Genomic DNA, 68,786 nt, shown 5'->3' on the forward strand with positions numbered 1-68,786 from the left:
ACCTTCTCTTGTTATGAAGATCCAACCAACCAAGTAGTGCCCCGTCCACATCACTCAACCATGACATAGACAGCTCTCAAGCCCTGCCATGACTCTCCATACTATAATAACTGATACTTATACAAATTGTGACTATAAAACTGTTTATTTATTTATATATCCCTCCCTTATTAATACCACCTAGTTGTTTTATGTATTATTATTATTAAACATAAAACACACACAGATATGCACACACAGAAACACGTGCCATATTTAAAAGACTTCCCCTTAAACACTATTTAATTACACCAATTGTAGTCGCAGTAAATGCAAGATAGAATTATTATGACTATTATTTTAATCCTTTATTGTTTTTCTTTACACACATGTTCCATATACATACATATGTTTATATGTCATGTCAAGCTATGTATGCTCTTGTTCTTAGGTATTTTCCAGGAAGTTTCTGAAGTTTCAGCATACAGATTTATATTTTAGAAAATACCATGCTTTGCTTTAAAAGTGACTGTCATCAGCTCAACTTGTAGGATTTACTTCTCTTTATACATTTGACTAATTTACCACTCGTTACACCAAATTTTAAAGCATTTCTTGTGAATCATAGGATCATTTCTGAAAGTTACATCTGCTTCTCTAACAGTCATTTTATGTGTTGGTGTTTGACACTTGACTGTCCACATGAGGACGCTATGGTGCAACGAATGAGTCTGCTGAACATTTCTGTGTTGCCATGACTCCAGCCCATCAAGGCACGCCTTCCGTGCATGTAATGCTTTAATCTTACGAGCAGGTGGCGCCAATAACTCGCGATATCTCCTCGTTGGCGTGGCCAGCTGTGAGCCTGCTGACAGGTCACTGTGTGCGCTTGGAGAGAGCAGCGTGGACAGGTTTACAGTCAGACAGAAAACACAACAATAACAGTCACTGCGCTGTGTTTCAAGTGCAGGTCCTGACCATAAATGTTTTTGATTTAAGGTGTTGGGAGTAAAAAATGCTGTTTACTATCATTCTGGTTTTGTGGCATTTTCTTTTGCATAATGTGTGGATAAAAAACAACAACTTTTGTTTTCTATTTTCACGTTTTGTATTTGCTAATTAACCAATTTTATGAATTAATTGCACTATATTATGAGGGTCAGAGGTAACGGTGATATATAAAAACAATATTTCATGTGCATTGCCTTTAATGGGATGTCCATCGATTGAGAAATTCTTCCATTGTTCTATTGTGTAATTGGACAAACATAACTCCATGACCATTTATGAAAGAAAGCTGACTTTTCAAAAAGGCTAGAGAAAGAAAATATCTAAAACAAACTGTAAATAAAAGTTGTGTTTGTGACTGATGATGTCACCGTGTCTCCACGCTGAGAAACTCCCCCATATGATCCCAGTTGTTGTTGTTTGGAGTGATCGATGTCTCGCAGCATTGCGCGCTGTGGAGAGATGATCATTGAATCCAACGGCATAATAATGGTATCGCTGACAGGCAGGCTCACTCTCTCACGGCCGTTACCTGAACTGCACCTGTGGGGCTTCAGCCTCTCTTGTCATTTACACACGCAACTGAATCGCCAGACTCGCGGGTGCGGGTGCGCGCGCATCTCGTGCACTCTCTCCACCAACTAGGGGGGATCGCATTGTGCTGAGTTGACCGGATAGCGCCTTGTTCATATGGGTTCCGCGGCTTAAATGGGAGCGCCTCACACATTTGGACGACTTGCGCCTTCTCTTCACTAACTTTGATGGGGACTTCGATATTAAGCAGGGAAAATGCCTGTGATGAAGGGATTATTAGCGCCGCAGAACACGTTTCTGGACACTATAGCTACACGGTTTGATGGCACTCGTAAGTTTGCTTTTAATTATTTTTTTAAACACACCTTTATAGGAGCTGTTGTAGCTTTTGGGTGCAAGTTTCACCTGCTTGCAACCTCAGGGCGTTGACAAAACATCACATTTGCTAGTAGATTAAAAGCCTGCAGAAAATCTAAAAAAGATCATATGATTATACTTAATGCAAATAGCTTTTTCAATTAAATGTTAACATCAGGATATCAGTTATCTCAGGCTTGCTGTTTTTGCTGAGATAGACTTAAACATCAATCAAAAATGTTTCAGAAAAGAAAAGCCTGGAGACGCTCCCACAACAGCAATTACCAGGCTGAGGCTGTCGCTGTCCGCAGTGCTGAAAGATCAGCACCACAGACAGCGACAAAGGGTTAACTGGGCGCTCACGCAGCCTCCGAGCTCCACACAACACACTGGGACAACTTGTCCACAAGTTGCAGCCTGTGTGTCATATATTTGATGCACATATTTTTGCAAACGCCTTAATTAATTCAACTTTTCTAAATTGTCCCCACGTTTTATCCCCTCTGTGAAGTTAACCTTTATTATCCGTGCTCTTTGGCCCGACATGTCCTGCAGCGAGTGCGAGCTTCCTCCCGCCGGTCTGAGACCAGCAGTCGCATTTATCAAAATTAATTGGTCGGCGTCTTTCCCCAGGCTGAGGCACACACACTGAGGCATTTCTAAACGACAACTTTAGCTTCAACTCCTATTTTAACAGTCTTCTTTTTTCTCTCCCCCCCATAATGATCATTTTTCTTGGAGGATTCTTGGAGATAAGCAGTGTTTTGCAGCTGACGTTTGCTACACGTTTTCTTAAAGAGAGCAGGCCTGTCTGTGGCTGCTCAGTTTCAACTCATGTTCAGGCTTTTAACGGTTGCATCTTCGTTCCTCTTGCTTGCTTGGGGCTATGCACACCCATAGGCATGTCCTTTGTCAAGAGTTTACTTGGTTTGTCTTTGCTCTTCTTTCTACTTAAGATAGTTAGTTAATGTATTAAGGCTTGCTGTATCTTTGTCAATACATCTTTTATTAGGTTGGTCTGGAAAGGAAATAGAATATCTTTGTCAATACGTCCTTTATTAGGTTGGTCTGGAAAGGAAATAGAACAGACCAGTTCAATGTTTCCAAATGTTTAGTTTTGTTCAACCAACAGTCCAAAACCTATAAAGATACTGAATTATAGTCTAAGACAATGATAAGCTACGCAAATTGACATTCTCCACATTTTGTGGAGCAGAAACCTGTGCATTTTTGGCATTGATTATCAAAATAGCTGCAGATTCATTTTTGTTGATAAGCTAAGCAACTAACAGTTGCAGCTTCATGTATAAACTGTTGAGGATCTATTCGTCTCTTAAAACTCTTTAAACACACTTTTGTCAGTGTTATATTAAAACTTTCCACTTATTCTTAAAATCCTTATCGTAGACATTAGTTATAGACATCCAGCCCAAACTCACCACCTGACCCCACTCATACTCTACTCTTTAGGACATTTTGTCTGGTGTGTTCATAGCACTCAGAGAAGCACCACATTAACCACAGACATCCATCCTTATTTCAGTCCCCATATCTGCAGGTTGAGCACCACTGTATGAGTAAGAGCAGGCTATATGTCGAGTGGCAACAAACATTCAGCTGCCTGGGCAGGAGCTCTTTTCTAACACAAGGGAATTGGAGTGGTACTGTACAGCACAAATGGATTGTCCTTGAGCTGCGAAGTAGAGGAAATTAACGTTGGATTTAAACTGCAAGATGGGGCAGACTGGAGGCAGCGGAGCTTGACTGGACAAATTGGGTCTGATGGCCTGGCCCGGAGCAAATATAAGGGAAGTGCTGGGTTCACTGCTATGTGATCCCCTTTGACGTCATTTAAAGTTCAGGCGGGCAGGTCGCACCTCAAAGCAGTATATGATAAATGGGTAAAAGTGAAAGTAGGCAAGTCTTTAACTTGAATTGTACTCGTAGTTTATTTTTACGTTTACAGTTGACCTTTTAAAATGGATTAAATGTATTCAGTGCTTACAAAGCAAGATATTTTTATCCTTGTTCACACTTATTTTATTCGAGGTGACTCAGGTTTAACCTAGTGGTTCCAGGGACAGGTAATAACTGAAAACTTTCAGAAAAAAATTAAACTAAAGCTGTGAGAAGACAACAAATAAAAGCTTGCTCATTTAAAAAGGTCAGGTCAGAGCAATTCACAACTTTTCAAAAGACCAACAGTGTTCAGGTGTTTCACTGTGTGTTTTGTCGACTTACAGGTTGAATGACACAAACACCTCTGATCACTGTGTAAGAATCGATGTGTCCCTGTTTGCCTGCAGTGTAACTGAAATAACTGGATCTGTCTGTGGCTCTGCTCTGTGTGAGAGTGCTGTGACACCTTCTGTCCTCACTATAACAGTATGGCATCCAGGTGACTAATCTTACCAGCTGTCCATCACTAGAGCAGTGTTACAGTCACACACTGTAGACATTAGTATAGTCATTTGAAGCATATGTACATTTAACTGCAACTAATGATTATTTTCATTATTGATTATTTTGTAGATGAACAGTTTGGTCCATTAATTGTTAAAAAATAAAAATAAAAATAACATTATAGAAAATAAAAACATATTAACAAATTAACAAAAGTAAAAAATCCCAATTCAATTCCATAGTCTTATATTTTTGTCGTGTATTATATTATACATTTTTTTTAATCAATAATGAATACATAAAAGAGCATCTTAATGTTCATACTTTGTATTAGTTGTATAGTACGGCATCATATAATTTAAGCATATCATGTCATTCATTTAAAATTAACCATAAGTGCCAAATAAATGCAGTGGAGCAAAGAGTACAGTATTTCCCTCTGAAATATAGTGGAATAAAAGTATAAAGTAGCTTAGAATGTTTGTTTTTTTACAACATACACTTAAAATGCATCCATATGTTCCTCTGGATAGCAAACTGAACTTCTGAACTGACTGCAGTTTCATCACCAGTTCAGAAACTTCCTAACTTGACTTTCTGTCAGCCAATGGTGGCCTTCATAGGGGCTATATGAACTGTTGGCTGTCTTTGTGCCAAATTAAGCAGACGGATTGGTGGTTAAGTTGTACCAGAGGGCTGTGTAAAGCCTCCCAGTGTGTGCTGCACGCTCCCCATCCTGCACCACTCTTCCAGATTGCTATTTTCTAGCTCTCAGCACACACTAGTTCCACCTCCACTAGGCAGGTAATTACTGTCACGATCACTGATGCCAAGACTTGGAACAGCTGCGTGTTGAGTCGGTATGTTTAAGTGTGTATGTGAATGAAAGAGAGGGGAAAAGGGAGGGGAGGTGGGGATCTATATGTATATAAAGAAAGAAGAAGACACAGGAGGAAGAGAAAAGTGTGCAGGACTTCAGCACTTTGCTAGCTTGTGTCACAGAACTTTATGTGTGTGTGAGAGTGTGTAGCTCTTTGTGTGTGTGTGTGTGTTCGGCTGCTTCTAACTTTGAGCATAAGGGTAGTAAAGCACAAGTTCCCTCTCCACTGACTAACTTTCTTTAAATGCAGCACATCTAATTAAGCTGTAAAAAAAGTGCTGTGAGATCCCACATCATTACTACCGCTCGGTGCCAGGTGAGTGTTTAAGAACTCATCTGAGTATCGCACACAACAGAAGAAGCTGTCACTATCAGATCCTGCTGTCTAGGAGAGGACAGGGGATATTTTGTTGCTGTCCCTGTGGCTCAGTCTCACCAGCAACCTTATGACCTGCAGGAAGACCCAGGGAGCTAATTAGTGACTATGAAAGACCACAGACCACATGCTGACGCACATATGCTTCCACAAGGTTTGTTAAATTAGAGATTACCTGGGTTGTTTGCTGGGATTACATATGTCATACACTGTCAAAAAACATCAGCAACTCTTTAATTTCCCTTAATAGACACTTAGTATGTTGTTATTTTACAATCAGCTTATGCCAACTTGTGAGACGGCGGGTCTAATGTTGTCCACGGCTAGAAAATGACTGTGAAAGAAGTAATGAGTGCAGTTATGAGACTGTGAGGGAGTAATCAATCATCATTGACTGTAGTGCTGCAGGGTGCAGAGGGGCCCTCACTTACTGCCAGTGGATTGGCACTGCTGTTCCCATTTTCTCCAAAGCCCACTTAATATTGATACTGTTTTATTTCAGGGTAAAAATAAACAGAAAGGATGGAGCTGTGCCGTATCCTAGTGAACAGTGTGGAATACAGAGGTGCTTAATTAGCCATAACTTTTAGATTTAGTGAAATTGGTTATTAATAGAAATATTCATGATGAACAAGGAAATTAGCTATAGAGACCAAAATTGTTTTTTTTGTTCCAGGCTGTAAACATGTTTATTTCTGCTGTAAAGTTGGGCATTTGAACATGTGGGTCTATGGGGATTGACTCTCTTCTGGAGCCAGACTCAAGTGGCAAATCAAGGAATTGTAGTTTTTGGCACTTTTGCGTGACATTTCTGCTAACTAACTCACCACCAGCTACCCAGCAGGTGGAAGGCTGGCTTGCAAATGAACCGGACAAAGACACAATGTATTTTTTTTAGAAAGACATATTTGTACAATGAATGATTATTTATTTTATAAATTCTAATTATTCTATGGCTACACGGCGGTGTAGTGGTTAGCACTCTTGCCCCACAGCAAGAGGGTTGCCTCTCTGGACTTCTGTGTGGAGTTTGCATGTTCTCTCCTTGTCAGCGTGGGTTCGCCCCAGGTACTCCAGCTTCCTCCCACAGTCAAAAAACATGCACTTAGGTTAAATTGGTGACTCTAAATGCCCGTAGGTGTGAATGAGAGTGTGATTGTCTGTCTCTATGTGTCAGCCCTGTGATAGTCTGGTGCACCCCACCTCTCGCCCAATGTCAGCTGGGATCGGCTCCAGCTCCCTGTGATGGATAAGCGGTTAAGGATAATGAATTAATTAATAATTACTGTTATTTCTCATTATTATTTAAAACTTGATTTATTGTTTGTTTTTTTTCAAACACCAGGGGGCAATGCAAAAGGCTGTATACACAAAATTGACATTGGCTGTGGTTTGGGGGACCTGACAAATATCTTGACAAATGTTTTTGTTTTAGATTCCACAAAGTCACCTTTTAAGATGGTGGAGAAAAATATCTGGGGCTTCAGTTAAATGCTTCACCATACAGACATAGCTGCTAATCTGTCGCTTGTTTCTGGACATGGAACTGGAATATAGTGGCTTTACTGGAGTTTTTCTTTACCAGCCATGACAGCGATGCTGGTTTAGTTTTTACCTAAAGTTAAGATCAAAATGAAGGCTAAGTTCTAAGGTAGATGTGCTCATTGGCCATTGTCCCTTTATGCTGCTGGCCCAGTTTGGCGTGGTGGATGGTGTGATCCCATTGTAAAATGGTCTGTTGTTGTTTTTTTGTTGTTGAAAATAACAGCCTGCTGCTCCAGTGTATACACTTAAAGAACACTATGCCTCAAGACAACATGTTTAAACTTGTATTAATCAGAAAACGGCTTTTTCTGACAGCATCATTAATTACATGTCCTATTAAAAGTAACAAGATCCTCAACATCTACTTAATCACTCAAAGTAAACCAACATAGCTGAAGGCATTGTCTTAGTGTAGAAAATGTGAGTGATTGTGTGATTTGTGTTTTGCATGAATAGCAATCCATCAGTATCCACTGACTTTAACAGGGCTTTCAAAAAGTATTCTGTGAAGAGAATACAGCCACCATCCTCAGTGCAGTCTCAGCAGGCAGTGGCTGTCCTCGCTATAAGGTCACTAGACGTGGTTATTAGTGTGCACTTAAAGGGCCCGAGTACCTTGTCTGTTCCACCAAACTTCTAGGACTTCAGTACAAGTTCCCGTTTCCGTTACCTTGGACGCTCTGCCTTGTTAAACCGCCTAATTGGCGAGATTCCTCTCCTAATCAGCGTCTCTAATGGACTGTCCAAAACGATCGACAAACGGGTTTCATCAGCACAAGTCGTGGCCAAGTCGGCCATTTTTAGAATCAATTAATTTTTCAAATGACAGGAATGGGTTTGGTGAGACAGAGAGAGGTGCTGTGACAGAAATTTAGAGGAGGGTGTCAGACAATGGAGGGCGAGAAATATACTGAGAAAGAGAGGTAGGAGCAGAGAGGCGGGCTTGTGAATTACAGGAATGTAATGACTGGTGTAATGTTTCAAGGGGAAGAGCCTGGAGGACTATATGATAAAAAAGAGAAGTGATTAAAGCGTTGTGGATTTGTCTAATGATTTTCTCTCTACAGTTATATGGTGTGAGAGGATTACCAGTGCTGTGTGTGCATGCATGTCCTGTATGTGTGTGTCTATGCTCTGACTTCAACACAAAATGTAAATAATAGATACCTACAGGGACTTTGTTTTGTGTGAAATTAATCTTGTAATGCCATGTGCTGACTAGATTCAGTGCACAAGACAAACTGTAGAGTTGTAACCTTGGTTGCTATGGTGTGTCAGTGGTTCCTATGGCAACTCTGGAGTGACTTTTTTGTGGTTTATATGACTGCTTTGTTGCGGTTTCTGAGAGGCTGGAATGCATTCTGGCAAAGAGGTGAGGAGGTCTTTCCATCCATCTCTCCACTTACCCGCCAATTTTCACCTCCCTCTATCTCCATCTTTCATCATTCCCCCACTCATGATTCCATCTCACTTACTTTCAACTTTACACATCACCCTCTCCCCCGTCCGTCCCTCATCTGCCTGCCTCGGTATATTTCTCAGACTCCCCTTCTCTTCCCCTTACCTGCCCCCACAACTCCCCTCCTTTCACTTTCTCTCCAGCATTGCCACCCATACCCCCCCGCTGTGTCTCTCTGTAGGCTTTTGCTTCCCTCTCTCTCTTCTCTCTTTCTATGTCTCTATTGCTCCCTTAGCTTGCTCACCCATCATGTGAGTTGTTGTGCTGCAAATAGCTCAGGGGTTACTCTCGGCGGTGTCCCGGGGCCGTCTAGGAGTTGGTGAATGTGCAAACGGAGCATTTGTGAGTGTGTTTAAAACCACAAATCTGGGACAAAGCAGTGTGTGGACAAGGTAGCACACACTCACCCACTCCCCCCACTATTCCATCTGTTTGTGAAACTAGTGGAGGAATGTACCTGATGGTGCAGTGTGCCTCAGATTTTTCCTCTGACCTACCTAGTTGTTGGTGAACTGACCTGCTGATAAAGTAAACTCCAACAAGTCCTCCAACCTAAACCACATAACAGGCTTTTTGTCTTTATTTTCCGTGTGTTTTTTGATGTGGCACCTATTGAGAAATGCATTGAGGAAAATTAAAATTATCTGACTCCAACAGTAAATCCTCTCACCAATTTCTCTGCGCAGATCGTTTGATGGGGAATGATGAGCAGGAGACATCCAAGTTCTCAGTTTAACATCATTTTATTACAATACGTCAAGAAATGTACAGTTACAGAGTCTCTGGGTTCAATCTACACATCCCTGACATCACATTAGGCTGGTCAGTTTATGGAGGTACAATGTTTACTGAGGATGTCGGTAGAACTCTCCAGAAGGTGGGTCCCTCTCGAACTGTTGATTCGTCAGTTTTAATCAATATCAGGACACGCCATGTTACCAAGCAGAGAAGACCGTTATCTTTCTTCTCAGCACATCATGTCCGTGACCTGACCTGTTCCCAAAACATTCAACACAACCTCCTGCCTTGTTTGACTTGCAGAGATATTGGTGGGAACACAGATTTTGCAATGTTCACATAAAATATATGTTTTTGTGATGCTAGAATCTTACTAAGTTCAAGAAATTGGAATAAATGTATTTAGTTTTGATGTATCTAGCGTAATAATAGTTTAAAAACAATATTAGCACATGATCATTGTATCAAAAGCATCTTACATGATTAATCTATAAATGCATAGAGAGAGGGCACACACACAGTTAGTGAATTACGCACGCATAGATAGTGACCTAGTCAATGAGATAGTGATCCCCATGCACAGAGACAGAAAACAGAGACAGAATAACAGATTATTTCTAACACCCCCCCAGTTGCTGGGATGACAGATTCTGCAGCTCTGTGAGGCAGATTTGCTTTGAATAAAATGCAAATGTCAGTATGCCAACATACTGTACTCACACTGAAGCAACAGGCTGCCTCAACATATCTGTGTGTGTGCCATTTAGCATTAAACACAAAGTATAGCTGAGGCTGATGAGATGGCATTGTTATGTAGGTATTCGGTCAGAAACTAAAATATTGGAGAAACTGAAATTTTCCAATCAATTGGAGAACATGCAAACTCCACACAGAAGAGCTAGGACCCTCTTGCTGTGAGGTGAGAGTGCTAACCACTACACCACTTTGTAGCCCAACCATGATCTTTCGTACACAAATTTAAGACAATCCATTTTCCTGGATCCAGACCTTTGAATCCAGTCCTTCCCCGAAGCTGACTGCTTTGTCTAGCATCATAACACGGAATTAATTTCTTGGTTGAAAATCGGTTGATGGGGTGCGATGGGGGCGCACCAGTGGCACACCTGGTAGAGTGCATTTCATAGAGGTCTTGTCCTCATACATGGGTGGATGGGTGGCCTGGGTTCGAATCCGACTCTTTCCCGCATGTCTTCCACTCTGTCCCACTCATTCTCAATAAAAAAAATATCTTAAAAAAAGAATTGAGTGCCGTGGCGGGACATACTAACAGCCAATTAGCACCATGGACGGCACTAACACTGTGTCAAGTGTTGTCAAATTGAATCCAATTTTATATAGTGACCACACCATGTACTTACAACTCCCAGGTCCGTAATGTAAAAGTCTTTTTGACTTGTTGTGACAGATACTGTGTGTATGTTAGCAGATCATTTTTGAGGTGCATCAACTCCCCAGTACCAACATTTAAATAGCCTTATTTAAACCATAATGCCTTCCTCTCCCAATAGGGATGACCCTGACTATGCATAAATGTCTATCTAATTTGAAATTAAATTCTGGCGAATACGTTGGTCTCTAGTGATTGGCTAGGAAAATGTAATCCTCCTCCCCCATGGAAATCGGTTAAGTAGAGTCAATATCACACTGAAGATGGAAATGGAGTGCAACTTGACTATTCTGTATGATATCAGGAAACCAATCTCTAACAGATATGGATATATTTATCTTATAAGTGAGAGGTTTGACCTGGTGGTGGCACTAGATGAATCGGGCTTGTAACTGGAGCGTCGCCGGTTCGAATCCCAGTACTGACAGGTCAAGGACTCAAGTGCCCTTGAGCAAGGCACCTAACCCCCCTGCACAGCTCCCCGGATGCAGTAATGTGCTGCCCACTGCTCCTTGCATGGTGTGTTCACTTGTGTGTAAAAAAGGATGGGTTAAATGCAGAGGTTGAATTTCCCAATTGTGGGATTAATAAAACGCAATTCATCTTAATCTTAATCTTAATCTTAAAATACATCTCATAGGTCGCTTGTGCAGGGGAAAAAAGCATTAGGACCCATATTTACATTTATTGTAAGGCAACAACTTCTAGTGGCTCTAATAATTATGACTAGATCAGAGGAAGAAGTCATGTTCCATACTATAAAGGGTGACAAAGTCTGCAGAGGGTAGGGTTTGGGGGGATGGATGGCAAACTGTAATGTTATTACAATGCCAATGCTGCGTTTGCTTCATTCATTATTTGATCACAATGGCTCACAAGTCAGAAAAACATGAACATTTGTCACTTTATGTAAGTGCCTGGCCAAACGCCTAATGCTGTTCAAACACAACATGTAAAAGGAATGCATTTTAGCAGGAGGAAACAGCTGTCTTTTGTTGGGGTTTAAATGGTATAATTACGCTTGAAATTATCTTTTATTAATAGCTTGCACATTTTTTTACCAACCACTCATTCACCAACAATTACAAAGCACTTCAATTGATTTTTATTGCATAAGAAGTCTCAGATAACTATCTTTCTCTTCCTCTTTCTTGCTCTCTTTCTTCTCTCCCTGCCCTCTTTCCTTCTCTGCCCTCCCTCTCTTTTTCTTTTTCCTCCGTATTTCCCTCTCCATTCCTCCTCTCGTGTCCCTGTGGGGTTTCTCCAGCAGCTGTCATGCAATAGTGTGAGCATGAGGGGAGATGATCTATGGGCTCCTACACCAGAGCAATTAGCCAAAAAAAAAAATCAGGATGGAGAGAGATATAGTTGAGAAATGAAGAGGTTGAGACAGAGGAGAGAGAAGCCAGAGTAAAAAAAAGAAAAGAGACAAAGGGGAGATGGTTAAGTGGTAGATGGTGAGATATCTGAAAAGGACTCAGAAGGAGAGATGATTCAGACTTTTTCTTGAGCAGAGCTTTGAGTGCAGAAGAAAGATAGCCAAAGTAGATGGATGATGCTCTTGTAGAGGTGGTGGGGAAAGAGGTGCATATGTGCAAAGAGTGAAGGAAATAAATGGATCGGGGAGAAGAGGGATAGTCTGGTGGAATTCCAAGGGTAGAGAGGAGATGAAGAGTAATTAGGTGGAGAGATCCAAAACAGTAGGAGGGACATATAGAACAGCTGGGAGGGAAGGAAGGAGCGAAGGTTGATTGGGGAGGAGGGGAAGGAAGGATAGAGTAAAGGACAGTGTGAGTGATTGAGAGAAAAGGGGAATTGGGCAGGGAAAGAAAGAAGGGAGCAAAGGTAGGAATAATAGAGGCTGGGGGGACGAGGGGGAGCGAGAGGCTGGTGCATTAGCAAAGGAGGCAGGGAAGGCGGAAGGAGCCATGGAAAATAGGACAGCAGGAGGGTGGAGGAGAAATAAAAGGTAGAGCAAAGTAAGGACTACAGACTTTGGTGGAAAAAAGAAAAAATGTAGTATAAAGGTTGAGAACCAATCAAAACATGTGACAACCTACAATAGAAGCTGAGACTGAGCTTATTAAATCATAAATAAATGATAATGCAAAGAATTAATTAAGCTCCTGGAAACTTGTAAATGTAATAATTTATTTACAATATTGAACATGTATGACAAAATAAAAAGCAGCTGAAGTGAAAGTAAAAAGAAAATCTGTATGTGTTATTTTTTTAAGGATATAGAAAAAACTAATGGTCATACTGATCATCCTTAAAATTCTTGATTGTTTTGAACATAACAACCCAACAGGCTCTAAACAGGCAAAGTATCAACTATCAGTGGTGGGAAAAGTATTCAGATCCCTTACTTAAGTAAAAATACTAATGCCACACTGTGAAATGACTCCAGTAAAAGTCTTGCATTCAAAACTTACTTCAGTAAAAGTACAAAAGTATCAGCATCAAAGTGTACTTAAACTATCAAAAGTAAAAGCGCTTGTTATGCAGAATGGACCCACTCAGATTGTTTTATGTATTCTAAATATTTTATTACATTATTTGTATTGATGCATTTCTGTAAGCAGTGTTTTAATTTTGAAAACACAGGGCTCATTTAGCTACTAAATGTACTGTTATAAGATTTAATAAAAAAAAAAAAAGTAATTTTAAATTGATCATGTTTTATGTTAAATCTCGACCTGAAAAGTAACTAAAGCTGGCAGCTAAATGTAGTGGAGTAAAAAGTACAACATTGCCTTAAAATTTAGTGGAGTAGAAGTCAAAAGTTACATAAAATGGAAATACTCAAGTAAAGTACAAGTACCTCAAACTTGCACTTAAGTACAGTACTTGAATAAATGTACTTGTTACTTTCCACCACTCTACGATATACATTATAGTCCATGTTTTAGCTTTCCAGGTGGAAGCCAGGAAACTTGAGGCACCAACCACTGGACATATGCCTACTGTTTGTGTTGTTTATGGCTGTTACAATCAATCAAATCATGAAAAACAAGGGTTACTTTTACCTCTGGAGGAGCGGAGTTCACTAACGTCAAGTTGAAGCATTGCGTTAAACTGTTTTGAGTTGGTATTGCCATGCAATTACAATGTACTTTATCAGACTTTTCCATTTTTTACACAGGTTTTCACCAGTGTTTCACAAGACCTCTGGTATGGGTTTAGGTAGAACATAGTTAACATTAGTTGGTCTAGTGCCAGTGCTTCATCCGTGTATATATTGGAGTTGAAATATCAATATGGAAAGACAGTAAATCTCATGCACATGAACTCACCTCATCGAAAACAAGACGACGGTCATTTATTATTATTAAAATTAACAATTATAATAATTATAATCATAGCTTAAATTTATATAGTGCCTTTCAAGAAACCCAAGATGAAAGCAACAAATGGTCACTGATGACAGCTTGAGGGTTAGGTGAGTCCAAAAGCCTTTGTGAAGAGATGATGCTTGAAAAGTTTTTTGAAAATGTCGAAGGAGGTAGCATTTTGGGTTTCAGCCAGGAGAGAGTTCCAGAGGGTGGGGGCTGTGGAGCTGAAGGCACGAACCCGAATGGTTTTAGATTGGTGCGGGGGTGATGAGCAGGCCTGTTTCAGAGGACCTCAGGTTACAGGATGTTGTGTAGGGGTGGAGGAGGTCAGTGAGATATGGAGGGGCGAAGGCATGGAGGGATTTGTAGGTCAGGGGGAGGAGTTTGTATTGGATGCTTGATTTAACTGGGAGCCAGTGAAGGTTGATCAGGGTAGGGGTGATGTGCTTGGTTCTGAGGTTGCTGACCCAGCCCCACCTAAAATAGTTGCATAGTCATCTAGACTCCTGCAGGCTTTCATCTGACTCGATGTACAGTAAGAATTATGCCCACACCAGTCATAATCTGTCAAGGTGTGGGAGAACCTGCGTTTCATCACTTTGTATGCCTCAAATCCCCTATGAGTTTCAGTTTCCTGATGATACCTGCTGCGTGCATCCATCTTGTTATGTAATCACTTTACTCTATGTCCAATTTGCACAGCATATGGACTCCCAGTATAACTTCCTGCCCTTCATCTGAATTTTGAGTGTCATAATCGTCACATGGTTGCAAACAAGCTGTTGTAACTGCAAAAAACATATTTTCCTGTACAGAAGACTGAGAAAGAACAACTTAGTTTTAACACATCTCACATCTAGTCTCTCACACTTATGCATGCTGCTCCGTCAAGCAACATATAGCACATCTGTCAGTTCCATCCAACCAAAGTAATCCACTGTCAAACACAGTATAGTGTGTTTTTCTCTGTAAACATGTGTCTCCTGTCAACACCATAACACCATCCTGTCTTGCTCTGGGGAGCTGCCACCAGACAGGTTGCAGGCCTTTGCTCCGGGTCCCTGAGAGGCCAGCAGTCCTGTCTGTTTCCTTCTTGCTTACCCCGAGCCTGAGGGGCCTCGAGCCTGACAGCCGGTCCCAACGCTGAGACCTGCTCTGACCATCTGTCTGGGCCACGCAGTCAGAGTATTACTGCTGACATCACACTCTTGTTGTGTTTTTCCTTTCATGAATGGCATCACTGTCACAGCATTTCATCTGTGTTGACTGTGATTCCAACTTTAGCCTAGTTTCTTACAACTGGGCTCTTCTTAGGTTCATAGTTCTGTCATCGTCCTTGCTGCTAATGATTGTAAAATTGCACTAACCAAGTAACCTGCTGAGATGTGCAGAAGGAGACAAGAAACATGAGTGATGAGGCATTCAGGCCTCCAGGGTAGCCAAATTATTTAGAAGAGAAAATGGAGGGGGACTGTAAAATAATTACCCAACTGTCCATTGGAAATATCCATCACAGTTGCACACAGTTTCCTTGTGCAGGGATTATTACAAGCATTAAATCATAATACAGTGGTATAAATTGGTCTTACCCTTTAATGAATGATACTTTCTTTATAATAGTCTCAAAATAATCTCAAGAAAAGACATTTATCCTACTAACAAATATCTTTGTGTAGCCAAAGACGATTCGTTTTTTTTCTGTCCCACAGATCACTATTGTTTTCCAAAAATTAAAAACACGTAAACCACACCTTTGCACTGAGGGACATGTTCTTTCATGATGATGAACATGGGCACTGTAGCTTATTTTCAGTCAAACTCACATTCGCTGTCATTCTCACTAGAGCAGGGATTCTTAAAGTTCGGTCAGTGGCACTCTGTTGAGGGTTTGTGGAAGGTTATTCAGATGTGTGTGTGTGTGTGTGTGTGTGTGTGTGTGTGTGTGTGTGTGTGTGTGTATGCACTTTAAATTAGGCTTTATCTCTTTGATATTGCACAGTCTAATTGCATAAGTTTATGGTTATTCTCTATTGAGATGGTACAAATATTTTAATACATATCTAATATTTTGGTCTATAGAAGTTGAAAATAAATTAATAAAAGACCACGTCAAGAAGAACACCTGTTTGAATAACATTTGCTAAAAACCACAGTGCTCTACTGCATTAGGAAATGATTCAGCATTTTTATGTAATTAAATTATATATTTATGAGCCATTTTAAAGATTTATACCTTTAGAACAAATGGGCTTGAGGCTGAGAGACACAGACAGGCAGGAATTATTGAGAGAAGCCCTAATGTATTGTTATTTTTGGTTCATTAATGGGGTTTGTTGACACTCTAAACAAACATGTAGAGTATGTTCCTAGATCTGAGCAGATTCTGTGCTAAATATAAGTAACAGACATGATGAAAGAAAGCTTTAATAACGCAGAATACCCTTTATTCAATCTTGCATTATCTCACAGTGATTTCTTTTCCTGAAAGTGACATGAATCACATTTTTTTGTGCCAGTAAGCGTACAGAAGCAATTGTTGAGCGCTGAATGGGATTATAAGAAGGAACATGTTGCTCATTCCTCTTGAGGGACGCATACAAGGGTTTTGTTCTCTACCACTGTATTCCCTGTTCAAATCTAAGGTGGTTTCCTTCAACAAAGCCTGACGTACAACATAAAACAATTAAACATTGGGGTTTGTGGAAAAAAGAATTATTGATGCAGAAAATTGATTTTTGTAATGAAATGTAATTGAAACAAGTCGCTTTGCAGGATGTCTCAAGCAATGATTATAAACAAGCTCACGTCGCTTTGTGTTTCTGTATAGGAGTGTGTGGCCTAATGTGTGTTTGTGTGTAACTCATTTATTTACTGCGATTACACTAATGTCTCTAAATGCATGGGGACTAATTTATTAATGCTGCATGTGCCTTTAAATATATGTGTGTGCTGCATCTTATTGTGCACCTTTGGGGCTAGCTTGAGCAGGTGCACACACAAATACACACATCATTTACATTTTAGAATCTGCCAAGCCATAATAGTCCACTGTCTCGCTTAATGGACATTGTACTGTTGCACAGCTCAGCACCATTCTGTGCTCCACTGGCACTGTGGGTGTTTGTTTGTGTGGATGGGTGGATGTGTTTGTGTGTCCTAATAAATGAATTCAGGTAGAAACAGCTGGTCCACTTCAAACTACCTATTTAGAGCTGGACACAAATAGTCTAATTAATTGTGATTGACTTCAGCACTTATGTGATTCAGTTTTCTCTGTCATCTCTCCAGCACATTCCCCACTGATTCTCCACTCATGCATTTTTTTCTCTCATTCTTTTCTTTACACAAATGTATCCTTAACCTCTCTTCACTGCTATTCTCTGACAGCATTATGAATTTGTGGTCAGCTTCTTGATACGAGGGAATGAGCTGCAAGAGTATGATTTCATTGCTCAGAGATAAATCAGTCATTTATTGAAGTAAATGACCTTCTTGTTTCGGCCCACACAGGCCTTCATCTACCTGAGCCTAGGGTCATATCAGCCTGCGTGTTGGTGTGATAAAAGTCGCATTTTAGTCCCAGTGGCTAGTGAGAGCGATTCAGTAAAACAGGCAGAGAGGCACCCCTTGACCAGTTGAATTTCTGTCCATTTCTATTAACTGAAGTTTCAAAAGTGGTTGGTGGGAGCTGAGAGAGCAGGGATTGGCCATGCAACAACCTAGATGAGCAAGTGAAATTTCAGTCAGCAACTACATTCATGTATCGCTGTAAGATACATTAAAGCTGCTTTTAGATACAAATGGCATCATACAGTATAAAGTGTCTCTCACACTGACCAACCCAAAGAGAATTAACAATCATCTTTGCTCTTTGTCTTAGTGTTTTTCTTTTGATTCCATGGCCTGCAAATTTACGGTTCGGTTAACTCTCACCTCTCTTACTTTTCAGCCATATTGCCGCATGCAGCTGTTTCCTGGAAAAAGCTCTAATAAACCCACTGTACACTGCCTGCTAAGCACTAATGATGTTTTCATACCAAAGGCAAAGCAAACTTTTCATGCAGCGAAGTTACATACAAAGTCAAGCACAGAGACGAATGACATGTATACGCAGCATAATGATCCGAACTTTGATCAGAGAAGAAACATTATTGCTTATCGTCTTGCGGACAGACCTGACAAAGCATGAATTCAGACTTTTTACAAATGGGCATCATGATCCAGTTATTTCGGCATACTTTTGATCAGTTTTTGCAATTAAATGGTTGATAGAGGAAAGGTATCCATACCAGCAAAGAGATCCCAAAGTGGTCCAACAGTCAGACTCAAGGCAAAAAATGTACTTTGCTTCGGGTGACCAGATGAGAATGGGTGAAATTCAGAACAGTTGGAGTTGGAGTTGCACACAGCAACGGTGGGCGTGGCCTGCAGTATATTACATTTATTGTCAACAAATAGTAACAGTAAAACACTTCAATGTTTTATTTCAAAAACAGCTATCTGTTAATGCAGAACTGTTGTACATTACAAAAAAACTACATGCACCATAATTCATATAGGTGACAAAAATAGGGTTACGCAACAATTAATATTTCATCTTATTTTCAGGGCGGGACAGGATTCTGGTTTGGGGATGTCTACTTTTAATTCAGGACTGTCCTGAATTTTTCGGGATGTCTGTCACCATAGCTTCATGTTACATTTGAACACACCATATCAAAGACAAACAAAGTTTGCTAGTATTTAGCATTTAGTAGAAGAGCCAGATGTTTTTTCTCTGGAGTTGTTGGAGACCAAAAGCAGAGCTAAAAGAGAGTAAAAATTGGGTTTATGTTTCTCAGGTGACCAGAAACAAGACTCTTTCTTAATTATTACTTTTGCTTCATATCTGTTGGATGTGAAAAAATGAACCAATTAGCTAAAATGTTCAGCTAAGATCATGTCAAAGTTGCATCTAGAGCTTGTTGTGCTGTTCCCAAGTGACCAAAACAAAATTATAGCAGGTTTTATGCTTAGTCAATTGAAGTTAAAAACACAACCTCTCTCGGTAATGTTAATTATATTAGAAATGTTAATTAATTATATTTATACTTTGCCAGATATTTGCAGTGCTGTGGATCTGTTGTTGTCTCGGGGATTAGTAGTGGAACCTCCAGGGATTCTTGAAGGAGCAAAATAATGAAGAGTTTAAAACTATAGTTTGGTCTGTAGGGAGTTGCACTATCTTTCCTTCTTGCCTAGAGTCAGAAAAACACATTGGAAGATATTTTCTTTTATGTCACTGCATTCAGTGTGAAAATATCTTAAACAGGGAAGTTTAACTGTGTATTTCCTCTCATTTATGAGAAGCTGAGCTAAACTCACTGCTCATTATTCCTCATTGCTAAACTCTTGAGACACAAAAGACATCCAGATCCAGTCTGGATCAGCAAGAAACTCCAACCCCAAAGAACCTCAATAATAATGTAATTACCTCAACTCCTTGTCCTATTCTCAACTTGCCTCTTTCTCCATTTTCTCCCGCAGACAGCAACTTCATCCTGGCTAACGCACAGGTGTCGAAGGGCTTTCCCATCGTCTACTGCTCTGATGGCTTCTGTGAGCTTACAGGCTTCTCCCGGGCGGAGGTCATGCAGAAGAGCTGCACCTGTAAGTTCCTGTACGGGCCGGAGACCAGCGAAAGCATCATCCTCAGCATTGACGATGCCCTGGAGAAGCGGGAGGAGTTTAAAGATGATATCATGTTCTACAAAAAGACAGGTAAGCAATGGAAAGCCCAGTTTGTGTGTTCGTCAAGCTGTTGGATCATCGTTGCATCCTTTTTTTTAATGATTCTGCTGCTATTTTGTGCTTGAAACAAGTCACTTTACCATAAAACAAAGACTATACACTTTTTCCAACCATTTACCAATTAAGTGTTGGAACCAAGGCAAGCACAGAAAGCCATTAGAGAGCGCACAGACAGACTGATTACCATGTTGGACTTTGCCTGCAATTCCATTAATGGATGGCAGTTCTCTGTGGCTATTTCTGAAGAAGCCACATTTAAATTGCCATAGATGGACACATGGAACCATGAAGTAATGGCTGGAATAATGGATATCTAACTTTTTTTATTGGCTGATTCTCATTAAAAGGTGATTAAACTAAGCAATCAGTCACATAAGTCCTCCAGTTATTATTTAACGCTGAGACACATTAAATTTTCATAGCTGTCAGCTATTGACTCCTTAACCCTGTCTCCTTCGATTACACTGAGCCCAGCAGCTCGTCGTGGTGCGGTATGGTTTGGTGTGTGCCTCGTTGATTAGCCAGCTGGCCAGTGAACAAAATGGAGTTGAAAATAATGAGCACATCTCGGCATCAGTGGATACATGCTTGCTGTGATGTGGGATGGTGACATGTTGCCCGAGCATGTATATTGCAGAGTTTTCTTTACTTTTATGTTTCATATTCTTGCAGTGCATTCAGTTGTTTGAATCTACATATCTTTTTTTTTATTCAAGCCTGGCAGCATTTGTGTTTGAGGGGGAATTTATCTACAATTGCTCTGTCACAAATCAAGAGAAATCTGTTATTTGTTATACAGTATCAGCACTGTGAGCTTTCTCATTCCCGCTGACACCACACAAGTGTAAGGAGCAAGACTGAAAGCTCATTCCTCATAGTAGAAACATGTTGATGGAAAAGTCTAACTACAAGTTCCATTTAGTTGGCTTTCTGGAGCTTTTGATAATTTAACACAAACGTTGGTACTTGACATTTTTGACCTTTCAATCTCAGTTGTTGAGCCAAAACAGAGAAGAATTGCTCAGAAAAATTTAAATTTTAACAATTGCAATTCCAGCACACCTGGTCTTTTTTAAGCCACTGCTCCTATTCATCCATGCTTATCGTAATTTTTCTGTTACCACTTTTCATTAATGTAAATCATTCCATACCTACCACTATTGTTTCTTTGGTAATGAGACTAAAAATGCAAAATTTCTAAAATTGTAAAGTACATACAACTTCAGATATAGAGCATCCTGCAGGTGGATGAGCAGGAATGAGGAAATAATTAATGGATTTTGGAAAATGTGTTGAAATGCATTTTGATTAAAAGCATATGCATGGGTTGCTAATGCAAAGCAAGTACTGTATGGGATTTCTTGAAAGCAAGGGAAAAGTGATTCACTTCTGTTTCGCTGACAGCGTGAATAGTTTTTCCAACTTCAGTTTTGACCAATGCATGTTAGCAAACAAGAAAAACTGTAAGCTCTGATGGGTCAGTTGTTTCTCTAACAGCTATTAACAGGCATATAGTGTCAGATCTCAGGTGGGGAATCAAGAGCAGATCTGAAAACCTGCATCGACTGGATTTTATTCAATGACAGTCCAGCAGGCCAGGTACAGGCAGGGTTCTTTAACAGGCAGAAAATCCAGACACGACAGGCTGATAACTTTTTTTTAAAAACAAGCAGGATTCAACACCGAAAAAAAACTTTCTTAAATCTCTCCAATACACTGCAAAAAAGCCAACTTGTAATTTTTGGCCTAAAACAGTGATTTAAGTTGGTAAAACTTGGAAATATAAATTATTGACATTTAGGGCAATAATGTAAGTTAGCACAACAAAGGAAGCCAGTTGTCTGCTCAAACACAAGTTGGTGAGTTGTTGTTACTTATATCTTTAAGTTGGGGTTCACAACAAGGGACAATAGTTCTGCTAACTCTTTTTTATTTTTTGTGAAATGCGGGAAAGTGGTGAAATTCATTAGCGAAAGCTAGCGGCTAACTGATGCTAGCGGCTAACTGATGCTAGCGGCTAACTGATGCTAGCGGCGCTGCTTGTTACAGCTAAAAGAGTAGCCATTAGCGTATCAATGCTAACTCAAAATTGTGGTCGCAACATTAGCTGACATTTCATAGCGGCGTTACAATCGTGCCAATTCAGCACATTGCAGAAGTTAGCAGAAGTAAGGATTAAAAGTTATTACAATGTAAAATTATAAGTTAGTACAACTTACAGTTGAGTTGACAAAAATCAGAATTCAGAGTTGAGCAACCTCAAAAACAAAACTTAAAATATTTAGTTGAATTGTCCAACTTAAAATTTTACCGAAGTTTGTTGCCTTGAAATTTTGAGTTCACCCAACTTTTCTTTTTTTGCAGTGTATAAAGTTAAACTAAGTACTAGTCTCTTTTGGGTGGATTTCAGGCAACATACGGTACACACTGTAACGATCTGACAAACTCAACTGAAAAGACAGGGTTTAAATACTCAAACTGATTGGTACAAATGAGAGACAATGGTAGAAAAAAATCAAAGGCAGGAAGTACCAAACAAGGACATGGGTGAGACCCCTGGTACTTCACTAAATATGTGGCAGTATAAACAAAAACAAAGTTCAGAACTGTCATACTTGACTGGTAGGGGGAGACAACACTGATTGTCCAAGGAATCCTGACATATAGTGGACCTATCAGGCTAGAGAGCTCCATCTGTGCAGGAAAACGTCCAATAGAGCTTCTTCTTGCTCTACTCTCTCCTGCAGGTATCATGGTATATGCACGTCACTTCCCTATACTTTTTCTTTGATTTATGAAGCAGATTTTGTAGATGACTCAGTGGAGTTTGCACAGAAGCAGCTTTGCTAATACCACCACAGATGTGACTGTCTACGCCACTCTGTCTCTTGCTTTGTTGTCTCTTCTCTCATCCCCCCACAGATCGTTTCCCTTCTGTTCTCCTTTAACTTTCCTCTTTCCTTAACCTTTCATCTCCCCCATCTCTCTCTTTTCAGCCACCTCTACTGTTTGTGCCAGTTTGTCTGTCTGTCGCCCGTGCTTATCTTACTTTTCTTTCTCTCCCTGCCTCACCCCCCTCTTTCTGTCTGTCACAGCGGAGTCCTGAAAGTAAACGTAGCTGATTGACTCGGTTTGTCCTCCGTCTGTCAGCCTGAGAAAAGAGGAAGCTGCGTGCTCGCAATCAGGAACGCTCTTTCTCTCGCTGTGTGCTTGATAGTGCTGCCGTGTCTCGCAGGCATGCAGATATTCACACACACATACACACGCGGAGACAAAAACAGTGTGATTGAGTCATCACTAGGCAAGGAAGACTTAGTGAGTGGGAGTGATGGGAGGGAACTCCGTGGGAAATCCCTCTTAATCAGCACTTCATTTCTAGTGACTAAACGAGAGGTAGACCATGAAGGCTGCTTTGAAGGTTTAAAACTATGTGCTGCATAACAAGTATTCATGACAAAAACTACTAGTTGACCTTGAAATAAGGAATTAATTAATTAATTATCAAACATGAAAAATACCCCTACACCTTTTAAAATTAGTAGGAAAGAAATATACCAGTGACCCTGTCGTGCATATGCCACAGCATGATGCGGATTAGACTGAATTTAATGTGATTAATTAATTAACATTGACAAGGCTAAAACCCCTGAGATGCTCTAATGCTCAACATAAATGTGTTCTTCTTAAAAGAATATCCTCAAAGAAATTCAGAGTTGGTGCCAGAAGGCAGGCCATAGTGACTGAAAAGTTGTATCCTCTGTATGAAAATCAGACATTAGTTTCAGTGGCACTATTACCAGGCATCATCCTCTGGAGATCATAATTATCTGCACCGAATTCCCTAAACCATCCAACAAGTGAGATTTAGTTTGACTTACTTTTGAATTAATTGGATAACTTACACCATTAATTGATTTTTGGCCACTTGGGCATTATACTATTAATGTGTTATCACCTTGTAAAGTATATATGGAGACGTGTTAGCAACATCCAATAAGATCTCCAACCTGAACGACAGAATAGACCGCTTGTCAATACCTCCCATAACGACACATATGATCGTTTGTCAAAATAAGCGGATTGTAGTAATGCGGCTTATTTTAAATATAGCACACACATCACAAAAAAGGCTGCAGTTTTGGTGAATTAAGGCTACAAAACCACTGACCTAGGTTTAGGGCAAAAACCTTTCTGGTTAGGAGTTATGGAAGACCGTTTAAACAGTAAATAAATGTACGGAAATGCCAGAAGTGAGGTAAACCGTGAGCCACGTAAGCTACATAAACATTGTAAACTACGTAAAAGTAATTAACTCTTGTCTTCACACGGGACACAAACCCGTTCTCTTGGGTAAAAGTCTGCCGTTTGTTCGTACAAAGACAATATAGCAATCCAGTTTATTTATATTTTACACACTCACATGGATCTGTGGTTGTGTATGACCGGTGTACACTGTGAAAGCAAGCAAATCTTGGGGGAGAACAGTCTGGTCAGCATAGTTGCCTATTAACTGTTTACCTCCTACACTTTAATGTTCACGATCCTTTTCGCTTGGTTTTGTTCTCAACCGACTCCTGAAAAGAATATGCAACTCTTTAGCTGCTAGATGCTCCATTATGTTCATCAGCTTTCATTTAAAAGGCAGTGGAAACAAGGTTAAGGAGAGCTCAAATTAAGAAAATGCTCTGTACAGCCGAGGTGAACTGCAGTGTTTAGTGTTTAGTATCTGGGGGGCTTGTTACAAGCAGCCGCTTTCCCATAAACAGTTATTTAGGAATTTAATTAATAAAATATTGATTTCAACAGCTTTAAGTATTACAAACTTACTGTAAAAAGTGAGCGCACGCCTGTTTACAAAATTATATAACACTTGGGCATTTTCAATACCAAAAAAAAGTTTCTTCTCACTTCATTTTGAGGAATCAAACTGATGCTGTAATGAGCACACGCACACTAACACTGGTGCAGAAACACACATGCTGACCTGCAGTTCCTCTGAAAAGCAATCTATTTAGCAGGAGATGGGACCTCAGAGATGGGTTCATCGCTTGCTGTGCCTGGGGAACAGCGACTTGGTCTATTTAAAGGCTCTGCTTCTCCCCAGGGACTTTCAACTGTAGATAGGCTTACTAATAAGTCTGGGGATCTGTGAAACTGTTGCTCCACACACACACACACACATTGTAAATCCATTGTGAGTATAATCAGAGATAGTGTGTATAAAAGTGTTAATAGGAGTGTTTTTTCTTTTTCAGCTGTGCTGTTCTGGTGCCTGCTGGACATTGTGCCAATTAAGAACGAGAAGGGAGATGTGGTGCTCTTTCTGGCTTCATTTAAAGACACCACCGACACTAAAGCCAAAGCCATCCAAGAGGACAAGAAGGAAGGTCAGTGTGTGTGTAGATGTGTTGGTGCTCTTCAATGGCACTAATGGTTCCAAGACAAGAGAGGGAAATATCTACTCATTACATAAAGCTCTCAATAGTTAATTCTTTGTTTAGCATGTGTTTTTTATTTTATCATGTTGAAGCAATTGCAAAACAAAATTGCTGACATGGTGTTTGCTTTTATAGACAATTTTCAGCATCTAATGTAATATATCTGTATCTTGCCATTAGTTTAAATTAGTTATCTCCAACAAAAGGGGGTAAAATCACCATGCCATTACTTCACTGTTGCTTTCAAAGGTATAATATGTAACATTTCCACATTGAAATGTCTCGAAAGCCTAGACTGATGTGATATATTTTGTACATAAGTGTTGAAGTAATTGTTGGCAATGTCAAAAATAGCTCAATTAGATCATAAAACACACCTTTGTGATATCCACGTTAATATTTGTGAAACCTCATTTTTTCTCTAAGGATAAAGCTGCAGCATTGACAGACATACTGAGGGCTCTGATGTCTTTGTTAGCACCTCACCTCATGCTTGCCCCTACAATATTTTAATTAAATTGATCATTGTTAATAAAATAGAGTAACTAAGGCAGCAAAGTTGCAAATTCTTCCCCAAAAATCAATTTCCTCAAAAGTTTACCTTCAGGGCAACATCTAAACTCTTTTGGAGTAATGGCTTCTTCCTGGCAGAGTGGCCTTTCAGCCCATGTCGCTACAGTACTCGTTTCACTGTGGATAATAACACACTTTTACCAGCTTCAGCCAGCATCTTCACAAGGTCTTTTGCTTTTGTTCTTGGGTTGATATGCACATTTTGGACCAAAGCACGTTCATCTCTGGGACACAGAGCCCGTCTCCTTCCTGAGCTGTATGATGGCTGGACATTCCCATGGTGTTAAGACTTGGGTATAATTATTTGAACAGATGAATGTGGCACCTTCAGGCATCTGGAAATTGCACCCAAGGATGAACCAGACTTGTGCAAATCCACAATTCTTTTCCTGATATCTTGGTTGATTTCTTTTGACTTTCCCATGATGTCACACAAAGAAGCAGTGTGTTTCAGGTGTGTCTTAAAATACATCCACAGGTGTGTCTCCAATTAACTCAATGTTGTCAATAAACCTATCAGAAGCTTCCAAAGACATGACAGCATCATCTGGCCTTTCCCAAATTGTTTCAAGGCATAATAATGTTAGTGTATGTAAACTTCTGACTTTGAAGAAAGTAATAAAAAATTGTCTCTCGTTATTCTGGCATTTAGCAAATAGAAAAAATTTTGGTAATCCTAACGGACCTAAAACAGGAAAAGTGAAAAAAAAGCATATGTCTCTTTTTATGTAGTGTATTTAAACTTCTGGTTTCAACTGTATATGTGTGTGTGTGTGTGTCTGTGAAGTCAGCAAACCTGACTTTTCTCATCTCAGGCCTGCCTCCACTGGATTTGCCTAATTACTCTCATTACTGTAAATAAGGGAGAACAGGAAGCTGAAAGCACAAGTTATTTTTGCTCACATAATGAAATGCTTTTCATAGAGAAAAAAAAGAGGCTGACGCAGCATGCCTTTGGACAGAGACGAATGCCTCACAATAATGGGTTTGGGTCTGACAAGCTAGTTTAAATGAGAATATGCCTGTGAATCTCACAATTCATTTGCATTGTCATGCTGTTCTGTGGCTATGGGGAGGGATGTGCTTGTTTTTGTTTGTTTAAGCCAGTGCAGAAGAGTTGGTAAGTAAACTTGGCTTGTATAACACCAAAGTTAAAAAAGTGCGTAGAAAATAATTTTATTAATGATTAGGGACAGAAAGACAATCATTAAAGGGGACCTATTATGCTCATTTTAAGGTTCATATCAGTATTTTGGGTTTCTACTGGAACATGTTTACATGCTTCACAAGTTTGATATGCAGGATAGTCCTAAAAGAAAACGTATAGACCAAAACAAACGTGATCCCTCTCATTCATCACTTATGATCCTATAGAAGTTTTGCAGACACCCTGTTTTAGAGCCTTTCTTTTTAAGCCTCCCACCTGAAGCTCAGTCTGCTCTGATTGGTCAGCATTTTTGCATCTTTGTCTCTGTATCGTCCAACATTGTAGCTAGAGAAATGACTGTACAGGTTAACATCTTCTAGCAGGAATGTGTTCTGAGATTCTGTCACAATTTACAACCATTTTAAGATTACAGCTTAGCCTGATATTAGCATGTATGAGTGTTTTTGATGTAATGCCTGGGACAGATGAACATTTATAGAAATCTGTCACAAGCTGATGTCAGTTAGAGCGGAAACATAGTTGAAAACAGAGTTCTGAACAGTTGTTGTGCCATGTTTAATATGATCATGCATTGTAGCATTATACAGTCATGGCCAAAAATATTGGCACCCCTGCACTTCTGCCAGATAATGCACCGCTTCTCCCAGACAATTGTTGCAATTACAAATGCTTTGGTGTTCACATGTTTATTGCTTTTGTTTGTCATTCTGGGAGAACGTCCTGTGGACAGATAAGACCAAAGTAGAGCTTTTTGGTAAAGCACATCATTGTACTGTTTACAGAAAATGAAAAGATGAGGCCTTCAAAGAAAAGAACACGGTCCCTACGGTCAAACATGGTGGAGGTTCACAGATGTTTTGGGGTTGCTTTGCTGCTTCTGGCACTGGATGCCTTGACTGTGTGCATGGCATCATGAAATCTGAAGACTACCAGAGAATTTTTGGGTGCAATGTAGGGCCCAGTGTCAAAAAGCTGGGTCTCCATCAGAGGTCATGGCTCTTCCAGCAGGACAATGACACAAAGCACACTTCAAAAGCACCCAGAAATGGTTGAAGATAAGCACTGGAGGGTTCTGAAGTGTCCAGCAATGAGTCCAGATCTAAATCTCATAGAAGACCTGTGGAGAGATCTTAAAACAGCAGAAGAGGGAGAAGGCACCCTTCAAATCTGAGACCTGGAGCAGTTGGCAAAAGAAGAGTGGTCCAAAATTCCAGTAGAAAGGTGTAAGAAACTCATTGATGGTTACAGGAAATGATTGATTTCAGTTATTTTTTCCAAAGGATGTGCTACCAAATATTAAGATGAGGGTGCCAATAATTTTGTCCAGTCCATTTTTGAAGTTCTGTGTGGAATGATCAGATTTGGCTTTTTTTTCTCTGCTTTTCTTGTGTTGTTCCAATGCAAACAAAAGAAATAAACATGTGAATAACAAAGCATTTGCAATTGCAACAATTTTCTGGGAGAAATGGTGCATTATCTGACAGAAGTGCAGGGGTGCCAATATTTTTGGCCATGACTGTATATATATGACAGTAAATAATCAATAGCATAACAGGTCCCCTCTGAAGATGCTAAAAATGTGAAGAAATTGGAGATGCAGACACTGTGACATCAATTGGGCATTTCCATCCACGCTGGGGAAGCCCTTAAGGACGGACAGACACTTTGGATGTGACCCATTTAGCTCTCTGTCTGGACAGTGTGGATAGTGTGTGCAAAAGGGGGAAACCCAGATTCTGGCGTCAACAGTCTCCTCTCTTCCCTTTCTCCTTTTTCTGTCCTTTCTTTACGCCTCTCTCTCTCTCTCTCTCTCTCTCTCTCTCTCTCTCTCTCTCTCTCTCTCTCTCTCTCTCTCTCACCCCTGTTTCCCATCTGTTCCAGCAGCTCTTACAGTATATATATCCTTTCCAATCTCCCCTATCTGCCCTACATGCCTTCTGCCTCCCCCCGTATACACAATAGCCACCCCTCCCCACGTATTCTCCCCCTCTACCCCCACAAGAAGGGCTATAAAAGGGGAGGGAAATTCATTAGGTCTAAAAATAAGCGTGTCTCTGTCTCTGTGCTCCTGCCGTGTCGCGTCCCCCAAGGCTGCACCGCATTATGGATGGGCCCTGTCTGTTCGCCTCGTCTGGGGTCCGTACACACACCAGAGAACGCACACACTTTCTAAAGGACACTCAAAAGCAGTTATCACTTCTATTCTCCGGCTTTGTTATTGCCGTTATCCACCCCCCCTTAAGCCAATCTGGCCTTTCCTGTGGGTTCACAACAGTGAGAATGCGACTTAGAACCCAGCAGCAATAAAGTGCCTTCTCCCATTACCCATCTCCTCAGTCTGAACACTTCACTCCTACACTATCTACTTTATCTACTACTACAATACATTCCGAAGAAAACACACGTGCAGGCACGGCAGCAAGCCGACACACAAACCCAACCCCAGCAGCAATCAACCATAGAGAATCCACCATACTACACTTAACAGCCTCTCAGCCGCTGGAGATGGTGTTTACACAATAAGACATCATATGCCGATATTTATGGCTGAATATTGTGAATCACACCAGGTAATCCCTGTTCTGACATTTACAAAAGCAAAATGGCAGTTTCACTCTGAAATTGTGCAATTTGCTTGGAAATTACGCATTCTTCCTGTTGCATATTCATGTTTTCCTATTCAGGATGGAATATTATGTATTTCATCAAGCATAATGACAGTCATCAGTAGTTAACCTTAGGGGGTAAAGTATTGTAGGGGGGATGTGTGCTAACTTAACTGTGTGTGTGTATGTGTGTCGGTGCGTGCGTCGGTGCGTGCATGCGCGTGTGTGCGTGTGTGTTTACAGAGCGACGGCGCGGCAGGGTGAAGACAGGCTCTCCATTCAGCTCGACTCGTCTGCGGAGCAGCACAGTGCTCTACCACATCTCTGGTCACCTCCACAGCAGAAAGAAGAGCAAGATTAAACTCAACAAGGTATCATCAGGCACTTCAAACAACAGAGCAGAATGTAGCACGATGAAGGATCAGTGAAAGTGGGAGTGGGTGGACTGTAATACAGGAAGTGAGAAGATCAGTGCTGTTATTGAAGCACTGTGGACACAAAAGGCAGCTGAGAAGAAACTGTGTCGATGTGGAGAAGAGCTCTCCAGTAAACAAAACGTGTGACACTGGCTGATGCTCTTTTTATCTTTTGTAATTTAATTCCGCCAATATTGTTGAATATTAGTTGTTAGTTTTAAAGTTAAATTGCAATTTTCATTATTTTACTGGATAACCAACTAATCAAAATGCAAAATTTTTAAGCAGGCATTTTGAAAGTTACAGAACTGTATTTCCTGCAGAATAAAAACACATTAGTTGAGGTTCCTTTGAAAATAAACCTTTTTTTTATATAAAGATAGCTGTTTTGTTATTATATTTTCATACTGTAGGCCTACTGGCCTCATTTTAGTTTAGCCTTAGGTACAAACAAGCTCCATGACGTAGTTGGACCGCCAAAACAAAGTAAGTAGATCTAACAGATTCCTATTTTCTTCTCCTGTCCTGTCCAGAATGTGTTTGGGGATCCGCCTGCTCTGCCAGAGTACAAGGTAGCAGATGCAAAGAAGTCCAAATTCATCTTACTCCACTACAGCACATTCAAAGCTGGTTGGGATTGGCTCATTCTTCTCGCCACGTTCTACGTTGCTGTGACGGTGCCCTACAATGTGTGCTTCATCGGTGATGACGACGACCTGACCCGCAGCACGACTGTCAGCGATATCGCGGTGGAGATACTGTTCATCATAGGTCGGTGCAGAAATGCAAAACTGAGTATTTCACTTTTTTTTTATAAACTATTCAATCTGATTTAATATATTATTATAATAACTAGTTTAAAATAACCAAACTCCCAATTCTCTTTGTTTTTCCTGCCAGACATTGTTTTTAATTTCCGCACAACGTATGTCAGCAAATCAGGCCAGGTGATTTTTGACGCTCGGCAGATCTGCATCCATTACCTGACCACATGGTTCATCATCGACCTGGTGGCCGCATTGCCCTTTGACCTGCTCTATGCCTTTAAAGTCAGCGTGGTGAGTAGTCATTGCCTTGTTGCTCAGCTCTCAGGGTTTAATACAGCACATAAACAGTGAGCTACTGTACATTCATCTTGTTTCAGATATCTTTATAGAAGCATTACTCGCGGAAGTATCTGAACAGGGTGATGTTTGCTTTTTTTCTTAATAAACTTAAAATATCAAAACATACATCAAGATAAATACAACATGACAGAATCCTCTGATTGAGGGAATAAAAATACAGTAAGGAAAATGATAAAGATAAATAAATAAACAACAATAATTAAAACAATGTCAAACAACATAATTAAGAAAATATAAAATAGTCAATTAAAAATAAATAAATAAAATAAAAATGTATAAATATCATACCATCACCTATAGTAATTCTATATAGTTGACAAAGAAAACGCTCAACCCCAAATCCACATTCGCTTTATATAAAAGTGTAAAATGTATTAGTTTAAAATTTAACTTTTAATGATTTAAAAAAAAAAGTTAGATACAAATTATATTGTTAATTCAATACAATTCTATAAAAGGATTAAAAAATACAGTAAAAACATGGTAGAAAAAACAAGGAAGAAAGAAAGAATTAAAAATGGGAGTTTATAGAACATGACTTTAAATACAATTGTAAAGATTTAACGCTCATGACTGATGGATTACCCAGTAACAGCGCCCCGCTCTCTAACCCTGTCATCACAGTAGTGCATTATGAAGTGCAACACCTCCAGCCTATTTGACATTTCATAAGAACAGATTGCACAGACTGTTTCCACTCCAGCTCCTCTTTGATTCTGCGTATTGATCGATTCCACCTACTGTACAAGGGCTGAGAAAACAATCAAACCTGTATCATTAAAACCTTTTTTCTGTTCTGTTTGAGTCCAATACATAGCACCCTTAAGAATACCTAGAGAGAGGAAAAAATGGATTGAATAGATTGTCTTGTCCACAGCTGAATGATATCACCCAATGGAAGCACTACATGATGTAAAGGTTCTGATTAGTTTCTGATGGAAGTTTTTTCCTTTTCAGCGTTTAATTTGCTGTTTGCAGTTGGCTCAGCCTGTGAGCCCTCTCAGAACCTGTTTCTGTCAGAACCACAGGCTCGAGAGCCACGTCATTATGTCACTGTATATGTCTGCATATGTCTCCATGCTTCGCAAACATAATGAAAACAATGGCGGACTACATTGTCTCTTTTCAAATGTTGCTCCTGGCTTTGCGAGTATACATTGGCATCCAAACACGACTAATACAACACATTCCTTCTGCTCGTCTTGATCGCTATGGAAGGTGATAACGTTCCTATTAACACCGAATGTAAGATGTTAATGTTAACCTTTGTTGTAAGCTAACGCTAGCTGGCTAACACTAGCCCGCTAACACTAGCCTGTATTGATCATATTGCAGTTAAACTAATAAAATAACATTAATGATACACTTTTTAGTTGTCTTGTTGGTCACTCAGCCTCTGACGTGCGCTTCGCGGTTCGAGACCAGCGAAAGAGTTGGTGCCCCTCTAGAACCAGTTTTCCTGGCCAAGAGCCGGTTCTTAGGCTGTCGAAACATGAGGACCTGGTTTGAAATTAGGCAACGTCTCTGAACCGGCCCTCAAACTGCCTTGGTAGAAAAAGGGGTCTCACTCAGCCCTGTGAGTCAAAAGGTGCAATATACAATATTGGCTACTATGCAATTGCTATCAAAGTTTGTTTATTTGGATCCCTGCTAGCTGCTGTATCACCATTCTTACTGGGATGCATATATTTAGTGCCAAATCAACATAACTTACATACAACTCACAACTAAAACTGAAAAATAACATGCAACAGTTACACTAATAGACATTAACTGAACAAAATTAAATTTGGACATGACATCCCTTTCTTATATGATATAAGACAACAGACTGTATAAGAAGTGGACATAGCCCTGGTGGCGTGAACCATTGGTTTGTGGATTACCGTTCCATACCATATCATGCAACATTATAACTAAATATTGACTCGTTTAACTGTTTTACTGTATATGTGGCAGGAAGACAGTTTTGTATTGCACAGTATTAGAGCAAATAAATCTAAAGAACTCTGATATATATGAGGCAATGTATGAATGGAACAACATGCGACTTCTTTTAGACTTTGTCATGATGGGAATAATAAATGTAGTCTTTTTGTGCTGTTTTTGTTTTTATACAAAACATATGGGATAGAACAATAGAAATGGAACTAGTAATAAAAATAGTGAAAAATATGAATTCTTGTAGAGGAAGCTTTGTTAAACGTAATAAAAGAAACAGAGATTGTAAGAGAAAAGAGAAAGAGCAAAGGGTGAAAAAAAGAAAGTGAGTAGGTGGAGCCAGTGACAAGCTGCTCCAGGCGAAGTTGCCTGTTTGGTTCCAGGCTCTATTAATGGAAATACCGCATACTCCCAATAGATTGGGATTTGGGTGTAGGGCTACTGGGCCACAACTTCCCCTGCTGTTGCTGGGCAGAGTAGGGGTGGCCAGTAATTGCTGTTCATCCTGCGTGATGTCCCCTCTCAGGACGTAGCATTCACACTGCTTCCCCTTTAGAGAAGCCATCTTTCACCAAAATGAGCCAAGGGGCTTCGGCACTGTCCCTCTCCTTCTTTTGTTTTGTTGTATGTCATTTCTGCTTATGTCGCATGATCCCATTTCACCCTTTCCACACTTTTTCTTTTCTTTTCTTTTTCTGTCCAATGAGTTTGTTCTTCATTTTGATGTTGTTGGTCTACTGGTGCCTAGATCATTTAGTTTGTTTATGTTGTTGTGAAACTTTGGGATTTGATAGGGTTACATTGGATTCACCAAAGTAACACAATAACACAAACAAACTGGGCAGCGTTAGACCAGCAACTCCTGGTTCTGAAAAGTAGAATCACTGTTTTTTTCAATGGAGTCTGGGGGCTTTGAAGTGCTTAAGTTCCCTGTTAGAAAGCATTGAAAATATTCCAAATATAGCGTTTACTTAAACTGATATTTACTTTTTTAGGTGGCTAAAATACATGAAGAACAGTGTTATACTCCCCATTGGCCTGATTCTGCTGCATCAGTAAAATAGATTAAAATAAACATGATCAGTCACACTGTTGTGACTGTAGTGCTAAGGGTGAGGCTGCAAAGGGAAATTAATGAGCATCTATCTAAAGTTAGTCTCGTGCAAAAATACTACCTAAGACAGCAAAGGAGTAAGTGAATCAAGTGACTAATTGTGAATTTCACACCTAACAGGAAAAAGAAATGCAAATTTGAATGGCAGGGATGAGATGGAAGTGGTAGTGGTAAAAGTTGAAGGAGAAAGTGACAGAAGGTGTGTATGCATTGGTGGCTACATTGCATTTCTTACTGCTCATGCTGCTGGAGGAGAATGGGATGTGGCGCAGCCTGCTTTCGCCATAGGTGGGATGCCGGGTGGTGATAGATGGTGGAGAGGAGATGGAGCTTCTCCCCAGGGCTCAGCAGGAGGCTTCATTACCCCTCGTGCTGCACCAGTTCTCTATTTCTCACAGCAAGAGTCTGCAAAAACCCCTATAAAACATATTTGAGACACAGACAGGAGCAGCTCCGTCCACACATGTCCTCCTCTTAGCTTTTTTCAAACGCTCTGATTGTGTATTTCTCTCTTTGTCACGCTCATACACACATTTTCTCTCCCCTCTTTCATCATCATTCCTTTTGTTGCCTTCCTCCCTCTATTTATTTCAGTTATTATGTTATATATGTCTTCTCTCTGCAATTTCTGTCCCACTTATTCAGTCTCCAACTGTCCCAAGTCATCACCGCCACACCACTTTTATGTCACACACTACACGAATAGACATGTAACATATATCGTATAGATTTCTAACACCCTCTATGTCCTACATCCTTGTAAATAATAATGTGTGAGTGTGCAAATGTGTGTGTGTCTCCAATGGGGATTCACAATGGCAAGCTTCAAATGATAGACTCTTGGTGCAGATTGCCTGAGGAGCAGGTGCACAATGGTAGACAATCACATCTACAGCCCATGAATGCGGAAAAGGTGTGAAAAGAAACTTTGAAGGAACATCGTGTATCCAAGTCAGTCGAGGGAAGTGTGGCAAAAGTAAGTTTCTTTAGTCAGTAGTGAAAGTAGATTCCCTTCTTCTTTTTTGGAGTGAAAAAAATGATTGAGCACAGACAGAAAATGAAGGAAGCTGGAGAAGGCGAATACTGTATGGTGATAGTGAAGACTGGAGATTAAAAAACAAAGCAAACACACCTGTGAGCTCGTGCCTGATTGCAGTAATTGGTCATTTTATAATCAAGGACTCCTTCATCAGGACATCTTCACATAGATCATCATATTGTTGATGTGTTTACAAGCATTTGTCAAGTTCTAATTATAGAATCTGAGAGATTTTGAGCAGCCTCTAATGTTGGAGAGGACATGAAGCACGGTTAGGAGCTTTTTATCATACACGGCAGTGTTATTAGCGTGTGTGTTTGTGTGTGTGTGTATGTGTGTGTGTGTGCGTGTGTGTGTGTGTGTGTGTGTGTGTGCTGGTTTATCACTCTTCTCATGAAATTTACTTTCTGTAAAAATAAAAGAAAACAATTGCAGCCAGCTCCTTGTTTTCATAGTTTCTGTCTGTGTGTCTCTCTTTGCCCTCAGCAGAACAGCAGAAAATCTCAAGAAATCAAAAGGTGGTTATGTAGTTGTGATAGTTGATCACTGCTTAGCAAGGAATAAAACACATGGTGCCCTCAGGAGCTGTAGTTGTAGAGAGGGAGGCGTGAATAATGCAGTGTCAATATATTGTGAAGACAATGCTGTGTGTGTTTGATGCACAACGGTGCAATTCCAATGTAGCTTTAAATGTATTAATGATAATATCCTGAGCACATTAACCTGGGGTCTTTTTTCTTTATCCCCAGGTGTCTGTGGTCCACCTGTTAAAAACTGTACGACTGCTCCGTTTGCTGCGGCTGCTCCAGAAGATGGACCGCTACTCGCAGCACAGTACGGTGGTCCTGACGCTGCTGATGTCCATGTTCGCCCTGCTGGCCCACTGGATGGCCTGCATCTGGTACATTATCGGCAAGATGGAGATGGAGGCCAACGCCTTCAACTGGGATATTGGTGAGTAAAAGAAAATGATACCCACAAATCAAAGAACATCTTCCATACATAGACTGTAGCTGCTTTCTGTCACCCATTCTTTTGTGAACTGAGTCTGGGAAGTTGCCTCCTTGTTTTTTTGGAGCCAAAAATGACACAATTTGGACGAGAAGGTGGAGTTATCAACCAGCTACCAAAATTTTCCAGATAAGCTTCATTAACTGAAAACACACCATGAGGGGGTCAAAGACAAAAAAGAAAAACTTGGACAATGTAAATGGTGGTGGAAACTTGCCAATAATAATATAACCACGCCCTTAAGCACACCCTGATTTATCGTCTATATTACTCTAAATGGGACCATCATTTACAAAATGGACATCATGCTACATTGAAGAAGACTGGAAATTAGCAATTGAGACCATTAACTCATTAGGAAGATGTTGAATGAAATAACTCATTTGTTTCTTTTTGCAGCTGGTAAAGTCACCCCCTGTTGGCCATTAGAAAGAATGCAGGTTTAAGGCACTTTGCATTGCTTGGCAGCACTATCCTTCAACTGTTGCAGTTCCAAAATGGCATGGACCATAAATAGATACACATAGTATGACTCACAGACTTTTTTAATGCACATGTAATTTTTTGTGTGTTTTTTTATGCTTGCAAAAGAAATAGAAAAGTGTTTTCATTTTATCTTCATCTTTCTAGCTGAGGGAGCCATTATCTAGCTCTGTCAAACTCTGTGCTAAATCAATATAGAGGAAACTGCGCTTTTATGAGCACAAACTATAGGATAAATGGTCGGTTGCTTGTGGCTCAGAGTAAAGGCTATAAAGATAAAATGTTGGAAATTTTTTATTGATCATCTGGCAATAATAAAATAAGTAATTTTTCACTTTTTTGATCACATAAATCCACATGTATTTCATGCAGGAGGCATCCTTTTTTCTACTCTTTTTTTTTTCTGTGTTGAGATTTTATTCCTGCCTTACCTCACCTATCACGTTATGTGTGTGGCTTGGTTTACATGCCAATACTGCATTGCAGTTTCATAGCTCATTGTTTCCAAATCAACAATGGTTCTGAAAAGCTATCAGTGCGTGAAACCTGCAGGGAGTATATATTTACTCGTAGACCTGTTTTTCATCGTGGCCCTCATCCCTGTAGGTTTTCAAGCTATTAAGACGGATGTTTATGTACAAACAGGATTAAAACCCATCTAGTATAATGAAGCGCTTTACACAAGTATAGATGTGCTGCAGTAATGCGATCCTCAATAGAGAAATTGAAAATACATCACATAGATGTAGGTTTAAAGCACATAATATTGGATTGAGAGGTCCTTGTTATTAACTATGTTATGTATTCATCACGTCGAGAAAGTGTTTGCAGTCCGGAGACAGTAGTATGCACTGTTTGTCTGTTTTCCTTAATATTTCAGTCAACAGCTAAATTAAGTTCATGATTTCCTCATTGATTTTATTGATTCCTAAGTCTGTTGTAAAATACGTATCCAATTGAAAAAAGTGAAGGCAAAAATTACATCAGTTTAGTGTGTGTGCCTGTATGCAGGTGTGTTGTACAACTGACTGAGCGAATGGCATGATCCCTCTCGTAATTCCCTCTCAGCCTCCAGGTCCCTCATATAATGAGGCCCCCTGGGCTGATCTCTGGTCAGTATCGATGAGCTGCACTGCTTGCAATTACCTCGCTCTGGTGTCTTCATAACTGGTTCCGGGTCAGCATTGACTGGGTCATGAGAACGATGCAGATTTCTCTTCACCAATTACTGCATTTCAGTGTCATAAAATAACAGGTCAGTGCATGAGGCAGGATTAATGTGTTGTGTCCTAATTATGCGTTTTTGATGCTGAACTGAGCGTTGAAGTCAGGCAGCTATGAGGGGCTTCCATCCAATTACCATTCATCAGTGTCTGCAGGAGACTCTCCTGGGATCAGCTGCATGTCTGCACATTGCACTGACCAGAGATCAGTTCTGGTTCCCAAGCATCTGATCTGCTTCTACAGCTAAATCCATTGTTCTAGATGGAGCTTAGAGGGAAGCACTGCTTACCACAGTTTTCATAACTAGGAAACAATTCTGTCAGCTTTGTCTGCATCTGTACGCTTCACTGCACCGAGCTTTGAGATAACCTCTGCAGCTCATTGTAAATAAACTAATCACATGGTGCATTCGTATTGGTAGCATTAGAAACTGTGAGGAAATATGGAAGGTTTGTAATAATGCTCCTTCCTGATTATTTTGTTAATTACTGCTCAGAACAGATAAGTGTTCTTAAAAACTATCGTCCCAAGGTTGCCTCTTTATGAATGGGTCAATGTTACGAGCCTGGAAAGCACAATGAGAGTGCATTATTTACCCACTCTAACCCTCTTTTTTTCCTTCCATTCATCAATATCCCCATTTACATCATCTTAACAACAGGATGGCTCCATGAGCTGGGGAAGCGTCTGGAGTCGCCGTACTATGCCATAGGTGGTGTGAATGGGACCAGCAGCGGTCCCGCTATCCGCAGCGTCTACATCGCCTCACTCTACTTCACCCTCAGCAGCCTGACCAGCGTGGGCTTCGGTAACGTGTCGGCCAACACTGACATCGAGAAGATCTTCTCTATTTGTGTCATGCTTATCGGAGGTACACAGAATACACAAACCCATCAGGGATCATGTGTTTGTTGTATGTTATCTGAAAATCTTATTTTGTGGGATCACATGACTGTAGTGTTTACATTCAGGCAACAGCATGTGGTGGCGTTGGCTAACTTAACATCTGATGTGGTGCACATTTAAACAGAGGATCCAGGATGCTGTTCCAACAATTTATTCAAATACATTGGTCAACAGTAGGATGGATGATTAAGCATGGATGGATGGATGGATGGATGGATGGATGGATGACTGGCTTACTCATTTAACTTACTTCAGTAATGCATCCTTATTGTGGGTTTTCATTTGCTCAAAAAGATAGTAATAATGTCAGGAATTTACTTTCAAACAATACATGCCATATCAACCAATTAAATTAAGTAAGTCCTGAATAACTCAAGATTAACTCACATCCCTTTTCTTTGTGCTGTCTGGTGGTTTGAAGTCACAGGCCTGGAGGGCTGAGTGATACAGGCTTGGGGGGAGTGGCCAACTCATGAGTGACAGGGTGATGCTACAGCCTGTTTGGGGACTTGTGATTTAACAGTTTGATTTATAATTATATTAACATTTAATGCAAAGCCACGTTGTCTTGGTTTAAATTGATGGTTGCTAAACTCGCTGGCTAATTTGATTTCGTTAAGCAGGGAGGTCAGCCAAACTTTGAATGTTGTGTTTATGTACTGCCACAATGGTCTAATCCAGTTTAAACTGGATCGTTACACTAGGTTTGGTTTTTGGGGGGATGAAGAGAGGTCACCGTGGTGGGGTTTTCCCTGTGGACTGTCCCCACTCTGGTTCAGCTAAATGTTAAATGTCCCTGGCTGCCCGAGGGCAGTGGCAGTCACAGATGCAACCACACATACACATGCTTGCATAGACACACTCATGCAATCCCTTGTGTGTTAACTCGAAATGAAAAGAACACAAAGCACCTGTTCATATTTGTAGCAGAGCATAGGTCAAATGTAATGAGTTTGTGGAAGGAATTGAATAATTGTATGCCTAAGGAGCAATCATTTAATCTACATCATCAGAAAAAAGCGTGGTCAGTGACCTACCACTGACACGAGACATGTAGTCTGTGTGTCCAGACATACCTGCGGCAAAGCTGGAATGAGAATAGGAAAATACTTTATCTTTGGGAGCATAAAAGGCAGGTATCTTTCAAATCAGCTCCTCTCTGTCCTGACAGTGATGTTTCTGTCTGGGAGGAGCAGAGTTGCAAGACATGAATGTAAATATGAAATGTAGCTGCAGGACTCCTCTGTTTGTTTATTTAATCACTGAAATAGACAGCTTCCTATAGGAACCTTGTTTATCATATTTATTATGGCAGAAATATTTATTCAAATTATCCACATAGGGTTTAAGAAAGTAATTGAGTACAAGCTTGCCTTATTCTTGTTAATAACCTACTGGCAATATGGCTACAGGAGTAAGTGTGGATTTGGAGAGGTCACTTTGAGTGTGAAGAAACAGAAATAAGACATGAATGCTGTTTGTTGCCTCTCCCAATGTACCACTGACCTGGTTTGAGCAGATGTCCAAGTGCATATCCCAGTCATCCCATTTATGCTGCGCTGCTCTTGTTACGGGTATTGAAACAACCCCTGCTGTTCCTCTTCCCACACTTTGGCACTGTCAAATTTACAGTGAGCTTACACAAAAATCTTTCCCTGATGGCACCAAGCTTCGGCCATTAAAATAGCATCCAAAACATTTGCCTATTTTGGGTTTGTGTCTTGACAATCCATTGTCAGTTTATTTCACTCTTTTTCATTCATGCTTATGCTCGATTGTCTCCAGTGGTGGGAGAAGTATAAAGATCTTTTAGTTAACTGCACCCCCCAAGTCTGTTACAAAACCCTGCTACAAGTAAAAGAGCAAATGTATCAGAATCTAAAGTAGTACTCATAATGCAAAATTGCCCATTTTAGAAAAATATATGTCACGTTATCGAATTGTAATCTCTGCCAAGGAGCTTTGGTTTTTTTGTTTGTCAGTTTGTCAGCAGGATTACAGAATAACACCTGGTCCAATTTTCATGAAACTTGGTGGAAGGGTGTAGCATGGGCCAAGGAAGAACGCATTCAATTTTGGATTAGAGAGGCATCACAGGGCAGATGCACACATACGTTTTTACTTTTCTTAACATTGCAAGATAGGTGGAGGTTTGTACTCTCCAAGTGGCCTTCTAGTTATTACATTACATACATACATACATACATACATACATTGTGCATCGTTTTACTGTTGCAGCTGGTAAAGATGGAGCTATAAACTGTTGGGTAGCTAGTGAGGTTTCTTCCGGGATCAATAAATAATGCATTATTTATTTGATGATAATATTTTTGTATTATCATAATCATAATATCATAATATTATAATAATATTTTGTCTGGATTCTGCAATGTGACCGGTAACTAAAATGATCAAATAGTGAAGTAAAAAGAACAATATTTTCCCTCTGAGATGTAATGGAATATAGGGATAAAGCTGCAGAAAAAATGAAAATACTTTAAAACAGTACTTAACAGTGCTACTTAGTTACTTTCCACCACTGATTATCTCTGACTCTCGCTTATGTCCTCTTATGTCCTCTCCGTCAATACCTGCAGCACTGATGCATGCATTGGTCTTTGGTAATGTGACTGCCATTATCCAGAGGATGTACTCACGCTGGTCCCAGTACCACACCAGAACCAAAGACCTCAAGGACTTCATACGTGTCCATCACCTGCCGCAGAGCCTCAAGCAGCGAATGTTGGAGTATTTTCAGACGACATGGTCGGTCAACAACGGAATCGACTGTAACGAGGTACTGCCAGCACATATACACTGAAGCTGATATAAATCCTTCTCATCCTTTTCAGGTGTTTTTGACAGTCTGCAGGGATCAATAGCTCATTTAAAAAGATATAGACATAGTTTTCAATCCTCATCATCCACATTTGAACTCATCATAAGAGGTGATCGATACAACATGATCTTCATCAATGTAAGAGCATTTTTTTCCCCTCAACACTGACACGGAGTGGACAGACGGCAAGAATGAAAAAGTGACTTACACGGTCATTTGCGGACGACAAGTTATTTTTTAACCTGTTGTTTAAACCATTGAATTTTTTTCTCTAGGCTGCTTGGAGTTGAAGTGACAACTGTTACATTGAAAGTATAATGACTTTATAGAAGTTTGAGGTGTGGGGGTGACATGATTGCAGGACCAATTCAAAATACATGAAAGTGGGACAGCAGGACACCACACTTAAAACAACATCAACGACACTGAGGCATGAGGACAGCAAAAGAAAAAAAAAGGGAGAAAAACAGGGTGAACAACACCTTTTGTTGAGAAGCTCAGGGAAATGGAGTCAACCAGTTAGTAGTCTAATAGGAGCTTGTCCCTCCAGGCTGTGAATGCCTGCGAGACAGCTGTCAGAGCCCCAACCAGCGCTTAGATGGAGTGATGATGATGAATCCCAGACAGATGAATTATAGATGGGCCTGTTGATTAAAGTCAGCCTGGCTCTGATGACTCATTGATCGACTATGTGACGGGGTGCTCCAGATCTTAGTCCCGACAAGGAGACAGACAAATAGATGATATGCAATGTTGTGACTTAAAAAAAAAAACTGTGATAGGGGATTTCCAGATCATATTTGCATGTTTATGTTGTTTGTAGAAACCACATATAAATTGTGCTTATTTACACAGTAGCATATGAGAAATACTTAGTGTTTTTAAAGTGGACCTATTAAAAAATAAAAATAAAAAATCTGCTGTTATTGGTCAGCATTTCCAGATGTTTTTTTTGCTGTCCTTCACCACCACTGATATGAACACACACACACACACACACACACACACACACACACACACATATATATTATTTTAGCTATGTTTATTTGCTGAATGTAAATTAATATAATTCATATATATATAATTATATATACAGTATGTATCCTGAAAGAGATGAAGCAAAAAATTGATATTGGGAAATAATGTAAGGCTGCTAAATGTAATCACTGAGGTGCAGCATGGCTATGCTTTCACAGCTGTCGTTCTCTCCTCACTCTTTCACTTTCCCTCTCTCTCTTTCTTTCTCCCATCATCTTCACAGCTGCTAAAGGACTTCCCAGACGAGCTGCGATCCGACATCACCATGCACCTTAACAAGGAGATCCTGGAGCTGTCGCTATTTGCCTCTGCCAGTCGCGGCTGCCTGCGCTCCCTGTCGCTGCACATCAAGACCTCCTTCTGCGCCCCGGGAGAGTACCTCCTCCGCCAGGGCGATGCACTCCAGGCCATCTTCTTTGTCTGCTCCGGGTCCATGGAAGTGCTGAAAGATGGCATGGTGCTCGCCATCCTGGGTACGATAAAGGATGTGGGGCATGGAGGGGAGAATGTGGGGTGGTGTGTGAAAGAAGGAGCAAGAATCCCTCTGTGCCATCATTATAGTTTTACAAAGAAACTCCTAGCAGCAAGCTCTATAATAAAGCTCTGTGCGGCTCATTGTGTTAAAGCTGGGTCTGCAAATGAGCCCATTGTTTAGAAAAAGGAGCATCACAGAGTCCTAAAGGCTACAGCTCAGTCTCAGAGCCTATTGTTATTAAACTCACACAAAGCCAACATAAGTTGGATGCCATTTTTTCAACAATATGTTCCAGCAGTTACAACCAAAGACTGATGTGCACGCATTAAGGGGGAGCCAAATTCTTAATTGATGTTGGATGACATAGTAATAATAGTGGACAGACATTCAGCCCCTGCACACTGTATTATATCATATCATATCATATCATATCATATCATATCATATCATAATATAGGATGCCACAGGAATGAGTTCCTAAACCAGGAAGTAAGTTAGCATTTTAGAACACTGGGGTCTATCCTCTTAAATTCAATGAGGATTTGGTGGTAAGATGCCTGAAATAAGGTCTGTGGTTAACACAAGCTGAAGAGATGTTTGCGTTTTGTTGTACGATATAAAATACATTAGTAAATCTCCCCACTTGTGAATTTTGGCTAAAGTGGCTAAATGCGACCACAGTGGTTGTCGGGGGCATTAAACGTCATCACAGCTGGAATTTTCTCTCACTAGTTTGCCCTTCAGCCTCTGGTTGTGTTTTTCAGTGCTCTATTCTTAATAGACCCTATGGTGGCGGGAATCGAACCCTCTAGCTGTGAGGCGAGAGCGCTACCAACTGCGCCACCGTGCCCCTTAAATCATTAGATAGATCATTTTCCAATTCCATAAAGTTTAAACCACTCCAGTCTAGTGATGTCCAGCTGACTAAGGTAAAGTCTAAACTGCTGCAGTGAAATTCAGTCCTGTCCAGTTTTATCTGAGTTGTCCAGTCAAGTCCAGCCAATGTCATCCTCCCTATTCCCTGGTCAGGTTATTTCACTTACAACTAGTCTAAACTAGTTGAATGCTGTCCGCTTCAGTCCATGGTGGGTATAGTTGTAATCAGTTGTTATCAGATACCAGAGGCCAAATTTGTGTGCATTTTCATTTGCAGTGTAAAATGAATGTTTGATTTGCTAAGGTAGCAGGTAATTACAATATCCACTGCCAGCATTGACTTGTGTGCATTCTGCAACAGAAAAGGAACAATAGGGAACTTAAAAGGCATTTTTCACTGCTGAGATAACCCTGAAATCAGCAATTACAGATTGCTGTGATGCTAAAATAGAAGTTGGCCTCTCATTAATGAAGGTTCAAAAACATTTGCTAAAGCTGCAATTCAGCTCAAACTAAGAAAAGATGTCTGGGTGTCTTTACTTATACAATTATAATCATTGCTATAGAAACTCTCTTAATGCAATAGAAATGATTATGTAAATGTTCTAAGAAAGGAATAATAGAAGAAATCATATAACAAGATGCATTAAAGAAAGGACTGCTTGTTAAAAAAAAAAAGTAGTTAAAAATGATATACTGTAGTTTATAGATGGATGATAATTATATTGACAGGTATCTTCATAGCCACTCACAGACAGTCTTGTCATCATAACAACATTCCCACCATACATCTGCACAAACTTGCACCTGTGCTGGAATGAAAAGCAGCATAGATGTCGTACATGTCTCTTGGTGCAGAGTGCATCTGAAACAACACTCAGCTTAGCTGCATTTCCAACCACTCACATCTGCTGTGTAACACTATGTCTGGTACTGAGTGGATTTGGCTATCTGACCTTTATGACACAGAGTTATAGACCAATCTGGAATAAGCGTGTGTGTGTGTGTGTGTGTGTGTGTGTGTGAGAGAGAGAGAGAGAGAGTGTGACACAGTCAATGCAAGAAAGGAAGAAAGATCCAAATCTGAACCTCCATTCATCACTTTGTCTCTGGTGGTGCAGCGCTTACAATCTTTATCTTGATCTTGTTATCGTGTGTGCGTGTGTGTGTTTGTGTGTGCGTGTGTGTGTGTGTGTGTGTGTGTGTGTGTGCGCGCGCGCGTGCGTGTGTGTGTGTGCGCGCGCGTGCACTTGTTGTTTGTCTCAGCACGGGCAAACAAAAAGTTTGCATATGTTTCGGCGTGTGCGTGTATGGAGAAGGTGGTATTGTTTACTGGTGTACAGAGTGGTGTGTGTTTGTGTTGGTGTGTGGGTGGGTTAGTGTGTGTGTGTGTGTGTGTGTGTGTGTGTAGGCTTGACAAGCAGAGAGCATTGTCTCTGTGTTTGCCTGCTGACTGTGCAGAAGGTCAGGCTGACATTGAGTGTCTGACTGAAGGAGAAAAAAAAGCTCTGTTTCTCTTTCTGTGTGTGCGCGTCTCTCTATCTCCCTCTTCTTGTCACACCACAAGTCTGTAGCCACAGCTCAGTACCTCCTAATAGAGAGTGGGTGAAAGGGAGAAAGTGAGAGGATGAGGAGAAAGTGGGGTTGATGGAGAGAGAAATGAGAGAGTGTGTGTGTAGTGGAATATGTGAAAGAAATGAAACAACTGGACTGAGGGACGGCACAGAGGAGGCAGGGAGAGAGTGTGAAAGAGAGACAGGGAAAGCAGAGGTAGGAAAAAGAAAGAGATGAAAGAAAAGGGATGAGAGAGAGAAGAAGAAGTGTAGGGGGGAAATTGAGAAGGGTGAGTGAGATTTAATAGGAGGAAACAGCTGAGCGAAAGGTTAGAAGGCAGGAGCTGGTGAAAGGAATGAAAGAAGAGCAACAGGGTGGAAGAACAAAAAAATTAAGAAGGAAAAAGGAAGAAAGGAAATCAGGGAGGGATAAAGGAAGGAAAAAATGGAAGGGAAACAAAACGGGGAAAGATTAAAAGAAGGAAATAAAAAAGGAGAAATTTAATGTAGAGGAGGCAAGGAAATAAATGAAACAGGAAGGAAGAAATTAATGAATTAAGGAATGAACATAGCAAGTACAGAAAGAAGGTAAAGTGGGAGGAATGAAAGAAAGGAAGTGCCGCAGAAAAGATGAGAAGGAAGAAGACAGGGAGAAAAGAAGAGAGGGGAACGAGAATGGTAGGAAAATAGTGAGTAAAGAAGGGAGGAGTGCAAGGAAGAAAAGGTAAATATACAAAGTGGAGAAAAAGGGAATCAAGGAAAGGGAGAGAATGAAGAGAAAACAGGGGAACTAGAAGAAAAGGGAGGAAAGTAAGGCAGTAAGGAAGAAGGAAAATATGGAGAAGAAGGATGAAAATCAGGGAGGGTCGAAAGAGTAGGAAAGAAAGTAAGAAAAGACAGGAACAAAGCAGCAAAGGATCAATAAGATGTAATGAAATATGAAAGAATGAAGGGAAGGGAAGAAAGAAGGGAATGAATACAGAACGGGAGGCGGAGGACGAAAAAGAAGATAAAGGGTTTTGATAAAGCAGGAGGAGTGAGGAATCTAGAAACGGAGAGAGGGAGGGAGAGAAGTAATGGCTGAGGTAAGAAGGAGTGGACTGAGAGATGGAAGGAGCAGTGGAGAGCGAGAGTGAGGGAGGGAGGGAGCGAGAGAATAAGAACAGTCACGACTGCCGCTCCATCAGCCTTGGTGTAATTGAGCAGTGTTCACAATTCACAATGACCATAATGAATATTTTATCACTGCTTAAGGGGCATTAACTCTAACAGGCTACTTCATACAGCTCCGTCCTGTATGTATAAAGAGAACAGGAAACAGCTGTCAGCCCACTTCTTTCAAACAGTGAAATGTTCTCAAACAGTGAGGGAGATTATGTTTTTTTAATAATAATCATAGACTGTAAATAGTAATTTTCTGTTCATTCTACTTGGTCCTGTTTGTACCTTTTGTTACTTGAGTTTCATCTCTTTTGCTTAATTAAGTTGTCGGTGCGTTCAGATGACTAGTTGTGCTTTTCATTATAACGTCATATGACAAGTAAGGGCCGACAGTTGACAAGGAACACACTTTATTGTTAATGTAACAACTAAAAATAAAAGCTTGCTGTCAGCTCTGTTTATTTCCAGCTGCCTTGCTCTTCTTTATTGTTGTGCACGGTGAAAACAACTGCAAGAAGTAGATGAAGTAGACACTACCGTTGCCAAGTGGCAGAAGCCTAGATTACACTTGTCTTAAATGACGGGAAGAATGACTCAGTTATGACTACCTGATCCTAAATAGACTCAAGTGAAGAAGGTAGCAGCAATTAAGACTTTTTCATATTAAATCGTAGTCATAGTTGTGGCTCACTGGTAGAGCACATAAAGGCGCGTGTTTAGGCACTTTTCCCTTTAGTGAGCCGCTATGGTGTGGCTTAGAAGAGCGGATCCGCCCAACTCTACCATTTAGCGGCTCAAGTAGCGGCTCAGAAAGTACCCGCCTCGGGTAGGTTCTTTTCTGAGCCGCTACTAATTAGTCAACGCTGATTGGATAAGGTTGAGGCGGGATATAACGTGAGTATAACTCAACACAACCACAACATAACAGCATCAATTTTAAAAGAAAAAAAGCAGAGCAGACTGAAATGAGAGAACCGAGAACAAGAAACTAACTCCATGTTGATGTCTCGACTGTTTCGACTTGCCGCGTCGGTCTGTTGATGTCACAGTCAAAATTGTTGCTGAATAATCACGTGTCGCAGAACTATTTAAGTCACATTCAAACTCCATAGGTTAGCCGCTACAAAAGTACCTGAATGGGAACAGAGGCCGAGGGGAACTAACTAGTGGGCGTGGCCAAAACACTCAGCTGCTTTCCAAAAAGTACTTGGTGGAAACACGCCTTAAGGCTGAGTCCAGCCCAAGTACCTTTGCTGCATGTCTTCCCCTTCCATTTTCTCTGTCGCTGTCAATAAAGCATGAAAATGCCAAAAAACAAAAAGTCATAGTCATGGGCAGGCCCCTGGGCACAGACATGTAGATGGCCCTGCCCCCTTTCCTTCACAGGAGCAAGTACCTCTTTGCTGTCTTTGTGATTAAGTTGGTCATTTTGTGTCTCATGGTATGCCTTTTCTGGTAATTTTGTGTTTTGCATCTCTTTGGTCTTTTCTGTCTCTTGGTAGTAACGTAATGACATTTTTCCTATAAATGCCAGGGGGACTGTGAGAAAAATATCCTTTTGACTGAGAATTTGACCACTGAAAGAAACCTCTCCCATTTCAACCACAATCTTTTTAACATTTACGACTGCAGCCATGGTGCATTTCAACATTTATTTGAGTAATTACAAATAACAAAGGACTTTTTAAATGTTTTTCTATAATAATGCTTTGATTTTATACAACCTACAACTTCTCCTTTTTGTCTTTTTCTATTTCTTTCTTTTTTTTCCTCCTTCGTGACCACACAGTCAGGTCAAAGGTCAGGCCAGGTACAGAACAGCACTTCTGGAGATGAGAAGAATTCAATCGTATAAACATGTCCATGTCACAGATGGGTGCTGACATGAGGGCAGGTCAACAGGTTTTTGTACCCTATTGCATTAGCATCATGCTGATTCAAAACTTCCCAAACACTCCAACCTGTACACTCCCTGAGAAGCTCTTTAATAAATGGAAGATCTGAAACATGCTGCCGTGTTTCCATTAGAGACACTACAGAGTCTGAATCCTCAACCCTTTTTACAGGAAAATAAACATGCTGTGACCCTTATCTGATCTACTATGTCTGTGTCTCTCTCTGAGCAGGTAAAGGCGACCTGATCGGGGCGAACCTGTCCTTAGATGACCGAGTGATAAAAACCAACGCAGACGTGAAAGCCCTGACCTACTGTGATCTGCAGTGTATTAACCTGAGGGGGCTGTACGAGGTGCTAGACCTCTACCCTGAATACTCGGACCACTTCGTCCAGGACATCCAGCAGGATCTCACATACAACCTGAGGGAGGGACATGAGACACATGTAAGTCCATCCAAGTTGTATAAGTTAGTGTTGATCCTTTTGCAGATTTAAATAAAAAAATACACAGACTATTTTAAAGGAGCAGATTGGTTAAACTGATTTTCACCTTGATTTTGGTTCCCTATGCACCCAGATGTTATTATGTTTCATGCTGCAAAAGGACAATAATTACTGCAGTCCTGTCCACATATTCTCATGATGGGTTCACATGATTTCTTTAAAAAAAAAAAAGTAATAGGATTTGCATCATATACTACAAAATATCAGTTCCTGTTTTAAACATTTGACGATCACCGTTTTCAACATTTTCACACTGTGACATCGAACTACTGAATTAGGTTTCCTTTAAGGAAGCTATTTAGCTAAGTTTAGGCAACACAACAACTGGGTTAAAATCAGTAAAAGAGAACAAGGAAAGGGTTTAAATAACTTCTGAACATAACTATAGATGCAGTTATGTCAGTGATGAGAACTGGAGTAAATACGTTTCCAGTAGGAGAGGAACACTGGCTGGTTATTTTTTACCCACCCACCTATGCTACTTAAACTTTTGTGCGATAGCTACAAAATTCAGTGGATTTATCGTACGAATAATAACGAATCAATCATGACAATGGCCTGATGTAGTATACATTCATTAGGTTTTTTTGTGATATTGACAAAAAAAAACTTCCACCAATAGAAACATTAAGAGAAAATATAAAAGAAACCTAAATTAGGTGATGGTTATACACATGAGTTTTTTTTAAATAAATAAACAAATTAAATGTAATTTTACATCAGTTTTTCACTCAAAATGTTTTATTCTTTACTTTTTTATGGGAGTTTTACTCTTCTTATAATCTACATAAACCCTGATACTTCCTATGTTTTTTATTGGAAAAAAGAAAAGCTGATATTAATGAGCCCTAAGCACAGCAGTGCATGACAAGCACTTTATACACACTTGCCAATTTCTCTGTATAATGAATGAAGGTACTGTAATAATGTGTGAGAATGACTGATGGGTTGAGTGAGAGGAAACGGGCATTGAGAGCGGCTGGAGAAAGCAAGAGGGAAAAGCTTTAAATAAGAAGTGTGTGTGCATGTGTGTGTGTCTTTGTATTCTTATACATCCAACATAGTGAGGACCAGAACAAGTTTTTAACCAACAGAGGGGGGGACTTTTTGTGAAGCGAGGACATTTTGGCCAGTTCTCACTCTTTCAAAGCCCTGTGTGTTCGCGTGTGTCTGTCTGTCTGTCTGTCTGTCAGAGAGAGAGAGAGAGAGAGAGAGAGAGGGAGAGAGAGAGAGAGAGAGAGAGAGAGAGAGAGGGCAAAAATAGCAGGAGCACTTGGAGAAGCTCTGCTGCTGTAATTACAGTCAGGTGTTTCTGTCTCTCCAACCCAAACACCACTGGCCCACTTACACACACACACACACACACACACACACACACACACACACACTCAGACTCACTATACCTGCCGCAGGGCTTTTAGGTGAAGCAAATGTGCAGAGGTGCAGCCAGAATCTCAGGACTGAGTGGAGTCAAAATGAAGATAGGAGGAAGGAAACAGCTCAGGATGGAGGATGTGTTTGTGGCTGAGAGGCTGAAATTGCTTGGATATTACTGTACAATATATATGAGCACAACACAGCAGCATCAGTGTGTTAAGGTGAATTATTTTCCATCATTGGATCACTGCAACCCATATAGTCTTTTTGTGCCAGCTTTGCAAAATGATTTACTGCAGAGCATTGTGAAACCGCTCCTCCGTAATTTAAAACTGGGAGAAGAAAGGCCACATCTTGATTGCTCTTTCCTGCAGTTCATTTACTGTATATTTCCTCTCTGGCTCTCTTCCAGGTTAAGGCCAGACTCCCCACGACAGCTCTAGATTCTCAGGTAACAGACCACGAGCACTCTAACAGACTCAAACACTGATTAATGATTTGCTATCTGAAACTAAAATGCCCGACTTTGAGACAGGTACCATTTAACTCAAAAGACTCACCCTACTAGCCTGCCTACGTTTTAATCACCCCACGAGCGAAAGTAATGAAACTCAAATTAACGTTCATTTTTCTAGCCCTATGAAAAGTCTGCAGGGCGACCCAGCAGTCGACCTCCATCGCTGATAATGGACTCGATCACTCTTTTAGAATTAATGATTCTAAAAGAAAGATTTTTTTATTTTTTTGTAGCGAGAAGTAAGATCAATTCTGCACGAACAGGGTTAGCGGCCATTAAATCATTCTTCTTCAGAATAGAAGATGGTGATGACATGCTCCACATGCTGTCAGGCTGCTCTTTGAATGTTGAGGTACAATAAAATAAATTCAGCCGTAGGAACCATTAACCTCACACTGTTGTGGTGCTTTCTCCAAGAGCGTTGGGTCATATGTCGCTGATCAATAGGTTACCATAGGCTTTATTTCTGTTATTACCTAATTGTATCCTCATTTTACGGTTGGTCAGCATCCTTGAAATTTTTGCACAACTGCAGAGCCAGGCCTGATGTCAGCGTTCACAAGTGTTACCTTTATTACTCTAAAGGTAACAATTTGCTTCTAAAATGTTGATCTGGGATTTTTGGTCAACCTTGTCACTCATAAATCCAGCTGAGTGATCTGCTCCTTGCACTTAAGAGTCATAAGTGCAAATTTTTGTATTGACAACATGTTCAGGGTCACAGTGTTAAGTGTACAAATACAGCTTAGCATATTCAGAATCTTCAGAGGAAGCAGAAATAATGAGGTTGGCAACATTGCTGTGAAACAGAATCCGAAGGATTTTTTAAAAAGAGTTTTTGACATCATTAAGGTTGCTTTGATGCCTCAGATGTCTCAAATCGGCATGAATAGATTTTGATTTCATGTCTGATTTTTCTTTAGTAACCTCCAAAAGTTCTCTTAGTAACCACACTCAAAGGTTTTACTTCAAAATGTCCTTAAAACATCGTAATTGATATTCATCCCTACTCTTAAAGATTCTTTTCATGTTTTTTTTTGTTTGTTTTTTTCATTTTATTTCCAGTCTGGGCTGAGACGGAACGGACGAGTGATTCAGGGCTACCCGCCCATCATAGAGGCACAGGAGGAACATGAGGGAGATGAGGAGGAGGAAGACGAGACAATGTCTGTGTCTCTGTCATTGGAGCGGAACCGAGCGGTAAACCTCGGGGACACTGGGGGTGGGAAGTCTCCACTGAGCCGATCCAGCCAGAAGACCGCAGGACAGAGCTCCAGGAGGTCTCAGAGGAAGATCCAGGAAATTACTCTTACCACTTTAGACCCGTCCAACCTCAGCCCCAGGTGAGTTTGATCACCATCGATTTGTCTGTCTGCCTGTGCAGGCCTGTGTCTCTTGGACTCTGTGTAACCGCTATTTTTGCCATTTTTTAGCACAGTACATGTGATTGAAACTAAGGCTGGGCAACTTGACAAAATAACGAGTCAAAGTCAAACAAGAGAGACAGTATTTGTGTGACCTTTCATTGTTTACTTACTTCCTCACCTAAAACTTACACACACATAGTTAGTTCTATTGTTTTTTTTCATATTGACTGAACTAGGCTAACTGTTTCCCTCTGTTGCCAGTTTTTATACTTAGCTAAGCTAACAGTTGCTGGGTCTTGCTAAATATTTACCGTATAAATCAAGCAGCAACTTATCTTGCACAGCAGATGGATTCTCACGATATCTCAAGATTACACGGTATTCGCTTTATCAAAGTATTGATTTGAAATTAACAATTAGTACATCATCAGTAACAATCTTTACTTTTCACACACACACATTTCTGTCACCCTGCAGGATAGTGGATGGTACAGAAGACAGTGACGGGACGGAGGGTTCCCTGGCTTTCCCTTTTTCTACCAGCCGAGGGTGTCCTGTCAATGAACCAACCAGTGCCTCAGCATCTGCCACAGGTCCTCCCATCATACAATACTCAGCAGTTTACCTCTCAAACATCTACAATCCCTTCAATTGCCCACATCCCGGGAAGAGAAAAATATTCACATCCAAATGTCTTGCAGTACTTTTGTATAATGAGGGTGATTAATGTGAATTTGCACTTCCTGACAGTGCCTAGAGTATTTATCAGCTGCCTTGATGTAATAACTGCTGGGTGTACATTTGTAGTTCTTACTCAGCACTTGAAGTGATTTGTAACTGCTCATTTGTGTCACAGATATACTGCAGATCAGCACAGCAGAGTTAGCAGCTAAAGCAGAGGAGACCAGGGGACAACTGAGACACCTCGACCAGCAGGTAGGACTCTGTGTGTGTGTGTGTGTGTGTGTGTGTGTGTGTTCAAGACAGAGAGAGAGAGACAGACAGGGAGAGAGAGAGACAGGTGGGCTCAGGTAAGGACTAGCCATATGGCTAGATCAGCATGTCAGGCACAAAACAGGTGAAAGGATTGAGAGTAAAAGTAATGAAGCCAAAAAATTAATGAATGTGACATTGTGGAAACGGCTGCTCGAGAGTATGTGGTGTTATAATGAGACCTTCCAGAATTATGTTTTTTTTTTTTTTTTTCAAAATCCTCAGTTTATATGCTTTCATTAACCTTAAATAGCCACTACTATTTGTTGAAGCTCAAAAATCATAACCTTCAGTTTTTATATTACTGTATTATTTGTACAAAAATCTGTATTTTGTTTTTCACATTTTCTATAACATCACAACACAATAAACTACAACAAAAAACAGTATATAAGTCCAGAACAAGGTATTTACTAACAGTGAAAGAAAAAACAGGATAGATATGACAAAAAAATGAATAAATAAAAATAACAAATAATACTAGTAATACTACTACTGCTAATAATAATAATAATAATATTAATGATTATAATAATAATGAATAACAATAGCTAATTGTAAAAAAGTAAAGTCAAATAAATGAACAAATAAAATATAAAAAAATATATAAAATATAACAGCTTGGGTTTGTTAGATCCATCTGCTGGCCCTCCCACACGCCCCATAGAGAACTATGTGGCTTTTTATGCTACATCACTGGACACAATTTTGTAGAAAAGCTACAAAATGTCAGTGCATTACATTTCATTGGAAATCATACAAACCGTTCATGAGAACAGCCTGGGATTAGTCAAGCTCATTAGGTTAAAAATACTGACATGGAAGTTCCAGCCTCCCGCCCACGACAAGTCAGCATTGATTGTTTAGCAGAAGAAATGTGCCTTAACCTCATGTGTGGCATGTCTTTTTTAACATCATGGCCCTGTAATAACATCAATATATTTCCCCCATTTAGCGTGCTACCGCTCTAGCCTGTTTATATTTCTTTCATATTCTTTTACACCAGACTAACTGTGACTTGTCTGTGTTATTGTATGGTGTCATATTTGGATGGTCTTTGGTGGCTCATTGTCCAGCTTGTAATAATCCGTTCACACACACATAGCCTCTCATGCTGTATCCTATGGTTTTGATTGGCGGGTGGCTAAATTGACATTAGACTTTTGGCAGGTGAGGAGGGGTGTTTGCTTCCTCCCGCTAAGCCTCAGTCTGTATCCTGGGATGAGCAGATAGAGGCAGACAGAATAAAAAAGACTTGAAGAGAGGGAAATGGAGGGGGAAAAGAGGAAAAGGCAGATTCATGAGAAGAAACAAAAAGCAAATCCTAGAGGGATGAGAAAACGACTGACACACAATTGCGCAGCAGTTTCTCCTTCATACATGTCGGCTCTGTGGTCCTGTCTGTGTCTCTGTGGGTTACCGGTGTTTTACAGGAAGTCTCTCAGCATGGTGTTGTAGGTTGTTAATCCTTACTTGGATCCATCCACTCGGATCACCATAGGACATGAAAACGGAGTGGTGGTTGGTGTTACCTGCTTTTTTCACAAACACAAGTGACAAATAAAGCCATTGTCTGATATTTGGTACATGCAGGATAGTTTTATATTATTTGCAAAAACAGGATTTATTGTCCTAAGTACTGTAATTCAATACTGTGGTCAACTCATTCACAGACTCTCATCCAGTGCATTTAAGATCAGCTAATGCTCCACTCCAGTTTGTATTGTTGGAGCTCCACTGTGGGTAGAAATCCACTAGACAACACTTAACAAATTAAAACATGCAAAAATATTGCATGCTCACAGAGGTCCAATTTGTAAGTTGGCAGTGTTATTTTTCTGAATAAACAACTGCAACAGTACCATTTTTTTTTATGAAATCATGTATCAAGGGCCTTTTGAGACCTGTAGCCCATCTTTTGAATAAAAAAAGCACAAAGTGCAATGTTTAACATGAGATATGGCCATCAAAACAACAAGCTGACGAGGTTAAGGTCTTTGCTCATTCTGACCTGAACCACACAGAAGTGGCAGCATTTTAATGAACTACAAAATGTGTGAACACAGTAATAAACTCTGCCTTGCTCTGCGACCTCTCATCTTTACCCTTTAACCTTGTGCTACATCACTGCCACTGAAGGGTTTATTCTGGTGGTGGCGGTGACCTTTGTACTGTGTCATGGAAATCATAATGTGCAGCTACACGGGAGAGCTGGAAGAATGAGAGCTTTGCCTGAACACAGTAATTGCACTTATGATTACAAGAAGAGGCTGGAAACACTCACACACAGCACAGTACAAATACACTTGAGAATGAGACATAGGTACACACACCACAAATGCACAGCAGTGGTGACCTACTTTTGTAAATGAACAATAAGAAACACAATGAAATACTGAAAGCATCAAGCAGGAATAACACTGACTTTTAAGCCACAACATAGACTTTAAAGCAGCATTAGTTGAATTTTGGGGGTCAGTAGAACAAGATGTTTAAGGGGAACCTCTGTTTCTTTTATAACCTGTCTCCCAGGTTTTTGTGTCAAAGTGACTAAATGGGACAAAAACTTTTGAGATTGAACCAGTATTGACTGAGATTGATTTAACCACAGCCCTGCAATGGATGCATTGCAGGAGGCAATTGTACACCATCAATGTACATGCACCAAAATATTTTGCTACCGATGGGTTCAGATTGTTTTTCTAGGTTTCTGACAACATTTCAGACATTACATTATGTTATTACAAATTTGGCAAAGGTCGAGGCGGTTGGAGTTACTATATGAGTTTCTCTCATTAGTCCTGACTTCTCTTGGGATGGCTACTTTGTTGATTGTAATGGATTACTGCATTTATGTGTTGTAGTAATATTTAGAAACATTTATTCAGTCAGATATTCATGGATGAGTAAGTATAATTTAATAATGCTATGACAGATTTTTTCGGAGGGTTAAACACATACCTGTGGCTGCAGTGAGCTGCAGTTTTGTCTGACTATCCCCACAGACGGTTGTCTCTGAGGTGGGAGTAGTGGAATCATGTTGACAGCGTGTCAGATTGGACTGTCCTGTCGCTCTCAGCTTTTCTATTTTTATCAGAGCCGGAGTTTAGACCCAGGCTTTTATCAGCCACTCCAGAGAGGGAGAGAGATGGGAGAGATGGGAGAATTGTGAAAGAAGGACAGAGAATATTTGTCAGGGGCTCAATGTGGTGGATCAAAGTGAAACAACCTTGATGTCAAAGAATACCTTTAATGTCATAGAAAAAACACACACATACAATACACATGTGAAACAATGTGTGTCCATGTGACAAAGAGGGGGCTCCGAGCCTTATGTAGTCTGTCGTGATGACAAGTGTACTTGATCACCTCTTGACGTACTCACACAGCGAGTGGAGTAGTTCTCACCTGGAGTTGTGTGTCCTGCTGAGGGCTGATGTGCATCCAGTAGCACTGATGTGCGTGATTGGCCTGATGAATGGTCATGAGTGCTTTGACTGGTAGAAGCAGATGGCTCGTTGGCAGGGCTTCATGGTCATGCCCTCTGTGGACATGACACGGAACTAATCACGACCACTACCTCCCACCCATCATCAGTGTAACAGCCAATTATAGCAGCACCGTGTTACATGCTTAACGGCAGGCTGGTGACAGAAATATTTTGACCCAAAATGACTGACCTGAAAAGACCAAATTCTTGGTGATGTAGTGTATATCCTAGGGCTTTTTTCCTCAAAGGTTTTGCTTTATTACATAACCAGAAAAGTTAATATGGCAGTGATTCCACTTTCAGAGTTATAGGCATAGAGGCCATAGGTTTGGATACTAGAGGTGGTTCATGCACATATTTTACAACCTCAAAGGAGTTAGACTACCTAGTTCATTGTGTTATAAATAAGGCGATGTGTGTGCTGATACTTATTGTATTTTTTAGAATGTACTAACCCATATTTAGTCAAGTTTTAACCCTGCTATTAATGCTGGTTGATCTGACGACACCTGCGATTACTATGAGCTGTGCAATTTAATAATGCTGCCTTTTTTTTCTTTTTAATTATTAATCATAAAACCTTTCAAAATAAAAATAAAAAAAACTATTCCACTGTGCAATAAAAATCACAATCATGTTTTGCCATTTGAATGCTTTTAACGCTTTCAACCCAACTTTATTTGTATAAAACCTTTTGTATAAACATGCAACAATAATAAAATATTGCAGGACTAAACATTACAACAAGGCAATAAAATGAAAAATAAATAAATGGGGCCAACAGAATATATTTTTTAAAACCCACCAGGGATAAAAAACAAAACAAAAACAAAAACAATAATAATGAAATAATGCAAAATCAATGACTAAAACTTAAAAACTAAGACTAGAACATTACTCCAAATTACTGCAGATGAATTTAATATAAAGCAGCATCAGTTGAAAATTCAATTTGTATTAGCATTCACTTAAATCAGCAATTGCATGGTGTAAATAGAGCAACGGTAAACAGAGTGGATTTATCATTAAGATAAAATTGCAAACTAAATGCAGTGCAAGAATGGTGGATACATTTCTTCTATCCTGCTGCAAAAACTTGATTTCAATAAAAAAGTTAGGATAATAATTTTGAATGCCTTTTATTTTTAACCATCCACCTGATTGCCTGCAATTGGATTTTAATGCCACGCTACACCCATGGAGACATTTCTTTTCCTCTTTAAGACTAAAAACTGTTTGTGTTTGTGTCTGCAGGTATGCAATCTCGGGAGGGAAGTTGCCGACCTTGGACAAGTCATGAGGAGAATGACCCAGCTCATGGAGACCTTACTGTCATCAGCACCACAGCCCACAGTAGTCTGCCCCACACACTACTCCCCAGCACACTACCTGCCCCACCCTACCCCTCCTCAGTCCTACCCCTCACCATCCTCTTCTCAAACTGCCTCCATCTGGATGGACACGCCCATGTCATTGCCCTCGTCTCCTCTCACTATCCCTCAGCAACATGGTGCAATGTGCCACCAGGACCCCCTCACGCATAGACCCCAGGACCTCCAGCTGGGGTACCCTGCTATCACCAGCTCAAGTCCACCTCCAACTTGCAACTCATCTGCTCTTCAACTGCAGCCTGTCATCGGAGAGTCTCACCCGCCTTCCTCACCCCTCAGCTCACCAGAGAGTTCCCACTATAAAGACGTCACTATTAGGTCAAGGGTACACAGTCCTCTGCAAGACGGGGGAGATGAGGGACCTCATCAGAGCTCTGGGTGTTCTCCGCAAACTGGACTTGGGGGCACCTATCACAACCAAACCAAGGGTTTGTAGCAGCCCTCAATCTGAATTTTCATGAACTCTATAGGACTTAATCCAGGATATCTTTTGGAATATGTTCCTGAACTGATCATGTGGTGTCCCCCATATCAATGGAGGACGTTTGCAGGGATGCAACTCCTTTTGTTTTAAAGGCACGTGTTTAAAAATCTTGTTGCATGAAAACAAGTACAGAAGGTTTAGGTGTGTTAGCTTTACATTATAGAAACGTAGTGATGTAGAGGTTTCGGAGCAGTTGTGGAGCTGCATGATGGCAGCTTTCTGGGCACAGCTCACCCCCAACAACCCCCCCACCACCACCTTGAGGTGGGACTGTGCCATAATGGAGGACAAGAGGGATACAGTGGAGGAGAGAGTTCTTTCTGTCCTCTCTTTTTTTGCTCCTGGCTTTTGATGGTTTCAGGTCGGCTGGGCTGGTTGGAGGAAGAGAAAGCACCATGAGTGGTCGAGATGGGCTTCTGAGACAAGGAAGGGAGGGGTGAGGGCTGTTAATGTCCTTCACCCAACCTCCTATTTCTGCCTTTTCTCCTCCTTTTAACCCTTCTTTCCATGAGCACTCAACCCACGCATGGTGCTCTGGATTGCGTGTACCAGTGTGTGGCTGGTTGGGGCTGGTTGGACTGGGAGCACAGAATGGTTTGAGCAGAGAGATGGGACGTATTGTGCTCTTTACCGCTGGCCCTCAGGGAAGGGGGGATGGAGGGTGGAGGAAGTTGGTTATGGAGGTGGGGGGGGTATGTTATGCCTCGGGCAGCACAGCCCCTGCTGTCGTCTGTCACACTGAGCACAGGGACTCTTTTTCCCTCTCTGCTTCTCTTTTTCCAGTGTTTTTCTCCACACACCTACTCTTCTCTCTCTCTCTCTCTCTCTCTCTCTCTCTCTCTCTCTCTCTCTCTCTCTCTCTCTCTCTCTTTCTCCTTTCTCTTTCTCTTTCTCTCTGCATGCCTTTCCGAGCCTTTTGAGTAGTGCCTGTAGACACATATTAACATGCTGCATGTCACCCTGTGGAAATCCAGCTTGCCATTTATCTATCTATTTAAAGCAAACACGGTTCGATCGTTTAATAGCTGAACCTGGCATTTACTGATGCATATTTATTGGATGTTGGCTCAGTTTAAACAACTGGGTAATTTAGGCACAACGTAATCGCCCCTGTTGTGAAGTGGCCTGGAGCAAATTGCCAATACTAAATTGGTACATAATACACGATGGAGGCCATTTCCCTGATTGTCACCCAACTCTGAGATCCATTTTCTCAGCTGTTCAGAGCAAAGGCAATATTCCCACATAAAAGCACAATAAGGAAATAAAGACGCTTTTATATTTCTATGAATGTATCGATACTAAAGATGTATTTTTTTACCTCAAAGAATGCAAGAGAGTGGGGTGGCAGTTAATGATGCTACTGCATATGAAAATGCTGTTCACTGGTACCAGCCAATGCAATCTTAAACCAGGAAAAAGGTCCGAACTCTCGTCCTAACAGATCTACTGTTCTCTTTTGAATTCATGTAGGTTTGACTCTGCTTCTCTGCAAATGGAATGTACTGTAATCAAACATCTTTTATCCCTTAACATTTTGATATTATTAGATACAAAAACCTGTTATGCTAATAAATGACAAATATGACTGTTATGTCCTGGCTTTTTGTTTTTTGGAACTCCACCTTTTCTCTCATTTCCAGAACAAATAAACAGGAGATTCCTTGAAACATACATGTACAATACATTGATTGATCGCTATAAAAGGTCTTAATTTATGGGAACAAATTCAGATATTTGTGTCTGTCTTTTAGAATTTGTAAAACATCACTGTTGAAAATGGCCCTGCATACATTTTAATTATACATACACAAAATATTACTTCAGCTACAAAAAACCTTTCACACATTTACATTTTCAGACGAAATTTACTTTTACTATTATCAACGCAGTATTTTATCTGCGTTTGATTGTATGACGGCGTAAAAAGCGTTACCTTTTTGCAGTGTCTTTTGGATGAAACACATTTGCAAAGCGACAGTTTGTGGTACTTTGGGCTTGACATAGCCTACAGCAGGGATGGGCAACTGGAGGCCCGGGGGCCGCATATGGCCCGCACCCTCACTTGAAGTGGCCCTCAGTACAACTACATGCATTTGAGCATGAAATCTTAAAAGCGCAGTGTAAAAATGCTCAAAATTATTAATGTTGGTATGCTGTTCTTTCTTGCACTGAAAAAAAATAAATCACAGTTATTTTTTATTCTTTCAAACTAAACCTGTTTTTTGTCAGCAGGGTTTAGCGTTGTTAGCTGTTTTAAATTCTGGCAAAACACATTGCTTTATATGTGAGATTATCCCTCAGCTTGGTCTTTTAACCACACAAGCCATAGAAAATGTGCAGTGCCTCTCTGAGCGTTAAGCAACCAGAAGGTTGACAGCCTTCAAATCAGTGGGATCAGCACGATCTCATGACAGCAAGGCTCTAGTCACCATTGCATTTTCTTTAGGGGCTGCTTGGCACAGCAGGGACGGACGGCCAAATCTTATCATCAGCCCCAAGAGCTGGCTGGGTATTGACATTTTTCAGCATGTTCCGTCTTAACTGAAGTCCTAGAATCCTGGCATCTGACAGGGTAAATGAGGCAGGGCTCAATGGTGCTTAAATAGATTTTAACTTTGACAGTCCTCAACAAAAGAAAGACATCTGCTTTAAAAGCACTACAGTTTGTCTGTTTCATAACCCAACAAAGATAGTTGATAGGGCTTTTTAATTGTGGAAAGCGTCAAGTAATTTGGGGATATTGTCATATATATTGTACATTCATACATATTGTACATTCATACATGCTACTTTGGGATAATCTACTGTGTCTAGATGAGTCGAAATTGCAAAGCCAAAATATCAGATATTTTTTCAGCTACAAAAGCTTTTTACACATGTTCAAATGATATCTCTGTATCTCTATTCACAAAACATTTTCACAAATGCACAAAATATTTGTACAGCTAAATCTTTTTAGCTGAAATTATACCTGCACAATATTTTACATGCACACAAAAAGTGATAGAACTACAGGCTGTGAAATTATTTTGTGAACACGATTTTCAAAAGTTCTGAATATTATTGGTCCTTATTTAATCCCATATTAATTTAGCTTAGTTGAGTTTAGGAAGTCATACAGAATAATTTCAAAGTAGAATATGTTTTCTGATTAGTTTCATGGACATGGCTAAAGCAACAATAACGAAGCACTCTTTGATTGAGATGGCTGAAAGCTTACTTGTTCAGACACCGTAATGATTTTTTCTTTTTGCCACTTTCTGCTGACATCCAGATACATTAATGGGTAAATACATAATGTCCTTGGATTATAGCTAAACCAGGTATAAATTATGATATGCCACATCAAAAGGTAAAAGTCTATAGCCATGTCAGCAGCTTAATTAGGCTGTACTTCGGCAAAGCAGTGCTGTGAACTAATTGCTAACATCAGCATGCTAACATGCTCACAATGACAATTTCAAAATGCTGATGTTCAGCAGGTTTGTTTTTCATGCTCACCCCTATAGTTTAGCATGTTAGCATGCTAACATTGCTAACTACTACCACCAATATTTACTTGTTTGTCCACCTGTCACTGTGGCCCATGAATTCCAAAGTCTACCAGACACTCAATAGATCAGGCTATCATTGTTTTTTGGCTGGGAAATTAAGCTAATCTAGCATCCACTTGCATACTGCATTTTGGCATCAGCATTTGGCTGATGGCTGCAATTTCCAACCCTGATTAGCACCCAACACTAAGAACATGTACAATTTTTTTTTTGTTTTTCTGTTATTTCTGGAAAAGCCACCCTACTACATGTATCAACAGACTATAATGAGACCAATTTGAGAGAATCGGGGCATTTAAATATTTTATGACTTTTCATGAAAAAATTCAACATGCTATAGATTGGCTTTTTAATTTTTAAAAATTATATCTCAAAATTAATGTTTTTCTTTTATTTCTGAACCCTACTACAGGTTTAATGAGACAGTATACAATTATTTTTTCAAGACTCAAAAGTCATAAGCTTTGAACCAACAACCTTGTCAATCTTCTATCTCCCTGAGCTATCTCCTCTGACATTTAGCAGTTGTTTTCGGTCATATTTGACGTCTTCATTGTGGTGTTGGACCTTAAAATTCGACTTCCATCATGAGGTTTGAGAACCAACAACCTTCTGTCTTCTAGTCAGTCTCCTATCACACTAAGCTATAACTTTTGGATTCTACTATATTTTTTTCACGTATTACTACGATCAACAAGCTATTTTAAAACATTTTTAGGCCTTTTTGGACAAACAACAGAATGACTATATTTTGACTTTTTTTTTCAAATTTTGGACATCTCAAAATATGTTGTTTTTTTGTAATTTCTGTAAAAAACATTTTGAGAGTTTCAGGGCTTTCTCAAATTTCATGACTTTTTCACGAAAAATTTCAACATGCTATAGTATGACTTTTTTTCTAATTTTGGACATCTCAAAATATGGTGTTTTTCTGAAATTCCTGGATGAATGAAGTATATATTTATCTTTAAGTATGTAATATCATTTTTTTTAATGAGACAGTATACAATTAATTTTTTCCAAGACTCAAAATTCATAAGATTTGAACCAACAACCTTCAGACCTAAAGTCACTCTTCTGTCTCCCTGAGCTATCTCCTCTGACATGTGGCAGCTGTTTTCGGTTGTATTTGACTTCTTTGTTGTGGTATTAGACCTTATAATTCTCCTTCTAACAACCTTCTTTCTTTTAGTCAGTCTCCTATCACACTGACCTGTACCTTTTGGATTTTACAATACTTTTGGACACATTATACTATTACTATGATCAACAAGCTATTTAAAATAATTTTAAGGCCTTTTTGGACAAACAACAGAATGACCATATTTTGACTTTTTTCGACTTTTTTTTTTTTATATATCATATTTTGGACATCTCAAAATATGGTGGGGTTATTTTGTTATTTTCTGGGAAAAATATACTACATGTATCAATAGACTAAAATAAGACCATTTTGAGAGTTTCAGGGCTCTCTAAAATGTTATGACTTTTCCATGAAAAATTTTGACATGCTATATGTCAAAATTTCGTATGACTTTTTTTCAAATTTTGGACATTGAAAAATATGGGTTTTTTTGTTATTTCTGGAAAAGCCAGCCTACAGACCATAATGAGGCCATTTTGAGAGTATCGGGGCATTTAAAATTTGTATGACTTTTCACGAAAAATTTCGACTTTGACTGGATGATGAAAGTCGTGGTCCATTTCTCTAGGGTTACTATGATTCATCATGAGTGGGACATGAATGTGTGTGTGTGTGTATGTGTGTGTGTGTGTGTGTGTGTGTGTGTGTGTGTGCAGAGTTTTATGGAAATCCACCAGGCAGCTGTTGCTGAATTGTTCTTGGACTCTTCATACACCCACACATGCATGTCCACCAAAATACACAAACACACACAGTTAATAATGCCAGATCTCTGTCATGCCAGACTGTTGCTTGTCCACAGTGTTTATAATAGTAGTGTGTATTTGTTTTGTGCATGTGTGAGTGTGTGTGTGTCTATTGTGAGCTGCTGCTACGGTTCATCTGAGGTGAAAGCGTAGCAATCGTCATGTCCCATTGGTGCTGTGGGCAGGGGGTGAAAACTGAGTAAGTATGCTTGCTGTGGACCACGTTGACACATCTGTCATAGGTCCAGCTGCTCTCACCTGGCAAGGTGCTGCTCCATTGTGTGTGGATGCAGCAGGGATACAGGTGAGATACACTTAATGTTATTTTATCATGCATATGTGTAAATGCTTTTAGAGGAAGTGAAAATGAAGCAATATCCCTCACTTAGATCATTTCTTGTGTGTTTTACTGAGAAGGGACTTGCAGGTGGGTGGGGGTGTGTTTGTACTGAGGATGATTATTTGTGTATTTAGCAGCGCCTCCGGCACATCTGTGGGAATGCTGTTATTTAGCCTGGGGTCTTGAAGACCATCCATATTTAATGGCATACAGACAATCCCATCCTGGCTGTTTATGCATCGTTTTATCCACCTGCTAGCAAACTCATCTTTTATTCACCGCTTCCCACAATCTGTCATTAGCTAACCAAGGCCCATCTGCCTTCCTCCTTTGCACCCTTGCTTTCCTCTCTCCAAACACTTGTGATTTTCGATCAAAGTTGGGTCTGACTCAAAGGGATGTAGAGGAGGACAGAACGGGGAAAAAAATGAAGTTGAAGAGTGCAGCATAGATGCTTAAAGAAGAAATGGATTAAGGTAGGACTGATGAGCATTCACCTTTACACTTAAAAACTGTGTTTTTAGATTCTCTCTCTATTACTGTGTCTGTTTAATCCACTCTTTTCACATTGTTTAATGATGGCCCTGACCCAAATTCAGCAACTATTCATCCCTGTCCACTCTTTTCATCTGTATACACACAGAGAAATGCTGTGTGAGCACACACATTCACTCTTCCATTCAAATGAGCACTTTATCCCAGTGAAAAGAGCCTCTTCACTTGTCCCTCGCCCCAGATTTCAGTACTAAAAAACACCATCTCTATGCAGGAGGTGTGAACTTCTCTCTCAGGTAATAAAAATCTGTCCATTTCTCTCCTTTCATTTTCATGGACATAATGTAGATATGTTAAAGCCTGCCAGCTGTGGTGAGGTGTTTCTATTCAGCCCCTACTGAGAGCTGATAGGCTGCCTGCTAACAACAACAAAAAAGGCTGAGCTGAATCAAGGGCACATTATGTTTGTGGGTGCTTCTGGTTATGTTTACACCCATATAGATCAAGTGTCTGTTCCTGTTTGCACATATATATCAGACACACATATGCATGCAAAAGATGGAGAAAGCTCTCCACACAAGGGCTTTACATTTATCTGTTCCACTCTGGGAGTGACGGCGGCTGCTGTTGCACATCCAAATGGTTACATTTGCATTGGTGTAAAGCAGGAAGGGAGGGGGGGAGGCTCGCAGGACATCTTGTGTGTTTGATAAATGAGTCTGAGTTGCTCCCCTGGGTGCTATGGTACAAGTGGCGGTGGTGGCAGGAAGGGTGGGAGAACAATGCGCATGTCAGAAGTGGAGATTAATGGTGGTTTCTACTCTGAGAAGTGTAGGTCTGGCTATGCCCATCAAGCAAGGGATACTGGAACGGCTGCTAAATTACATCCTTTGTTGCTCACCTGTCAGAGAGTAGTCTGGCATTTTCAAAGCAGCAGATAGGAGCATCATCACCATGTAGAGCCCCGTGAAATAGTTGTCTTCTATTGTGTTGATGAAACAGTGATGTAAGGGTCCCTGTTGAAAAGTCTAGACTAAAATGCTCATTCATTTATAGAAAGAGACAGAAGGCATTTCTCTTTTTCTGTGAACACCTGGCAGCATTTTATCCTTTAAACACTGTTTGACAGCCGTAGATGATGTGCCTTTCCATTCTGTTGTGCAATGGTGTGTTTTTCAAGGATAACTAGCTAGAAAATGACATTACAAAATGAACCACACTGCTGCAGCTTTTCTTTATAGCAATCTGATGACAGACTGCAAAAACAATTTACCTATGCCTGGTAGGATGATAGCAGCCGTGCTCTGTCTCTGCATGCATTTGCTGCTGGTAATGAGGCTCATAGTGTTAAAGCATTTGTTTGTCTGCTACCTACTTTTAAAAAAAAACCCAGAGAGATCATAATACATGCAGGAAATAGTGTAAACGCTCAGTCAGTATTGGGCATCAGGTGTCTAGTACTCTAACACATTTACTGAACTATGTTCATTTCTTTCCATAGATAGATCAAATTGAAAGAGAATTACAGAGCTGCAGCTGTTTTCAGTACTAAAGCTTGAAAAAGTCACTGTACTCTACCTGCTCAGCACCAACAGCAGACGGTCAGCAAGCAGCTGGTGAACACAGTGGAGCATTTGGCTGCTAAAGAGCCAGAAAATTCACTAGAATTGAGATCAAAAAGATGAAATGAGAGTGAATATTAGACTTAGATTTGCCAGGTGGCCAAAACCTCATAACTCCAAAATGAACAATAACAAACAATTTAACTTTGCCACTACCCTATTTATTTTATTTTTATATTTAAGGAAGACTACATACTTTGATAAGCATGTATTTCAGTACTTAAAACCTGATTTATTATACATATATATATATATATATATATATATATATATATATATAAATAAACAAATTTTCATCCCCAACCCCTGGGCAGGTGAACCATAATCCAAACAACACATACAGTACATAAACTAGAGCCTGACCGATATGGGATTTTTGAGACCGGTGCAGATACTGATTATATAGGGGGGAAATAGACCTTCTTTTTTTTTTTACATGGATTGTACTGTCTCAAACATAATGTTTTACATTATTGTACATTATACAAACAATGTATTACATTGTCAGCCTATTCTATCAATGATAACTGAGAAAATAAAGAATAAATAGGATAAAAATAAATAAACATCATTAGTGTTCAGTTTCAATCCATTGCTGACTATTTGTTTTAAAAGGGAAAAAAAAATTAAGAAAATTTGTAAATAATTAAGAACAAAAACCATTTCTAAATCACACCAGCAACATTTTCCGCATTATATATTGTGTAAAAAAAGTTTCATGGTGGCACATATCTGACAGCATATATACTGACACTGACAATATCTTCAACCGACATATCTGTCAATACTTGATTGGTTGCAGGGTGTCCATTATTTCCGAGAATGGACAAGCAACCTATGCAGTTATAGATTCCTTGACACCTGCTAACTGTGTGCTCATTGTTCTAAATGAATGTGTTGTGTAGTAACCATAGCAACAGGGACGCAGTCAAAGCCAGTAATTTCCAACATTGAGTGTCGTCCTTCAACGCCTCAGAGTCACCTCTAGTTGAGGTGTTTGTAAATCTGCTATTGTTTTCAGAGTGAGTGAAGTACTATAAAGGGTTGGAACCAAGCTATGAGTAATTTTATAAACTATCCTAATGTTGGAGGAAAAACATGACATTTTCAGGGCTCAACAGATTGAATTTGGTAAGTGTACTTCAGTGGGGGCTTCAGGGAGATTGCGCTGGCCAGTTTGTGGTGTAATCGGCCAAGTGAGAGAAGATCACGGAGTTTAGCAAACTTTGGACAGCCTCTATAGAAAGTTAATGTCAGATGTGTCATGATGTTAACTTTTAGAGTGTTGGACAACTTTTTGATGTTTTTTTTTTTGTTTGTTTTTTGTTTTTTAATTAAATTGGATCTAAAGTAGTTAAATGATGATTGATGGTTCCAATTTTTATACTTTACTTTATACTTTATACTTTATACTTTTGCACTTTTATACCAGGTTTTGGAAATACAGGTATCACAGAAACACGGATTCAGAATTTAAAGGGTGTCCTTATAAAGTGTCACCAGAAACTTTTTAAATGAGACGTTCAAAAGCCGTTTTTGTCTCTGGCCTTAATTGCTGCTGCAAGCCAAGTTTTTGTCACATTTTAATGCACTTAATCTTTACTCAGTGTCAGCCTTGGCTCCTGAGGCCCATCCACACAGACCTAATTGCACAACAAGCACATAACGAATCACAGGAAACAACAGTGTCTGTGTAAAGAACACCCAAGGCTCTTTAAGGCGCGCACAGTAAGTACAGCCACCTCCATCCTGGGCGAAATAGCCCCATGGATCTTCATAAAGAGGCCGCAGCTCTGTGCACCACAGCAGCTGACATCCATCTGAGTGTCCCAGGTTCATCAGAGGATGTGTGTGGTTGAGAGAGTGCGACATGCCCGGTGGCCGTCAGCGTTTGGTGTGGGTGTTCACTGTATTAATCACACTCACCTCAGCATGGAGAGGAGATGGGGGTGCTGTGATGGGAGGGGATGGCACGAAAGGTCACATGCAGCAACAGAGAGGGAGGACAGTTTGGGGACAGTAGAAGAAGAGTCTCAGGAGAAGAAGCATTTGCCTGCAGACA

General features: G+C 40.2%; 1 protein-coding gene across 1 annotated transcript; it reads left to right on the top strand.

Annotated features, from left to right (window-relative positions):
• The first annotated feature begins 1,714 nt into the window (after window positions 1-1,714).
• Window positions 1,715-59,140, top strand: kcnh8 (potassium voltage-gated channel, subfamily H (eag-related), member 8). Its single transcript, XM_059350711.1, has 16 exons — window positions 1,715-1,852; window positions 19,549-19,782; window positions 25,068-25,199; window positions 29,841-29,968; window positions 30,547-30,784; window positions 30,914-31,071; window positions 35,984-36,188; window positions 38,614-38,823; window positions 41,456-41,655; window positions 42,959-43,208; window positions 48,927-49,141; window positions 50,991-51,029; window positions 52,161-52,438; window positions 52,940-53,055; window positions 53,319-53,398; window positions 58,200-59,140. The coding sequence occupies exons 1-16, from the start codon at window positions 1,777-1,779 to the stop codon at window positions 58,770-58,772; spliced, it is 3,132 nt and encodes a 1,043-aa protein (XP_059206694.1). The 5' UTR covers window positions 1,715-1,776; the 3' UTR covers window positions 58,773-59,140.
• Window positions 59,141-68,786: the final 9,646 nt, after the last annotated feature.

Source organism: Centropristis striata, chromosome 14 (genome assembly GCF_030273125.1).
Source record: "Centropristis striata isolate RG_2023a ecotype Rhode Island chromosome 14, C.striata_1.0, whole genome shotgun sequence".
NCBI lineage: Eukaryota > Metazoa > Chordata > Actinopteri > Perciformes > Serranidae > Centropristis > Centropristis striata.

What these genes read in the sequence shown, in the direction of transcription:
- kcnh8 (XM_059350711.1), top strand. Translation starts at nt 1,777, where the DNA reads ATGCCTGTGATGAAGGGATTATTAGCGCCGCAGAACACGTTTCTGGAC. An exon ending in CATGTTCTACAAAAAGACAG is followed by an intron (nt 19,783 to 25,067) that starts GTAAGCAATGGA and finishes TTTCTTTTTCAG; the next exon opens with CTGTGCTGTTCTGGTGCCTG. An exon ending in TTGTGTCATGCTTATCGGAG is followed by an intron (nt 38,824 to 41,455) that starts GTACACAGAATA and finishes CAATACCTGCAG; the next exon opens with CACTGATGCATGCATTGGTC.